General features: G+C 42.0%; 1 protein-coding gene across 1 annotated transcript; it reads left to right on the top strand.

Moving 5' to 3' along the window:
- The first annotated feature begins 21,191 nt into the window (after positions 1-21,191).
- NMUR2 (neuromedin U receptor 2) lies at positions 21,192-30,428 on the top strand. Its single transcript, XM_032702958.1, has 4 exons — positions 21,192-22,089; positions 26,972-27,056; positions 28,437-28,562; positions 29,522-30,428. The coding sequence occupies exons 1-4, from the start codon at positions 21,370-21,372 to the stop codon at positions 29,779-29,781; spliced, it is 1,191 nt and encodes a 396-aa protein (XP_032558849.1). The 5' UTR covers positions 21,192-21,369; the 3' UTR covers positions 29,782-30,428.
- Positions 30,429-72,089: the final 41,661 nt, after the last annotated feature.

Below are 72,089 nucleotides of genomic sequence, written 5' to 3' on the forward strand. Positions count from 1 at the left end.
AGTTTTGGGGTTCTTGTCCTTTTTTTAAAATTTTGTTCTTCCATTAAAATTTGACCTAATTAGGTCACGCTATCTGAAATTAAATATTTCCTTTCTAGACCAGTGAAAATCTTCTAATTGATCTAAAATTTGATCAGAATATGTTTTCATTTTTCTTGAAAGACTGTTGTCTTTATGAACTTGACTGTTAACCTCTCCCCTTGAGGGAAACATATGACTTGAAAACAAGGTGATTAAAAAAACCAAGTGGATTGGAAAGTGTGTAGTTCACCCATCTCGCAGGTAGTTTCTCATGTGTAGCATTTTTTTCCTGAAATGCCCCAAGACCAAGAGCAGTATTAGGGCTCTGGTAGCTCAGCCCTGACACCTTACAGGACCTTTCCCACCTCCAGCAGCCCAGTTTTTCCCTCTGCCAGAGGTTCTGTCTTTCTAGGTGAGATGGCAGAGCCAGATGTGTGTCACCTCCCCACATTTAGCTCAGCAGGCAGCAGGACCAGCTCCAGCTCCAACCTCCCTCTGGAGAGGGTTTGTGTCAGCTCAGGAATCAGCACATGTTCACTTCAGCAGCACTTTGTACAGGGGCAGCAGTTTCTGACAGTGTGTTAGTGCAGATGTGACTTCAACATCCTTCCTAGACCAAAACCCCTGGCACTTGTGTACCTTTTATGTCAGTGGTACTGAAATAACTTGGGCTTCTTCTCTTCCACCTGCCAGATACATGCAGAAATGAGTGACAGGCACGAGACAATATAAATGAATTTTTTATAATAACAAAAAGATTACAGAAGCTACAGGAAAACTGGTTGGATGCTGGATAGAATTAAGTGAATATACAGAAGGATAACAGATTGTATATGGAGATTTTTTTGTATGTAAAATCACTCATCTCCACAGACATCTCTTAGTGAGAGTCTCATCCCTCTCAGTAACTAGCATCAATGTCACCATCTGCTCCCTGGTGCTGCCACTGCACAATGGCCTCGCTGTTCTGAGCCTTCTAGAAAGTCAATTGCTTGAAATACAATTTTAAAAAGCCATTCTACTACTTTTCAAACAGTGTCCAAAAAGAAGTGAGTAGGAGTCAAAAGTTTTAGCAGGAATGGTAAAAACACTGATAACACACTAGGCTGCTGGAGGAGAAAGAAAAGCCAGAAGTAACCCCTAGCAATCCAGGCAGTCATTTTCCTCCCAGTGGACTGAGTTTATTTACACTTTTCCATCCTTCTGTTGAGCCAAGCTACAGCAGCTGAGCTGCCCAGTGTGGTAATTCACCCTCTACAATCAGCTAAATCAGGTTTTGTGGAACATAGAGATTTTTTTCAGCTGCTTTGTGAATGCAATACCTAACTCAACAATTGCCTACACAAAACCTGCCCTTCCTGCATCACTGTTCCAGTTGTACTCTCACATTCAGCAGCAATTTTTAATTAATTCACAGTCCTAAGGTGTAGTGGGAGGTTTGCTGAGAAGTTGTTCAGTCCCACTGCAGTCCTGGGCTTATGACTTAAGAAGACAGTTCCATTTTCATAGGACAAAACACTTCAAATATTTCTTCACCAACAATATTCGAGCCTTTGGGAAAAACTTTACAAAGAAGATATTTCTTCTGAGAAATGCAGAGTTTACTTGGCAGCTATGGTTGTCACCATGTGCTAATATTGCCTGGCTAAGAAATACCTGAGCTAGGAAAATTTAGTTTTAAGGCCAAATGTCTTTGTTATCAAATAAAAAAGGAGAGGGGAGGGAGAAGGGGGGGGTGGAGACCCCACAAGGTTTCTGAACAGGGGAAGGGTCTGATTGTCCATAACCAAAAAATCTCTGACCGTGTTCAGGTTGGAAATGGCCATGAAGCAGCACCTCCAGAGCCTGAATTTTCAGCTTTAGGTGAGTAAAATAACAGCCTGACTGAAGAGTCTGAAAGAGCAGTAAATGAACCTTCTGTCTGGATGTGACAATAAAGTGGGGAAAGGGAAGGGGATGTGTTGCCTTAGACACTCAGGAATGTGATTGTTATTGGTAGATCCCTGATACTGAACTGGATCTGCCGAGAAGTCCACTTCCCTTACCCCAAAAAAACAATATGTGTTTCTTCTTTCTGGAAAGTAAAAGATGTTTTGGTTTGTTTTGTGGCAAACTGAGATTCTTGTATCCATTTTGATAATCTAAAGAACATGACTTGTTCTATAAATAATTACTTTAAAGAAAGATTTTTTGGCTTTTTTAGTTTTAAGTGTGCTTCTACCTAGCCAAAGAAAGAATTCATCTGTTCAACAGGAAAATGTTGAAAGTACCTCCTCCTGCTATAAATAATGGTGCAATAATCTATGGAAAAATGGGAGGTTTTTAACAGGTTAGACTGGAAAACCCTCATTAAGGAATACTTCACAGGCTGTGGAAGCAGGAGCTATTGGACCAGACTGTCTCAGGATGATGTGGGGATTGAGCTGGGCTAAGAAAAGGCCCTCAGTATTGAACTATTGACTTGAAGAACAGAAGAGCTGCTCCCACTCAATTTGATTATGGAGCTGCTGCTTTGTTTTTAGCTCCTACTGTTGGTTTTCTAAACCTCAAAAAAAATATGAAAGACCTCTTTTAGTTGTTGTTTCTAGTGAGACAGAAATATTTGCTTCGGTTTGAATCAAACAAAATCATACTTGTATTACCTCATAAAGCAAAGATCCCTGGATAATTGTGGGCCTGTCAACTTGCATGTCCACTAACAGTGAGAAGAGTAGCCAGATTAATGCAATTGCACTTTCAGCAAGACAAACTAGATGACTTCTTTTCTGCAGTGGGGCAGCATTTATTAGCAATAGAGGCAACAACCAGCCCTGTGTTGGAGGGGTAAGTCTGGGGGTGTTGAACAGGAAATTGTGCTCACTTTGTACCAACTCTGAATCACCAGGGCTTTCTGTTTCCCTGGTTTTGTTCAGTCAGAAGCACCACAGATTGATCAAGAAATTGCCAAAACTAGAAGCTTCAAATTTCTAGTCCATACATGTGATGCAGGGCGAATTTTCCCTGGATTCAGCGCTGCAATTTAGCACTACTGGTAGAAGATGATTTGCTGATTAAAAAGTCTGAACTTCACAGCAGCAGCCCAGCTAATATCGCCTGAAAATGGTGTTGCACCATAGACAGACACATTGTATTGGCTGTAGGCACTGTCTCATCTGAAAACACTCATTGGCAGTAGTTACACAATTAACGGATATATTCCCAAATAACTCTGTGTGACTATTTCGATCTTTTTTTTTTTTTAATAATATTATTTCCGTCATTAAAATTCGTCCAATGCATTTTAAGGCACACAATGCCTTCCAGGATGGAAAGGCAGTTGTGTTCCTCTCTGCACAAGCATCTCTGCCTTGCTCTTCCTTCCCCACTGTGAGCAGTCACTGTGTCCACCTGGGAAGCCTCAGCTGGCCACATTTACAGTCTGTTTGAACCCGAATGATTCAGAGCAATCTGCCCATTAGCACTTAATTTCTCCATGGCTTGCCCAAGGCTGGCTCTGCCATAATTCCAGCAGCAGGGATGAAGTTGGTCCCCAGTGTGGCTGACCGTGGGTGAGTGTGCCAGACCACAGCCCCCCTGCACAGTCACCCCAGCTCTGCTCATCAGGGCTGAGTCACTGCCTGAACTTTCTGTAGTTTTTACCAGTGTCAAGCTTTGATTTTGTTTCTAAAAGAATTCATTTAGCTGTATTGTAAGGCACATTTCATTTTCAACCGAAGACAGTCAGGGAACACTCACACATATTTTTCTGTTATTCATCCTGGAGAACTTCAGTTCTCAGGGGAACTTGATGCATGGAAAGGTCAGTCAAGTATGACCAAAGACTGAGGCAGCACAGCTCCAGAAAAGAGGTCTTGCCTAAAGATTTTGATAGAAAAACTTATACAGGAATTAGCAAATGTTTTCAGCCCTAAAGGTGGCTGATGTTGTTCCCCAACTTTTCTGAGTTGGTTTTTGGTTTTTTAATTTATTAATTTATTTATTTATTTTGTTCATTTGTTTGGACTCCACCCCCAATGCTCTCTCCACTCTGCATGTGCCAGCATGTGAAGACCCTCGGTCCATTTTACAGGAGTCCCCTCTGTGCCCACCCGGGTGAGAAGGAGGGGGTGAACTGCAGAGCCACCTTGCACCTTACCTTACACATTTTAAGTAACACTTCACTCACAAGGTGTACTGGTAAACTATAAAAATATCCCCCAAACCTTCCACATCAGCATGGCACTGGGTGGCACCTGTTGGGCTGGCACTGGGGAGGAGGCACGAGGGTGAAAGGGAGGAGGACGTGGGTGACAGGACAGACTGACAGGCACCCTGTGACTGCCACAGCCATGCTGGCTTCAGAGAAACCAACCCATGAGTAATTCAGTGTGTTTTACCTTGTTGCAATGAAACAGTCATTTGCTGAGTCTCACTTGCAGAGAAATGACTTGGAGCCACTAAGCTGTCATGCAGTATGCAGAAGAAGAAGGGATTCGGGGGATTAACACTGGCTGGATTAATCCTGTCATATTTAAACAGCAGCTGAAGTTATTGTTGGCACAGAGAGCCAATTTGGGAGAATTATCTGCCTGTTAGAGTTCAGGCCCTGCCTTCATCTCGTTTTCTGATATTTCCCTATGGTCTGACCCTCTGTGGCAACAAATAATTTTTCTGGGAGCTTGTTTATGGTGCTTTTCTCACAGTATAAATTCACAAGGCTGAATTCATTCCCAAGAGACTTTATGAATGTTGTGAAAGTTGATTACTTAGACTCACCTAGACAGGAAATTTGAAGAAGGCCAAAGTGTGTATTTAGCATCCTTATTTCCTTTCTTTTCTAATGTCACTTCTAAAAATTGCTAGAATACTTTTCTTACTAGACTATAATTTTATTTTTTCTTCTTTTCCCTTCTCCTTGTCTCTACTATTAGGTATAATTTTGAGGTCAGGAGTTAAATAATATTTGTAATGACAACCGGTAGTCATGATGACTTTTTTTTTTTGAGTTTTTATATGAAAAGCTATTTTTATTGGTCAAGAAACTACTTCCAAAGTCCTGCTATTTATAGGGATGTGCACTGAACACGGCATTTAGGGGCATATTGAAAAAATGCATCAAAATATCCAGGATGTCAGCCCTGTTGGGACTTGTTTGGTGGGACACAGTGATCACCAGCAAAGCAAATCCTCCTCCAGCAGCATGTGTTGAGAGGTTCATCGATCTGTACACGTGCAATAAAACCTTCATTCCTCTGGAACACCAAGTTGTGGGCATGTGCAGATGTGCAGCTGGCCAAAGGTATCTGAGATGCTGCAGCATGTCCACACCTCACCAGGAACATCAGGTGCCTGCCCAGTAGCCTCAGAGGCTGCAAGCTGCTGATAGAACACTGATGAAGCTGCACTGAGAATCGTGAGGGTGCTTGAAATGAGCCCTGTTCCCTTCTGATTGCACAAATGTGCTATTATTTCACAAACACCTCCTGCAAAATGGCTCCATTCTGAAATACTGGATGATGAGCTGTCTGCTAAATGGCCCAAATAGCAGCTTTGTATCCTGCCAAGCAATTGACAGCTTGGAAACACATCCCAGGAAGGGGAGCAGAGCAGGTGCCCTTTCTCCATGTCACAGAACGTGGTCCTGAAGCAGCAGGTGGTTCCTAGTGCTAACTGGAGTCCTGGGCATGGTTGCTGTTGTGGTACCCTCTTCAAATTATCCTCAGTCCATGCACTGCTCCTTTTTGCAGTTTAAATGGTCACAAGGTGGTCAAATTGAAGTTGTGCCCCAAAACCGAAGTAAAATATCAATTTTTTCAGACAAAATAAAGAAAACTTGAAGAAAAATAAAGAAAACTTGAAGAAAGAGAAATTGTTCATTTTCTGTTAGTGGTGGTGGGTTTTGGGGGGTGTGTGATTTTGTTCTGAGGAGAAAGACATTCTCTTTTTTGGCTTCGATTAGAGTGGGAAAGTGAGACCTATGTTCTTGATGCTTAGGAAAGAAACTGCTTGCAGGGTTTGCTCACACAGAGGCTGGAGAGCTCCCTGCCCCCAAGCTCTGGAGTGCAGAGCATCACACTGGGGAGCTCACTCAGACAGACAAACCCATGTCTGATCCATGGGATTATCCAGGCCTCAGTTTTATGGCTAATAATAAGAATATCTTCTAGTGGAAATATTATCTTTCGTTTACCACATTGTGCCCACCAGAGGGAGAAATTCCCTGCACAGTAATGGTCTTTATTTACAGGATTGTATGAAATTGAGACACTCTTCCTAAGAGTATTTGCTGCAATAAGAAGACAATCGATTTTGCAGATAAAGCATTTGCAAATATTTGATTTGCAAAAAGTTCTCATGTTTCCTTAGCTCGGTATGTGCTGCATGGTTATTGTTTTTTTAATTTTTTTTCCCCCAGAAAAGTCAGATCCTTTCTATACACAAAGCTGAAGAACCATCAAATTAGCCAATGAGGACTGGGGATGAGTTGGCATTTTGCTGTCACAGCAAAACATTTGTTTTGCATCTTCAGAACTTTATCACAGCAATTCCACCACCTTTCCTGGTAAATTTGCCATTTCCCCTGCTCAGATATTGCCTTGTGGTATTTAAAAAGTGTCAGGAATGCAAAGAAATGGATGCTGTTGTTAACCGGAGTTTGAAGGCATTAATTACCTCTATTTCTCTTCCATGGCAGAAGATTATTACTATCTTACAGACAGTGCAGAATTTCAAATAGGTTGTTTCTCTTTGCTGCCTGTTTTCAGCCCATCTTTAAATAATAACATCAGTGCCCTTTTTAGAATTCAACCACTTTGCCATTAAGTAATAAACAAACTACTTCTGCTCTGGGCATGCTGATCTGCATTTCCAAGACTCATCAATAATAAACACTACATCTATTCTTCTGTCAAACATATTAAATCATGGAAGACATCTGCACAAAAATATGTAAATGAGAGTTGAGTGCTCAGGAGGTGAGGAGAAGGCCAGCTCTGAGGGAAGAAGGGCTGGGATATTATTTTTTAGCAATTATAGATCAGCATCTTTAGTCCTTAGGTTCTGCTTTTTGGTGCCATAATATATCATAATACATACATTGCTAGTTCTAATCCCCTTGGGTTTGTAGCATGTTCACACACACATGGATGTCAGGTGAGACTCGTGGGAGATGCATACCAATGTGAGTGAATTTAATACACTTTATAGGCAGGTGTTATTTGATTTCTAGCAACACCTGAGACAGAAAGGCTGAGAAATGTCAGGCATACTACCAGGAAATGTTACACAGGAATGGATAATCTCAGAGTGGTGAGACACTTCCCTGCTGCAGAGCTCAGTAACTGGAATGCTGACCAAGGGCTGCAGCAGTGCAAGTGAAACCCAGCCATCCTCATCTCCCAGCAGAGCAGAAAGAGCTTCCTGAACACATTGTGACAGGGAATATTGTGGGTTTTCATAGATGCAGTCCTTTTTGGGGTTGGCTTTGGGTTTTGTCATTTTTGCTATAATGAGGTAAATAAATTAATTAAAACAAGGTACTTGTCATTGAGTTTGGAGGCAAAGCAGAAGCTGCCAGCTCCTGAATACAGTTAGAGGCAAAACCAAGTCAGAGTCTTGTCTGCAGAACTTTAGTTATTTATCATTTTCACTTTACTGAGCTTCTCTTACTAGACTTCTCTTTGTCCTAGAAACCTGCATCCTAAACTATACACAGAAAAGACCTAGTTCAAAGGGAGTCTTAAATATGAGCCTGACTTTGATGTAAGAATCTTGAAACAAGTACAAGTATATTTTCATTAATTGGGCTTTTATGTTCCTGTTGCATTCAAGCTGTGATGATGATTGGTTTTTAAAGTGGGAGCAGTCATGCTGAAAATTATATAGATATCAGGTATTTCAAATAAAATTACTGGAACATTTTTCTACATATGCAAAAAAATCAATGCATGTAACATTTTGGGTTGTTTGTGTATAAATAAGGTGTAAGTTAGATGCCACTGCTTTCTAATTTGCTTTAAACTGCCTACCTGTTTACGTTTTCCCTTTCCAAGCTGCAGGGCTTTCATTGCTGAAGGTGTATTTCTGAACACTCTAACAAAATTAGGATATAATCTTTATCTCTAGTTCAGTTAAAAATTTTAAAACTGTTCTAAACAACCCCATTTTTGTCATTATGTAATCACGTGTTGTTCTTAAAAGTTCCTTTTTACACTTCAGAGCATTTTCAACGTACAAGGGAAAAAATAATACAATGTAGGGAGGCAAAGAAGTGTCTGGGAGCCATAAACATTGCATTCTTATAGAAGCTGAATTACTGACCCACTTTCCAGCCCCAAGAAAGTCACAGAAGTTTTTACATTTTGTTTGTCATTATTAATGGCCTTTGTTTGTCGTATAAGGGAGAAGAGAGGAGGAAAAGAATTTTGACTTATTCTTTGGAAAAATTTCAAAGCCCTCTCTGTTTTCTGTATTTGCTCGTGCTCGGTGGGTACATATCCTCACCAGAATTCTGCTGAATCTCAGCTACCTTTGAAATAAATTTCAAAGAGAAGAAGTGCCTCCTCTACCACACTAATGCTTTAGTGTCAGTTTTTAGTTAAAACAAAGGCTGTAGGAATGTCACCCTGGGGAAACCCAGAGCATATGTGAGTACCAGCCTACGGGTAAGGGCTCACACAGTGGGATGGGGAATCCAGGCCAGGCTCAAACCTCTGCCCTGACAACTCCAGATCAAATGTCTGAACCTACTCACCACAGAAAGAGTTTACATGCCAGACCTTTGGCCACTTTGGAATTAATTTAACAAGCATGTAGGAATGGAGAGCTGACTCTGATGTGACACAGGCTGTGTCCATACCCAGACTATTGGCTATTGGCTTTTCTTGGAAAGGAGCAAAGTCCTTCATTGTGCTTCTTAGAAACCTACCCTGACACAGAACAAATCTTTAGTAAGTGTTTAAAACAAGTGCATTCACAGGAAAGGTTTTGACTGTAACAACTTGACATTTTCTGATAACAGTTTGCTTCCTAATGTGAAAAAAAATAGCATTTGACAGAATTACATAGTTAAGCCTAATGCATTCTCTGTCCCTTCCCTTTCTCTCACTTCTCTGGGATACTACCTACACAAAACTGCAAAATTATTTCAAAAAATCTTCAGCCAGGTTCCCAATGAGCTAGAAAATTCCTTTATGGGGAAAAATATTTGTATTTACCTGTGTTGAAGCAGAGTAAGGGAATATTGCTTTTTCTACCTGCACTGAATAGGTTTAAGACCTCAATTTTAAGGTGTAGATATTGTGAGCTCTGCAAAAACTCTGCTTAAAATGCTATTCCCAAAATCATTAGAAATTATTAGTTGTATTCAATAGAAGCCAGGCAGACAAATCCCCAGAAAACCTCATGTCACCTCACACACTTAAAAATGCAATGGAAATGAAGACAACAAATAAGAATAACTGATTTGCTTTCAAACACCAGCACCTTCACCTCTTTAGAGTAACAGAAAAGTTTTAAAAACATTGTCAGAAGTATGACTTATATTTTTGTCTTTCAGAATATAAACTAACATTGCTTGCTGCAGTGGTCAGATTGTCTACATATTTATATTTTCATCTATTTAAAGACTTATTTTATGGTTAGAACTAGGATAGACCACATGAAAGGGAAAACTCTCCATATGTGTATTTTCATAGCTACACATTATATAATATACATATAAATGCACACATAGAGAAGTCCAGAATGTCCTTAATTTATCTTGTTAACAGTTTAATGGGTTTTCTCTGAATTGAGCTCTCTGCCTTTCCTGCCCTCTCTTCTGTGTATAATTGAGGCCTCACCTCTGAGCTTGCCTGTTTGGCATGAAAATGAGGTGTCTGATGATGCACCCCTTAAAAGCTTGTCTGTTCTCTATGTAAATGCAGCCTTGGCTACCTAAAGCCTCCAGATCATATTTGAAAATGTGACTGTGGAACTTTTAAGACGTCAGATATGCACATAACCAATCAAAAAAAATAGAAAATTGATGGTTATTAGAGTTCGTTGGAATTTTGAGCTCATTGGAAACACTAAAGCTTGAAGACTTATTTTCTTTCTGAATAGGAAGGAATAGCTGACATACTGAAATCTGCTGCTGCTTGAAAAAAAGTCCAAAATTCTTATAGTTTTCATAAAATAATGTAATTTTATATATATTAAATTATTCCAAGTAAACACTGGACTGTCAAAAACAGCTATTCCCTGGCAAGTGCTTTCAGTGCTGTTCTTTTCCTCCTGACGAAATGAGAAACACTCTGAAAGACTTCGTGGTGCTTTTCCAGTTCAATCTCCACTTGATAGTAACCACACTTAAAACTTTTTTAAAAGGTCAGAAAACATGTAAATGTCATGGTATTTCTGGATCTATTTCACACTGTAACTTGACACATTCCCAACAAAGCCTATGGAGTAATATTTACGACAGACCTGAAAATAATATAGGAATATTCAAACTAAAATAAATGAAAAGATGTGACAATATTTTTATATTAAAACCTTTATTTTGACATTTCCAAAGCATATCACATTTTAATTTCAGAAGTTTTCTGGAGAGGAGTGATTTCACTAAAATCAGTAAAGAAAGCTGGTTTAACCACAAGCTTACAACTAGAATTGATTCCTACCAAGAATTTCATTATTTTAACTTCTGTACATCCATTTATAAAATTAAGATGGATTCACAAGTGTCAGGACTAACTAGTTCTCCATGAAATGTGCAGGAACAGAGAGTTTTCACATTACCATCAAGGTTTGGCAAGAGAACAACAAAGATTAGGTGAGCAGAAATGTCTCCATTGCATTGAAAAAGGATGAAATATTACCAGTGTTTGATCCTATGATGCTCCAGATTCACACAGACTTGTGACAAACCCACAGAAACACAGTGACCAGCAATTTGGACGTGTATTCACTGAGGTGTGAGGCTGATGCTACCAAACCAAGGGCAGTGCCCAGTCAACTCATTCTAGTCCCAGTAAAGCTAGAAATGGAAACAGCTCTGATGGGCTGCAGGATGTGCTCCATGCCTGGGGACCCTCCTCCATCAGGAGTAGGAAAGAGAAATGGATTTTTACTGCACTATTGTGACACTGCAGCTTCACTTGGCTGAGCTGCTTTGAGGTTTGTTGCTCTCTTTACCTTGAGTGTTCCCTCAGAGATTAAAGCACATCTGAACTCAGTAGCAAATCTTTGAAATTAAAGTGAAAATGTAGAAACAATTTTTTTTTTCCCCAGGTAACTGGGTAAACAGCCAGAGTTAATGTACGTACTGTCAGAAAATAACAAGCTTTCAAAAGCAGATTTGGCTGTTCAGTTCTTTGAATTTGGGTGTGAGTTTTTTCATTCTGCTCTTCAGGAGGTGCTTTCACATGCTTCCATGACACTTACTGGTTTGTGATTCAAATTTAGGCACTTTCTACTTGATTGATGCAGAGCATGTATTTTAATATACTCAAGGTAAGATCTCCTTGCAGTGAAATACAGGACTATTCAAATGAGCTTTTTTTATCTGATTAAAGAGCATATTTAATTTTGAGCCTCATCTTTTGGGACCACTTTTCATTTTGCAGTTGACTTCAGAAGTCTGTCTGCAACAGAGCAATACATCTGCATCCTTTCTACCACAACCTGGCTGTTGCATGGAAATTACAAAATTTCCTATTTTTACCCTTTTCTTAAATGTGAAAATCAAGTAAGAGAACACCTTCCATGGCCCGTACTTTTAAAATGCCAAGAGCAGTTAAAAAAACACCCACTCTGCAATTAATATGTATAAGGTCTGGAGAAAAAGCCTTCAAGTTAATGTGTACAAAATCTGTTAGCAGTTTAAAAAATTTCAGATTATCATGAAGCAGACACAAATGGGCCTTAAAGTTCTCCAGGGTTCTTGACATTATAGCAATTTTTGTCAGAGAAGACCATAATGTCTCTCAAATCAGAATCTACATAATGCTTCTGAAAGGGTGAAAGGGAAAACAGCATTTCATTTGGAAAGAGGGGAAAATGCTTCATGATCTTCCTCCAGTGACTTGCTGGTACAGAATAGGATCAAATGGCGAAAAGTTTAAATCACTAGACTTCTTTTAGAACTTTATACTTTCTCTGTATCTCTCTTGGAAAAAGGGACAATCCTTCGTTGAAGGGTTGGACTATCTATAAAGCACTTGAAAATCTCATGGGAAATTTTGTAGCGAAGCAAGGGTGGATGTGCTCAGAAAAATGAGCTCTTTTCCCATCAAGCACAGTCTTTTTAACCTGTGAAGCACCATCTGCATTGCTCTGTAGAATGGTTTTGAAAGAATCACTGGTGAAATGCACAGACCTTGATTTCACATCTTGGAGACAAAATCATGGCCTCTATAACTCATCTGAAAAGTACCCGTTCAGCACAGAGCCAGAGTGGGAGCTGCACACTCACCATCATGAGTCTTATTTAGGTCTGTGAATAAATGTTTCTCAAAAGGGACCAGAGATGTGGAGGTTGAACATTTTTCCACCTAGGCAATAAGAGCGGTTCTTCTTCTTTTCTGTCTGACCATGAGGTATCATTTAAACTTTGTACCTTCACAAATATGAGAAAATTTGCTGGTTTTCCATTAGCTTGGAGGCACATATTCTCCATATGTTCTCAGGACCCAATAAAACTATTAGCAAATATGAGAGTGACACAAAGCATGTCCTACATCTCTTCCCTTTCAGTTCTGTTTGCTGTTAAATCACTTCCATATCTTCTCTGAGTCTTCAGTTTGTATGGGTGCTGTGTAAGACCATGGTGATTTTCAACCAAGAGAAAGCAAGTGTAGCATTTTCTGATGGAATGAAGGGGAACTACAGTAATGCCAGAGGGTTTGGCAGCTGTGGGACACCCAGAAGCTTTATGAGACTTACTGATCAACACTGTGGCAGTGCAAGGGCAATCAAAAAGGCTTGGGCTGAGGAGCCTGGAAACCTTGTTCTAACTCTGAAACTCTTTAATGCCTTGAGAAAAAATCCTAACTCTTTTTATTAATGCTAGCAGACTATTAAGTACTGAATGGATATGCATTATATCTTCCAGGAAAATGGCAAGGTAGATATTTAAGGAAATTCTCAGTTCTGGGAAAATTTGTGTTACAATATTTCTCTTCTGTTACTGGTAACATAAGCCCAGGAACCAAAGCTCTGAACAGCCTTAAAAATTCAAAGTCTCATGAGTACCAGAGAGACTTAGGCTCCCAGACACCTCATAAATAGAGACTGTGAATATTGCTCTCTTTTACTCCTGGGATGATTGAAGCAGAAGAGAGAATAATGAATAACTAGAGGTACCTTGCAGGCTGCATCATCTTGTGATCTTATTTCTGTACAGATTAACTTTCTTTCTTTCTTTCCTTCTTTCTTTTTTCTTTCTTTCTTTCTTTTTTCTTTGTCTCTTTCTCGCCTTCCTGCTTTCCTCTTTTTACCTTTATGAATGTTTTTCATTTGGTGTGTTCTATTCATTTGCATGTCTAAAGTTCATCTTGTCCTTTTTCACTTCCAATCCCCAGTGCTCCTTTCCTTATCTTCCTACCAAGTTATTGTTTCAGGGTTGTTAGGTCTCCTCCTCCATTTTATTTCCCTCCTTTGTCCTGTCAGGCATAATTAAACTTCTCTTGTTTCAAGCAATGTTAATGTTTAGCCACTGATCTTTTAAACAGAATTGAAAAATAAACATCAGACTATTTGGTTCTATTTTCCTTACATAGTCTATTCCTGATACCATTTCAGAGTTTATGTTATTACTTATTTAAATGCAACTTCCTATGTTGAGACAACAGCACTTGACTCAGATTTGAGTCATTTCTGTTTGATGCAGAAATTTCCTTTATTAAAGGTACTGCAGAATACATTTGGATGTTCGTCAATACAAGATGTGTTTAGCATTTAGGACAATCAGAGCAGATCAATAGAGTTCAGGGTCAGCTCAGATCTAATTGTGGATCAGAGTTTGCAAATTTGCAGATAACGAAGGTGCCTTGGGTAGGCAAAATATCTGCCAGTCTGGATGCTGAACTGGTCTCCCAATAAATAGAGGTGGACCAAGGTAAGTTTGTACAGCTACACTTAAATGAGGATTGGGGAAGCCTCGAGAGAGATGCACTGCAGCAGCTGTGGCCTCAGTGCTCCTGGTATAAGAGAATCATAGAATCAAAAATGATTTGGGTTGGAAGGGATCTCAAAGATCACCTACTTCCAACCTCCCTGACAGTGGACAGGACACCTTCCACTATCCCAGGTTGCTCCAAGCCCTGTCCAACCTGGCCTTGAACACTTCCAGGGACGGGGCAGCCACAGCTTCTCTGGGCAACCTGTGCCAGTGTCTCATCACCCTCAGAGTAAAGAATTTCTTCCTAATACCTAATCTAAACCTACTCTCTTTCAGTTTGAAGCCATTCCCTCCTTGTCTGATCATTTGTCCCACCACAAGTGTCCAAATAGTATTTTTTTGCTTCTGAAATGAAGAGGGCACAGCCTTCATCCCCTTGTCTGTTTGCAGGGGTCTGTGTGGGAAGCTCCTGAGCCTCATCTTCAGTTTTAGTGTGGGGAATAAGCCTCCAATCTCAAACTGGTGGACTGATCTAAATCTTTATGGAGAAAAACTGGCCTAATAAAGCCACTGAGTCCCAAATCACCAGTTTATAGGAGTACTCAGGACACAAAACCCCACCCCCAATCCCATACAGAAGAGCTGTTCTCATTGCATGGCAACTGCTCTTATTCTGCTCCTCAGCTCTCGAAGGGGTAGATGGGATATTTTACCTTATTTTGCAGTTCTACCTTGGGTCCTCTCACTACTGAGTGGGTTGCAAAGCAGAAAAACATTTTTGTAGTGTACACCACAATTTGAGACAAGCTTTTTAATAAGTTGATCCAGTTTGCTTTCCATGTCTAAGACCTATTAGGTTATTTGAAAACCATGGTAAATTATCCCTCTGGCTCGTATCTTTCGCATCACTGTTGTGTCTGGAGTTTTCTTTCTCTCAAACGTTGTAGCAGGAGACATTCAGAAGAGCATTACCATCCCTCACTGCATTTAACTAAACCAAGATACGACTCCTGGGGATAGTCTAATGGGGAAAAGAGCAGGAAGAGAACATCATCTGTCAGCACATTAATGTTCTAAATTAATGCACATCCTTCTTCATAAAGATGGTTTCTTCAATTCCAAGTCAAATAATATTGATTCTCAATGTGACACAAAGACAAGTGATCATTGTAATACAACTTAAAAAGCAATGTGAAGAACAGTTAAGGCAGAAAGAAATGGAAACTTGACAAGTGTTTTTGCCAAAGTGTCAATAGAATGATACTTTTACTTGAGACAAGAAGTTTAAACATGCATAGGTAATTTAAGTAAGTCTTTTCTGAAATTAAAAGAAAAGGAAAAAAATGCTGTCTAATTTCCAGTTTCTTAAATTTTGATACTATTATTATTATGTAAGTATCTCTGAACAAAATGTTTCATAGAATATAAACTAATACATCACTACTTTTTGAGGGAAATAAAAAGCCTATATAGTATTCCAATATGAGCAAAAAATTTCACATAAACTTTACCTTTCTAATACCGAAGCTACCTCCACACCAACTCTTAAAATAAGAAATGTTCAGAAAAAGGATTCTCTTAACATCTCTCTTACTGTTAGATTTATATACAACATGTGCTATACGAACTCTATGTGTCTCAATTATCACCTTCCTTGATGGATTCAGTTGTCCCATAACAAATTCCTGACTTTCTACCACCTCCAGTAATACAATGCATCACTACCTTTCTTTGAATATGCTGAGACTTGTCAGTGTGATTCCTTCTGACTCACCAGTGTACAAGTCTAATGCACATGCAGGCACAATGCAGACTCTATGATATGGATGGCTTTTTTCCACTGGAGAAAAATCCTTGCCAGAATCCCAAGTGTGGATGTGAGCTGCAAATAACACTCATATGTCAGGGAAACTAGCTAAGTCTCTTTTGGGTCAGACAACCAAAGTGAGTTGAGCTCTCCCAAGAAACAAATACAGCACTGAGAGAGGAAGAGACTGCAGTGGAGTATCAATACTGTAATAAGATGCAGAAAGCCACAGAGAGATGCTGAATAATCTGATTCTTCCTACGCAGACCCGAGTCCTGTAGTACCAGATCCCTCCTGACTCAGATGATCTGACTCATTCCGTACCGTGCTTGTGACTTCACACGTTTTCTCTCATGACAATCCTTTTATCTTCCCCCATGTAAATCCAAGTCGCTTTGTCACGATGGGCACATTCAGTATGACAAGATTTTCTGTATCAGAGTTGTTTTTCAGCTCCTTTTGCTGCTCCCCTACATGTCAAGCCTTAACCACATCCCTACCTGACACCCACTGCCTCTTCAAAGCACGAGCACACACACACACAAACAACACATGAAAGGCTTACTAAAAATGAAAGACATATCTCCCAGTAACTTCTGGAATCAATACTAGCAAAGCAATCCATTGCTGAAAGATATGTCAGTAGGGACCACCTCAATAGGTAAGAGAGGAGTGTGACTTTTAGCACTGGACTGTCCTCACTCTTCACCTGCTACCTCTGGCCCTGTTTTCAGCTGTCCCAAGAGCTTCTCAAAGATGAAACCTGTACATGGCTCCCACTAAAAACTGATGGGAAGGGGATGGAGAAGATTGTACAAAATTGTGGTCTAAATTAATCTCAGTCTTTTAACAAGTTTGGTATTAAATCTTATTACACACTTTCCCACTGCAGACAGCACAAAAAATTAAGCTACTGTATTTCATATATCTTACCTTGTGCTATGGTTTTCAACAAATCCCTTGCTGAAGGTTCCTCTTTCCATTATTGACTAAAGTAGGAGCCTGAAAAATCTGTGAAGACTCGTTTGCTGTTTTTAATTACTAAAGTTAGTCAAAATGGGTTCCACTCTTGAAGTGGTCTGTGGTCTGTACTGTCTGTGTAGGTTGCCAGCTGCTCCAGGCAAAGAGGTGCCCTTCTTGGTAATTGTATTTTAGTCAGGAAATCCACTTCTTATGTGTGTTGATTGATATCCTGGGGATTTCAGATATCATGCACAGCCATGGAAAAGCTGTCTATGAAGAGCTTAGATAATTGTAAAATGATTTACAGTCAGGCATGGAAAGGCTTCTGCAGATCCAGCTATTGTTATAGTGCAGCTCCCTCCTCCAGCCTGGAGGAAGAGAAAATACACAAAATATGTCTTTGCGTTTGATGACATGTTCAACGTTATACTTAGGAAAACAAGGATTCACATTTCAGCTACTGCAGTGAACATTTCAAACAAGCCTTTCAAAGAAGAAAAAAAACCTGTCCAATCCATTATCTGTAATTATAGCTCAGGAATTTATAAGGGGAGTAGGACTATATTTTTCTAGTAGTTTTGTTGACATCTTCAGTGTAGTATAGCTTAACACTTCTGCTTACCAGCTCTTGTTTGCATACACTTCTCTGCATCCCTATGGGACAGAAATAAGTGGTACTGTCAAGATCTCCAAGGATTAAAACGGGGAGTTGGAACCTGCAATTCAGAATGTTGTGTGGCCCCATGGGCAGCTCCAAGAGGAGCAGGGAATGCAAGCTCAGACAGGCTGGAGAGCAGTTCCCTCACATAGAATCTCTAAAGGCTTTTGCACCTACCTTCAGTATCTTCAAACTGCAGAAGTTCAGAAACCACTGAAACAACAGAATCTGCAAATAGAAATTAGCCATTAGGAAAAGGCCATGTTGCACCTCCTGAAGATAAAAAACAGTGGACCTGCTTGCCAAGTATTCTGGCAAACCCAATACCTCTGCAAGCCCTTCCAGGGAAGGAGGATGTCTTTCTAAGGGTGTAGGTACATTAAGCAGTGAAGCACTTTCTTGCAAACCCTAAGCAACATCCCATGCAGGTCTGCTGAGAGATGTCAGCTCAAGTCCTGGATGCCAAGTGGACATGTCAGTGCAGGATTGCAAACAGAATTAATTAGTGTGGCACACCATGGCATTAGCACAGTTGTATTACTTCCAGTTCCACAACTAGAGCATACGAAGCTGTATGATAAATCTCTTTGTCTTGTCACTTAGAAATAAATATAAAAAAATAGCTTGTTTTGCATGAATAAAATTCTCCATTCTTAGATAAACAAGTATGCAGAGTAGTCAATCATATTGGCTCATAGTTCTTCAAAGTACACCCCTCTGGAAGCATGACCAGTGGAGCATTTATCCATTTGCTGTACTCTGGATAACCTCTGCTGTTCTCTGACTCTTTTGAGGAATGTGTCCAATTTTCCCTAAAATATAAAATTATTCACCATGTACTGACCTAATATAAAGTAGTTAATGGGTGCCCTTACAAAGGCTTTGGGAAACATGAAGGCACTTGGATTCAGCCCTTCCAAATATGCACTTTACTGCCCTTAATGGAACACACAGTTGTGCTGTAGCACATTGCATTGGCAAAGGGAAAGATTCCATGATGTAAACATGGTACAAGGGATACCACTAGTGTGAGAAAACAGCCAGTGCCTGACTCTGACTCTTGCATAGTGACAAAAAAATTTGTCTGGGTTAATGTTGCCAATATTACACTACATTAATGGCAACATTACATTAGATTCATAACATTACTATTACATAAAACTGCAGAATTCTAAGGCCAGCATGCAGCACACCATCTTCCTTTAAGTGTATAAAAGCAAGCACCAATGAAGTTTGATTTATAATGAAAAATATCAAATACTTTAATATTACTTTCATAAGGAAAATCTGTTTTTATTTTCTGTCTTGGTTGTGAAAATAAAATATTTCCATTTATACAGAGCCAGAGCTAGTCTTTGGTTGGATACATTCTTCTATCCTTATTGAGATAGATATGATATAGAATACAAATAAAGCTTCCTGAAATGAACTGAAATATATTTTCCAGTCTCCTTGTCCTCTCCATCTGCCACATAATCGTGGTCATAGCAAAATCATTCCATGGATGATGTGTTTTTCTTCTGCTTCTATTCTAACAGGTTGTCAGTATCCAAACCCAGAAGGATCAGAAAGGATTGAGAAGGGAGAACAAATGGAAGTAGACACAGGTAGGTCTGGCACACCCACACTTGCAGGTGACCTGTCGTGTTTCTACAGCCTCTGCTTTCCTCTCATAGAGATCACGGTGGGTATGGCTGCCCTTCTGGCTTTTTGGCAAAGAACTGAATTCTTTTTGGTTTTCTTTCCTGTAAGACTGGGTCCAAGCTGAACAGACCTCAAGTTTCCATTTCAGTTTCTTTACAGAAGTTAATGTGCAAGAAGCGAAGCTAATTTGGTAGCTACTTCAGAAGAGTTTACTCATCTCAGTATAAGAATGGTGGAATTTCCTGGGGGAAGGGAAAGGAAAAATGGAAAGAAATTAAATATTTAGAGATTATGGGGGGAAACAAATAAACAAACAAACAAAACCCAGCAAAACTGAAAGTTAAGCAGAGGGACAGAAAACATTTGGTCCTGCACAAATACTCAAATACTTTTCTCCTGCTGTGCTCTGAAAGAATCAATCTGAGTGTCAGCCAGGCACCCTACTATCAATTCCTCTGCTCCTACCTCTCACATCAACAGTAGATCAAGATTAAATTCAACATTGTTAAAATGCAGGGAGTAGCTATAAAATGAACCCTTAACGAAGGGGGCAATAGGTCAAAAGAGCACGTTTGTTACTCACCAATCCGGTAAAACCTTTCAATCTGCTGAGCAAAACACCTCTGTGCAACGCTAAAATAAATTAGTAGGGTCTTTCTGATGGAGACAGTTCACATGTGAGATAATCTCAGGAGGTCTGAAAGTCATCACAAGAGACATGCTTCTACCTTTTAGTGTAGTTGTTGTGGCACCTTCCATGCCTTTTGCATTTTAAATTATTACATAGTGGTCCTCAGGCTCCACACACTGAATACGCCTCGATGGGACCCTCACATACTGCTGCTACTTTTGGAGGCAGTTTGTGCTTATTGAAACAATCTTTTTTTTCTTGAGGGGTTAAGCTAAAAGGTCAAACAGAGAAAAGAAATAGACATAATACACAAGAAAAGATTCAAGGAGCAGCTTGCTAAAGGATGTCGGGGATGTAAAAAGTTTACGTGGCTTCAAGGAGGGGATTGGGCAGGTACTAAAAAGTGAGAGCTAGTCAAAGGTTCTGGGCAGACAAATCACACACCAACCTGACAAAATAATATAAACTAGCCCTCATCTCTTTTACCTCTTCAAACAGCTGAACTTTTCTGAATCTCAGAAAATTACATCCACAGACTTGGAAGCTTTTTTGTTTTAGAGAAATTCAGTAAGGAATCAAGCATTCATAAGGAGCTAAATGATATATTTTGACACAGCCATGATCCTTGCAGGTTATACTTTTTTTTTGGTCTCAGAAAGTGTTTTTGCAGAATACATGTCATACATGAATGTTCATAAATGGTCACGGCCCAGAGGCGATAAATATGGAATAATACAGCGTACAAAAATATTCCCAAAACAAGGCTATCTAAGAATATGGGACCAGATTCTAGCATACCAGGAAAGTGAGAAAATATTTTGATGTCAGTAAGAATTGCAATTAAAATCCTTTGTCAGATTTCAGGAGAAAAATAATCACAGTGTTTAAAAAAAGGCTGAAGCATTATAGTAACCTAATTCCACATGAATGGCTACAAAAAACAGTTTGGCTTCCTGCCGAACAAACTCTGTTTCCAAGTACTTGCTGCCACAGACAACACAAAATAAAAATCAGCAGAGATTTGAAAAATAAAATCACGCCAGACTTCTTTTTATTTTGTTTTGCTTGTGGCTCACAACTGGATGTAACATTGTTATAATTTTGTAAAAGCTTTTTAGATTGAGTTTTTCTGGTCTGGTTTTCCCACCCTCTGAAAAATACTAACAACCTTCAGCTGGTATTACATCCTATATTTCACAGTCCCAGCTCTCTAAATCCCACATTTCTGATTCTGTAAATGCATCAGCTACAGGAGCTGATGCAAGTGGCTGGAACCTCTGTTCATACTCTATAATCTAATGCACTTAGCGAGCCAATGAATATGTGTGAAAGGAGGGGCTTTCTGGCTGAGGGGCTCTGTGCAGGGGAACAGCTGTTGAACAGCAAAACCTTACCCAGAGCCAGGCAAACACACTCACTCACATCCTCAGTGGCTTTGTGCATCCAGGTCTGCCAAGACAACTCCACCCACCCCTTCTCTCTCTGCAAAAAGTGAACAAACTAGCACAGAGAAACGTAAAGAAGACCAAATCTCAGCTGTGAAACATTTCAGCAGATCAGTAATGGCCTGGATCAGTAATATCTCCTGGTTAAACCACCTCGCTCTACAGGAAGAACGTTTCAGGGGGTACTTAAACAGCACTGAGGATTACTTAGCCTTCCTATGTGGGCCCAGACGGAGCCACCTGTTCCTGCCCATGGCTTTGGTGTACACCCTGATCTTCATTGTTGGGGTGGTGGGGAACTTCTTAGTTTGCCTCGTAATCCTCAAGCACCAGAACATGAAGACCCCGACCAATTATTACCTCTTCAGTCTGGCGGTCTCGGACCTGCTCGTGCTGCTTTTCGGGATGCCGCTGGAAGTCTACGAGATGTGGAGCAACTACCCCTTCCTGTTCGGGCCCGTCGGCTGCTACCTGAAGACGGCGCTCTTTGAGACGGTGTGCTTCGCCTCCATCCTCAGCGTGACCACGCTCAGCGTGGAGAGGTACATCGCCATCCTCCACCCCTTCCGTGCCAAGCTGAAGAGCACCCGCAGGCGAGCCCTGAGGACCATCCTGGTGCTCTGGGTCCTCTCTGTCCTCTTTGCCCTCCCCAACACGGGCACCCATGGCATCATGCTGCAGCATTTCCCCAACGGCACCCTGGTCCCCGGCTCTGCTACCTGCACTGTGGTCATGCCCTTGTGGATCTACAACTGTATTGTCCAGATTACTTCTCTTCTCTTCTATGCGCTGCCCATGGGGGTAATAAGTGTGCTGTACTATCTGATGGGGCTAAGAGTAAGTCTTACTCCAACTGTGCCTGTGTTTCCTTGACTCATTCTTGTGTGTTTGTGTCTGTATGTGTCTTTTGAGTGATTGCACCTTTTTCTTGCCCGGGTGTTTTCCCCCAAAAAGGCAAAAGTATTTCAAACCTCTGGAAAAAAAGAAAGAAAAGTAGATCCAAATCCTTCTTTGGTGCAGTCCTATTCTGAAATTGAAGTTAGGGGATAATCTACCCCAGTCTTTTTATAAAAACTTACCATCACTGCTGCTCACATCTGAATGTCACTGAAACACCAAAGTCTGTGGATTGGTTCCAGCCTCTCAGAGATTTACACCTTTGCAGCAGGGACTAGAAGGAAATGTAGCAAAAGTAAAATGTGAAAAGAAAAAAATCAAGCAGGCTTGATTTTGTGATTGAATATTGTTTATTATTTGTTTTCCCTTTTCTTGTGACTGTGGAATTTCTATTGCATTAGTTTCTTTTTCTCCTTGGTGATAATATCCACTTGTTAAAACTCACAAAGCTCTCTTAAACTGAAATGCTACCTTATTGCTGCTGTTAGCAAATTCAGCAATCATCTCCTTATACAATTGCAGCCCAGTTTCACTAGGCTATCTTAGAGCTTATTTTCATTCTCTCTTCAGAAAGTGAGTCTAGTTTTACCAAGTATCCATCATGTAAATGTATGGATAAAACAATCAGTATCACAGTATTATAAAGCTGTGTAGCACAACGCTGGAATTCACTGCTAATCATAGAGAGTTGATGATTTTTTTTTCTCATACATTACAGATATTTTGAAAATATAAATACCATCTCATCGCACTGGGTATAAAAGTTTACAAAGATATGTCTGATCATATAGCAAGAAAGGGAGAGGAATGAACTTATTAAATAATGTGCATGAAACTCAACCAAATCTCTGCTGGTGTACATATCATTTTGTTTTGCTGGCTGACATTTACTGTTACCTGAAATTATACAGAAGCAATTTTTACTCTACCCAGAAAAAAAACAGAAGGATTAACTGCCAGAAATCCACAGCACACAACAGATCCTCAAAGCAGTGAATGGGTTAAATTGTCCACGCTGCCCAGTGGCTGTTGTGGGGTCTTAATATGGTTTCGATGAAAATTTTGCAAAATAAGACCCGAAGGGAGGGAAAAATTTTGTAAATATGGATATTATGAAAAGAAAAAGAGAAATATCTGAACTGCTAAAAAGAAGACTTGAAGATTGCAACAACTTCTATTTGCAGCATCAGATATTCCTATACCCCATCCCAGAAGAGAAGCTCGGTACCGAAGGAAGGCTGTTCCCCCAGGACTTCTGTAAATTCACAGATATGTTCAAGCTGTCTCTCCTAAAGGCAGTAATGTTCATAGTTTGTGGGGGTTTTTTTCTATATATCCAGCTCAGACTTTCAAATTTTAAACAGCATCCATCCTGACTAGATCTGCATTGTGCTCCAAGCAGCACTAGGCAAGATAATTTCATTTCTTCAACAGAAATGACAGAAGAATGATGTATATATATTGTTTTTCAAGAGGAGACACTTTTTATCTACTCACGAAGGATGAAACCTGTGAAGCTTTAGCAACACCCTGTAGTCTCCTGAGTACCATGTATCCCTCACAGAATACAGAGGAAAAGCTCAGTGTTATTTCAAAGGTCGTACAACAGCTCAAATTCAGCAGAGACATAGCCCTTCCACATCCAGGCTTTGTAGAAAGGGCATTTCCTTGCCACAGTTTCTCCCTCAAGCTTTGCCAGGGCTCAGGATGCTCAGGAGAGTCTCAGGATGCAACAGAGAAAAAAATGTGGGACATGTCACATGTCATGAGAGGGCAGCAAACATGGGTCATAGGGTACCTGAGTTAATTTTAAATTTTATTTCTTGGAAAATGAACAGATTCATCCAGCTGATTACCTCGTGATCAGTTACTTCATGTTCTACTTGGGTATCATTTTAAGGCTTGATGATTTAATAATAATTCATTGATGTGGTCAATAGATAGTTCCAACATCAGTGTAAAGAAGAGGACACTGATGATTGCACTGCAGCCTCATTAGATTTAATTGTGGAAGTTTCCTACTGCCTCTTTCATAGGGTTCTCACCACAGGTACCTTTAGGATCAACCCCTAAATCATCCAGGCTCTTTAAACCCGGTCCAGCTGCTGGACTACTGGTTACAACCCACAGCCAAAAACCTGAGGAGGAAGAGGAGAAGGAGAAGATGAGATCATCGGGAAATGGCTGCTCATGGAAGTTGCTGATAGAGATGGGGTGGGACTGTTCGGGAAGAAGTCTGTGTTGCAGCAGGAGTCAGTGCAAGGTCCCTGCCCATTTTTTTCAAACTGATCTCTAAAAGAACACAGGGGTAGGTGCTTATCACTGCTTGTCTAAAAGTCAAACTTTATTTAACAAGGATCTTTGACAGTGAATTAAGAGAGTGGAGAGTCCATAGACATATTCTCCTACCTGCTTCAGACATCTGTAAGGGGTTCTAGACAGTCAGATGACTTTTGCCTAGACAGGATGATTCTTCTGCCAAGGTTCAACACTTCTCTTAGTCTCTCATCCCCTCGATAATACATTGGACACACTGGAAAATTTTTATTTCAGCTCTCTTTGAAGCAAGACAACTTACTCTTGCCAATGCATATATGGTCCAGATTTAATCATCAAAATCTATTTTGCCCCCCAGATGCCCAGTTGTTAAAACCAGAATCATCTGTGGACAGTGACTGCCTTTGGTGAATTTTCTGCAGAGCCCAGCACATCTCTGGAAGAGTCCATCCCCTTTCCATGGAAGTTTTCAGCAAACCTTGCCCCCACTGACACGTTCTCCTTTGCCATGGGGTTGAGCTAAAAGCACACTAAGGCTGCAGTTGAGCAGCAGATGGCAACAGCTTCAGCCAAATCCTCAGAACAGTAGGATTGTACATGACTGTAGGCTTTGTCATAAGCCTTGTAGTTTTTAAGTATTAATTTTTCCATCAGCTGGAGAGAAAGTTTGTTCACCAATAGTGTCAGATAGGCCAAGGAGTTTACAGAAAACATTTCTGCTTTTGTAGAGTGGCCTCACTAGGTTTGCCTGGGGATACGTGAGGCCCTAATTTTACTCTGCCTTCTGATTTCTGGTATAAAATCCTGTAGCTAATAAAGATATGGTGGGGAAAATCCAATTTTCAGCTTCTTGCTCCAGTCACTTTTAATTCTTTTTCAGTGAAAGGGTAGTTTGCATCTCCAGGCAACCCTACACAGCCTCATACATCACAGTGATGTAAAAGTAACCACTACCTTGGCTGGAGTTCTCTCAAACCATTGGCATTCACCTAAGTTACAACTTTTGCCATAGAATCATTTATTTATTTATTTTTCCTCCTTCTTTGTAATAATTCATTGTTTTATTAAACTCCAACTGCTGAGTTATTCTTGCTAGTTACACCTTCATCCCTTGAGGTTAAAGGGGAGCCTCACAACATCATCAAAATGACAGGAGGAAGGTAAAAAATAAAGATACATATGTCTCTGGTTTATTACAGCATCAGAACACTGTATTCTCTGAGGCTTTGGACTATGCCTGGAATAGATTACTGTTGAGACTGAAAACCACTGAAGGTAAACTAGGGGGTTTAATCAATCTGAGCAGACGTTTATCGCTACATGTGTTACAAATCAACTGAGGCTCTTCCTTAAGCAACTGTGGCTATGACTAAAAGTTACAAAGGCAATAATATAAAACATGAGAGGCTGAATTGCACTATAATTGATTATAATCCCATTTACATGGCTTTCCATTTTATAAATAGAATAAAAAGAACATTGAAAAAAGGTCTTATGTGATCATCCTGAGAGAAAAGTATTATTAATCAGAAATCAGAAAGCAAAGTCACAGTGTAAAAGGCAAAAGCAAATGGTACAATTAGCATGTTTTCACAAGACTTTTACAAATACAGAATGATTTCTATCTTTTTTCTCATTCCTTATATTCTCTCCCATGTAATTAAAAGTTTTTCTTCCAGTTTCTCTCAGTCAAAAAAAGCATCACTCCAAATCAGAAGTTCCCACCTCAGGAAGCTGGGACCAAATATGCACTTTTCATACATGATCTCTTCTGTATTCAAAGCAACCCTGTTTATCTAGACCTGGAATTTTCATCACCAAAGCACCAGTGCTCTCACCATAAGCATATTGGGGAAGCAGTTCAGGGAGGATCAGATTATTGCTCTTTATGTCCATTTTTTAGAAGTCCAGAAAAAACTACTGGAGAAAACCTCACATTGTTGTAACTGAGCAGTATGTGGCTGAATCTGTGTATCATGCACCCCCCCTGTCTGCAAGGCAGCATATTTGGATTTTGTTCATTAGATGTGTTGAATATCAATTAGTCCAAACCACTCAGGGCATGAAACAAATTTCTTCGAATTTTACAGGATTTTTTCCAATGATTACAACTGTGTTACACTGAGGCCACTCTGTGTATTTTTTTGATTATTGGTTTGTGCTTAATTGCGGGGAACCCTATTAGGAAAATAAACAAACAATATCTTGCCAGAAGAGAAAATAATGTCTAGCAAAATAGCGTTGAAATTAAACACAAACTGTGAACCAAATATTGACTCACTGCGGAAAAACAAGTGGGGAAGTGAAATACGAATTTGCTGTAAATATGCAGGTTCAGATGCATAAAATCTACAGATTGTTTAGAACCTAAAGGTTCAGTGTTTCTCTGGAGACAAAAACGAAATTTAGGCTTTTTTCAGTGAGTCCCAAGTTGCCCTCGGTTTTGCTTTCTCAAACTGCAATTACGAAAATATTAAGCAGGCTATATCTGGTGGGGATGAGATATGTTGTCTAAGCTCTCCTTTGGTTTCCCTCCTTTTGCCAGTTGAAAGGAGATGAAACTTTGGAAGTAGAGGAAATGGCTGTGAATGTTCAGAGACCATCCAGGAAATCAGTCACAAAGATGTTGTGTAAGTAGTAAGTCCTTCTGTGTTTTATCTACAGTGGACAGGAGAGTGACCAGGTCCTAAAGGGAATCAAGCAAATTCACTGGATACAAGAGTTATGAGATTAGTAGCTGTTATTAGAAAAAAAAAATGCTGTTTTTTCTGGATTTATAGGGCATGGAAGTGAAACACCATGGGTATCTACCAAAAGATTCAGAAAGAAAATTTTCCTCCCCAGCATGAGAGGAGTTTGAGCAAACCTACGTGGCAGATGCTTGCATGGCAATTCTCCAATATCCCTCACTCCAAACTGGCTCTTGCAGCCCTCTAGGGAGGATCTCTTTTTTTTTTTCCAGAGTGCCAATAGTCTATCTTGTACATTTATAAGGATGTACATCTGTTTTGCATTACACCATGAGCTCTGCTAATGAGCAGAAATCACAGAATCACAAGATGGGTCAGGTTGGAAGGGACCACAGTGGGTCATCCTGTCCAGTCTCCCTGTTCCAACCAGGTCACCTCAGAGCACACGGCATAGAATTGCATCCAGACAATTCTGGAATGTCTCCAGTGAGGGAGACTCCACAGCCTCCCTGGGCAACCTGTTCCAGTGCTCGGTCACTGCACAGTGCAGAAGTTCTTCCTCATGTTCAGGTGGAACTTCCTGTGCATCAGTTTCTGCCATTGCCTCTTGTCTTATTGCTCAGCACCACCAAGAAGAGCCTGGTCCATCCTCCTGACACCCTCACCCATACACATTAATGAGGTCCCCTCTCAATTGTCACCTCTTGAGACAATCCTGCCAAGCTACATCCATTGCCTACTGCTGACTTAATCACTTAGACCTTCAAAGAAAAGTTGGACCTAAGTAGACTTGCACATTGTACAACATTCAAGAGAATTTATGTGCCAATCACCTTGAAAGCACTCACATCACTTCCTGATTTAGGGCTGTCTTTAAGGCAAAGAACACCTTGCTACTGAGATGGTGTTTATGCAGGAAACATAAATCATTTTCACTATTTTCTGTAACATTATTCTTTCAGACACCTTAAGTCACTGTCTGAACCAGGAAATTGTAATTTGAAGCCAGGCTGATTTTCAGTGCCTGGAATGGGTTTAGGCTCCATACATGCCCCAACATTACCTGGCTGTTTCCTGCTCTGTTTGAATGTCACTGTTTGTGCATGTATTGGGTTATCCAACACAGAAACTAGTGGAAAGATTGTTCTTTTAGCTAGTAATGGTAAGACAGAAAGTATGGCAAAAGTTTTGAAACCATTAAGATAATTTGTATATTTAGTCTTTCGTTCAGCTTTTTGAACTCTCTCTGCTCTGTGCAGGCTAGTGAACCATATCCTCCCATTGCTGACTTGTTTCTCTTCTCCCCTTTCTCCATCCCAGTTGTACTCGTGATAGTTTTTGCTATCTGTTGGGCTCCATTCCATATAGATCGACTTTTCTTCAGCTTTGTTGTGGAATGGACTGAGCCTTTGGCTAACACATTCAACTTAATCCATGTGGTGTCAGGTAAAGCTTTCTTCTTCCACTTGTACAGGGATTGGGGAAAAAAAAAGTATTTGTGAATGGTTTACTTGGAATATGTCTTCATTTATTTTGTAGGTGACATGAGACATGCATGGAAAACCTTCTCAGGATTTGGTGGGCAGTGATGAGAATAGTGCCTGAATAAAAACTACATGCAATTTTCTGCAGCTTCCAAGATCTGGACATCTTGTCCAATACAGTATCTGAATATTCACAAAGAAGGGAAAAAAAAGTATACCGTGCATCCTTACCTGCTTTTCCTTCTTGGGAATGTTCAGAACTGAAGACTGCTGTTGTTCAGCTGCTTTTAACAAGTACACAGGAACAAGCATCATCCTCCACAGGGTCTCTGGGGCAAATGGGAAACCTTACCAAATGGCAAGACAGAAGACTTACCTACTGCTCAGAATGGGTGATGAAACCAAATGTTTATGGCCTTGCCAACCATAAAATGAAGGCTTTTTCAAAGAGGAATCTTATTCTCAGTCTGCCATGGGAAAACACTGAATGTGGCCATTAGGCAGCTCAGACAAATCTGATCTTGTGCAGTTGTCCTGGCGTGTTGTAAGAAATTAGCTTCCCTTGGCTGGAAGTTGTCCTCTGACAGCTTTGATGGGGACACCAGCTGTGCAAACCCTGCTGTGGGGATGAGGGCAGTGCTGGAGGCAGGGCAGGACAGCTCAAGAGGGAGCTGGTTCCTGAAGAGCTGGAGAGAGTGAGCTCCAATTAACAATCTCTCCCACTTTCTTTTCACTGCAACTGCAGTGTATGAGCTAATCTCGGTGAGACATCCCTCCACCTATGCCAGGAAGGCAGCAGGCAGAGCTCTGCTGTCGCTGTCTCCGCCCTTGCACCAAAGCTTGGTGGAGCTGTGTAGGCAATGAAGAGATTTTCCTCTTCTGAGATCGTTTCACACATAAATTTCTCTCTCTCTCTCCCAGGTGTTTTCTTCTATCTGAGCTCTGCCACGAACCCCATCATTTACAACCTGTTGTCTCAGCGCTTCAGGATGGCTTTCCTCAGTGTGATTTCTCCTTGCTGCAAGCACTGGGCCCCTGAGCATCCCACCTGCAAGATTTCTGCCCAGAAGAGCATGTTTGTGATTGAGGGTCACAATCTCATGGACTCTGCTGAATACATGAGTGCCCCTGGCACACACAGGACATCTGTCAGCAGTTCTCAACTCTCCACTGGTCTGTGACTTTCCATGTGATGATCCAGGTGAGAGAGGAGTTAAAGAAAATTGCTTTAAGAAAACAAAAAGAGAAGAGACTTTCCTAAAAGACTGATTTCAGCAAGAAAAGATTGGAGAGGTGTTTCATTGAGTAAATTAAGGAGAAGATTGTATTTAACATATGTTTGAGAAGCACTATATTACACTCAAGCTAATAGTAGGGATGGGAATCTCAGCTTGCTCACTGCAAGCTGTGCCAGTGAAGAGCTGCTTTTAAAAAGTGAGACACACTCCTAATGTTATCAGCACAGGAGAGAGACACAGCTTAGCCAAGCCAATGGCTTTTTGTGCACCAACCTAAACATCAGTGTTTACTTACTTTGAAATGAGGCAACTTGCTGCATAAGCCTTATCTATCTAGGTTTGGGTAAACCAGTCCCACTTCTGTCTCCTATGACCTTCTTGAGGTATGGCTGTTGCAGACCTCTCTTGTCAACATGAGCAAGTAGGCAAGAATGAGAGTAGCTCTGAGCTGGGCTGATAGGCATCAGAAACCAGCAATAGCTATTTCTGGGCCAGAAGAATGAGGGAGCCAGTAATTTTAAAATAAATGCAAAGCGAAACCTTTGCGTTCTGAGCAAGGCAAAGATCTGGGTGGGGGGTAGTGATTAATGCAGCTGGTGGGGGATATCTGCCCAGGGAATGTGCATCAGACAGTTTTATTTTTGCTCATCCACCTGTGCATGCACAAATGGGTAGGTCCCTGCTGTGCCCCATCTCCTGTAGTTTGTGAGAACTTCTTATCATTGCTTCAACTTCAGATACTTATGTGTTGTTTCCACCAGTGGAGCCTTGTGGTTGTACTTCAGCAGATTTCACACCTGCCTGTACCAGGTGGATTGCAAAGTCAGAGACCTACATGGATCCAGGAAACAGCCTGGACAACACCGACAACACAGGGAACTGGGGCAAACCTAATACAAAGGTAATAAAAACGGGAATTTTGCAGTGATACTGCAACTACTGAATTCAGATTTTGCCATAAAGCACAACGTAGGTCCAAAAAACTTTCCTGCATCCCAGTCGTGCAAACAGATCCTGAAGGCAGTGCACTTACATCCAAGCTGATGAGCTCTGCTGACTGCAGGGACAGGAGGCTACAGAATTGTGTCAAGGGAGGTCAGGGGGAATCCATTACATGACAAAGAATTCTGTAAGACTCTCTGTCCCAAGTTTCAAAGCCTGTTCATTGTGTTTCAGAGAAATGGTTCCCCTGTGCCCCCTGACGCAGGGCTTGGTTTAGCCACTGCTCTGGGCTCAGGCTTGGCACGCACTGCCACAGAAAACCATCCCATGTGTGTTGTCAAGGGACCGGGAGTTACTCTCATAGTCAGAGTACACAGAGTTATCACAACGAATAGGAACATTAGTTCCTGAAAGATGATACACTGTATGCATGAAGGCTTATTCCAGGTCACTGGGGATCCAGATGACACTTCCCATCACAGGTGGAAGGGGCTGTACTCCTGTTTCCGTGGCTTCTTACTTTGTTTCCCCCAAAGTCTTCTGTTCGTCTCTCTCTGTGGGACTCTGAGGTGAGGTGAGACCTGGGAGGCTCATGGAAGCTGGTGAGTCATCTTTTCCTGTAGCACAAGGGGAATTTTAGACCATGTTTTCTCTCAGACCCATTTTACCATCTGCAGTCTTCTCGAACACGCCATGGAGAGGGTAAGAGCTACACAATAGACCTGCAGAGAGAAGGTAATTCCTGCTCCCTGGAGACACAGCTGAAATGCTTTGCCACCCCCAAGTGGACACTTGCGTTTTATCATTAACATTTCCATTTCCAACCAGTTTTGCATTATAATTTTTCCCTCTGCCAGACGTAAAAGTGTGATTTCCCTCTGGACTTGCTGTGCCAGTGGTGCCTTGTTGCCTGTGAGCTGCCCAGGTCCCTGTTCTCCCACTGGGCTCTGGGCTCTGTGCTCCCACTGACAGGCTGGGGGCCACCTGGGCAGAGCCTGGGCTGGATTTCCTCCCTCACCCTGTGCCTCACTTGGGCAGCTCCCTCATTGAGCTCAGGAGGTTATCCTCCTTATCCCAGCTGTGTTCCACTGAAAGCAGGTCTTCTCCGACATCCTAGACACCCACCCATGAGGAGATGGTGTAGTTTGACATACTCACACATCCACCATATGATGGAGACATTCCTCTGCAGCATTTTGTGGCTCTTTGGATGCATTTTATGCATTTAGGACCAGATGGCATTTTGTGTTGGTGCACAGAGAGCCACCCATGAGTGAGAGCCATCCACGAGTGATGCGGCTCTCTCCTCTCTTTATGGGAGAATCCCAACCTTTGGCTGCAAAGCTCAGGGTGGATAAACACCCTTCATGACTTGCAGATGAGCACACAGACCTGCAGACAAGGTTGGGCTGTGAAGTTGTAGGGTGAAGATTTTGTGTGGTCTTAGACAAAACAGCCACATTTTTGTTCCCAAGGAGGACATAGGGTTTTGTGAGGAAGGGGAAGGAGGGGGTGGCAGGAATGTGCATGGATGGGGAAATTTTAGAAGAGAAATAGTAAGAAGACAATCATCAGGAACTCACCTGGGTCTGAAATAATTTATTCTTTTGTCCTAAAAGAATTTTTATCACGTTTCATTTGCTGCCAGTCAAAAGAAGTGACACTCATAACCAGAAATTACTGGGCTTTTTTTGGCTAAATATCAAAACCAGAGCTGAAAACATTTAGGTTTGCACCAAATCAAACCTTCTGTGAAAGTGTTATTGGGAGAGACATGTCAAAATTCCTCTAAATTCTGCTAAAAACAAAATAAATGCAGTGGAGAAAGTGTGGACTGACTGGAGACTCCAGGTTAAGTTCCCTGTGACTGCACAGCTCAGTACTCCTCATTCCTGAGGGGTGCACTTTGTCTCTACAAAGTAGTCAATGTCCACTGGAGGCTTTTCTTCCTAAAAGGTTGGTGCCTGAGTTATTTATCACTCTGCTCTGATATTTACTTGGCTGCATTTTGGAAGCTGAATCCAAACATGAAAAAACGGGAAGATGGATAGAGATGTCATGAAAGGCGATGCTATTCCTTTATTTATACATTAAGCAGCTTTCATAGCCAAAGTACTGAAAAATGTTGGCAACTGGCTGAGAAAAATTCGTGTTGCAAGAAAACAGAGAACAACTCACTTTTCTCCAAAGTGGTCCAGTGTGATAGAACTGTATTTATTTGAAATCAAGCGTGTCTTCCCAGACAGAACTGCCTATTGATTTATTTCTCTGCTTCTCTTTCCCTCTGGGAAACATGCAAGTGTGTGAGCAAAAAGTGTGGAGAGCAGGGGCAGCACTGTGAACAAAACATGAATAGTCTGAAATGTACTGCAAGGAAACACTCAAAGAAAAGAAGAATTGTGTTCATTACCAGTGAGTGATACTCTGATCTAATGCCAGATTCAGTTGGAAAAGACACCATGACAGCAGGTGGACAACTCTGCTGAGTTTATCCGAAGAGTTTTTGAACACTACTGTGTTTTGAAGTGTTTCAACCACAGCTTACCAGTAAAACTAAATGTACACTTCAGCTGCAGAGCTGATTATATGTATCTGTGTGCAACATGAAAATAAATATACTAGAGACTCTCTTCCTAGGCCTGGTCCATCCTCCAGCAATCCTCAAGCTTCTTGTTTCTCCCTTAGATTTCATGTGAGTAGCAGAAGGTGGAGATTCCCCAGAGGCAAGAACCTCACCTGGAGAGTCAAGGGTTGCTGATTTTCTTCCACATTTCCTTCCATTTACATTTAGATTAGTCAACAGCCTGCTTAGGTCACACCCCAGACACAGAGAGGTGAGCTCATTTGCCACTAGAAGTAGGAGGCTTTCTGTTACTGTCTGGATTTATTGAAACCCTAAAAAGTTGCAGCTGATATTTTTAAGGCAAATTATCTTAAATCCATTTAGTTTTTAAAGGATTAATTTTAGGTGTATGGAAGCTGTTGGAATAATTTGCTTTCCAGTAGGATAGCTAATTCTTGAATTAAATACTGAGGTGTTTACTGTAAAAGCCCAAATAACTTTTTTTCATGCATCCTCAGCTTATACTATGTTATGCAATTCAGCAAGTTCCTCCCAGACAAATAGGCTTTTGTTTGATTTTTTTGACTAGAAGTGGGTTTTCCAGAAGACCCTTTGACTCAGATGACTATAAGATGAAGATCACCATCAGAGGAAATCTGTATTCCTCTTTTAGTCAAATGAGGGGGAAAAAAAGCCATGCTAAAATCAATTTATCTGATCTATTTCAGTCATCTACCTTAGGTGTTTTACAGGTAGTTTTTATGCATATCTTTTATGATTGAAAAACACAGCTAGGCAGCCAGATACAGGTCACCTTGAAATGATGTGTGTTCCTTGTTGCAGAGCAGATATGTTTATCAGACCCTTTCAATTTGTTTCATTTCTTCAGAACCCAAGAGTCTCCCTTAGAAATGAGTCACTAGGAAAATCATGCTCTAAATGAGCAAAAGAAATGGCTAACAGCTAATTCACCTCTAAACAGTGGGAGAACAGCATCCTCAGTACTTCACCTACCATTTTGTTTATTGATCTGGGGTTGGTGCCTCTGGGACACCTGGACCAAGCTCTCACAAGGTGGGGAAATTCCAACAGAGCTCTAGCATTTGCAGGGTTTGCAGCATTTGTTTGCAAGCTTGCAGTTTTCCTTCCCTTACTTCTGTAGGAGCCGGCAAGCGTAGGAAAGATATCTGTCCTGCCAGAGAATGTGCTAAACACCTGCCTGAACTCAGTGGAAAGTCTCCAAAGAGTTTTTTCATGCTGCTGTTGACTGCAGTGCAGGTGGGTTGGGCAGCACTGAGCAACTGCAGCAAAAAACTACAAGACTCAAGGTTTTGAGAAACAAAACTCACCAGACTGTCTGTGAGGAAGGAAATAAAGCACTAACACAGGAACTCAGAGGTATAGTTACTGTTTATTTAACCATGTACAGACTGCGGTTCATTAGTTGGCTTGGTGGGAAGTCCCTACATGCAGAGGGTTTTTTTTGAATGTGAACAAACTTTGTTAGTACCACAAAACTCAGCTTCCCCCAAGTCCTGCACCACTGATTCCTCCCAGCTCAAGTTACCTGCTCCTGCACAAAAACAGACCACAGAAACAGCAACACATTTAAATTTACATCTCACTATCAATGGCAGGACCCTCTGTTGGAACTCAGACACATGCAGTATGCTCTGGGGTGACAAGGATCCATTTCTCAGCTGCTTCCCAGTAACCATCTGTCTCCCTGCTCTTAGCTTAAGATGATGCAAATCAGTTTATGTTCCTGCATACAGTAAGGATGAACAGGCAATTGTCACTGGCCCAGATACATCCAGTTTGCTTATGTATCCCAGTCCCAAGGTGAGGGGCTGAGTCATGTGGAGTTTTCTCTCTCTCCATATAACACTAAATAGTCCCAAAGCTGGGTTTTATGGCAGCCTACCAATTCCCAGTAAACCCACTGCACTCCCCCAAGAGGCAGCAATGACTGCCAGACGTGATTCAGCCTCAGCACACTCCAGCTTTCACGTGTCTCTTGCATTAACAGCAAGGAGCTCTCATATAAGTGTTAGCCTCAGTCTGGTTCCTTCCAGTCTCATTTCTATCCCTATCTCCCCCTCCTGTGAGGAATAGGTATATTGAAGGATCATCTCTCCTCCCCATCCAGCCTGTCTTTTTGCTGCTAAGAAATTCCACTAAGGATTGAATCTTTTCTCTGCAACTTTATTTGCCAGCTGTAGGGTTTTCACACTGTGTTTGTATTCCAGTCCCGATTTCAATTACCTGGCTAACCTTTTCAATTTTCACAGAGAGTGAGAATCAGAAAACAGCAGGTCCTTTATTACAGCTCACACTGGTTGGGAGTGCTTCACCCCCCTTCCCTCCCCCGTGTTTGCAGGAAAGCTCTGTCAAATTCAAACAAACTCATTGATAATAACTTGTCTATTTACTTATGCTTTGCTGACTGTTAAGCATTCTGGTCCCTTCCACAGACCTCTCTTCCATCCTCCTTTTAGCTTGAACATACTATATTTTACAACATTTCTAAAAGCCAAGGAGAAACAGTTTTCACACTTCACTCTGATGCTTGACTCCAGTGGAAATTCTCACCAGTGTCAAACACTGGAGAAGGTAAAAGCCTTGTGTTTCAGGAGGGGCTGTTTGCTGATCTTTGATAAGCAAGACACCGTGGTGGCCAGTCCTTATGTCCAGGTCTCAGGGCACTTCCCAGTGGAAGCTCAGGGCACTGGAGGGGTTCCCTCAAATGAAGAGGCAAGTCAGGCACAGGACACCACTCTGCTGATCCCAAAGCCATTGCTCTGCTGCTAAATTGTCCTCACCACAGCTGTCACCTTTTTGCCTTTCTCAATTTTTGAAGTCATACCCCTCTTCTTATCACCTTTATTATTCTAAGCTCTTGATCTAGCCTGTGGTCTTTCTGCCCCATGACTCAGCCATCCAGATCCTAAAAATTATTTATTTGATTTGGGAGGGGTAAGGATTTAGTACAATAGACCTGTTTCTTAGCAACACCTTCCCATCTTTCTTACTCTTCTTTTGTTATTTCCATCTCTTTATCTTTTCCCATGTTCAACCCCAAATTAACTTAATTACAGACAGATTTCATATCTCTCTAAACCAGAAGGGGCACTTGTAAAACATCCCTCCAGTCAATAGTAAATGAGGGCCTTGGCCTATGCTAAGTAGGCTTTTGGAAAGGCAGCTCAGCTGTGCCTGTCCTGCTCCCTCCAGAGACCTCTCCTGGTTGCTCCAAACTCCTGCTGTTCCTTTGAGCTGCTTTTAAGTGAGGCACTTCATCTGTCCATTTTGCAGCCAAGTTCATTGCAACCCCTGAGCTCCACAGCAGACATCTGTATAAATCACCAGGTGAATATTTCTGCTGTGCAGATGCCAAGGGCACTGCAACCTTTCCACCTTCTCTTGCCGTATTTAGACCAGAGGGAAGTGCCTTGTTTCAAAGTCTCTGCCTATTGGAATCTGTCCTGGGTGCAAGTCTGAGATAAACCTGAGATATATTGAGTCTGAACATTGGATGCACTCAATCCAGGATGACCTCTGATTACTCACACGTTTGGTAGGTCAAAGATCTCTCTTGGTTAATGCAGCTCTGGTTGCCCCAAAGTCATATACTGATGATAACTCTCTCCTCTGAGACAAAAACACACCAACTAGACTAGGTCCAAGGCAGCCCCTCTTACCTCATCCTCTCCTTAGTCTGTGATACCAGGTTTCCCTTGGAAATCAGGAGCAGGATCCATCTCTAGCAGCTGCTACATTTATCACCCTCTCATAGATAAGGTTGTACTGCTGTTGCTTACCGTGCACAGAAGTTCTCCACTGGGAGAGGAAACACCTTCTTCCTTGTGCTGGAGGTCAGGTAGCTATTACCCAGTCAAGACACCTCTTCCTAAATCCATCAAGTGATTCCTCACCGGCAGAAGCAGGACACTGCACTGAGAAGAATGAGGAGAGATCTATATTTACGCCATAAGGAAAGTGTCATCAGAGATCAGCCACCAACTGAACTGTGCTGAGAGCACATGAAACACATGAAACATCTATAAAGACATAAGGGAAACTAAACTCCCACCAGCAATATAAAAGGCAGGGAGGGTTCTGTGGTAGTTGTGAGAGGAATCAGTGATCTGTGTTTCTACCATTAGAAGAGGACACCTACGGTTTCTGGAAAGGAAGGAAAGCCTGGGTAATTATGCAGATGGTTCCCCCTCATTCAGGTGAGCATTTCTTCCCAGCTGTTTGCTGCCCTGGAAAGTAGAATGACAGATTAAATTGGGATGTGCTTCCCCACCGTCACCCTGCAAAGGGGGAGTTGCAAATCATGCATGTGTACTGGAGTGAACCAACTGGAATGCTGGCAGCAGTGCAGCTCCAGGACAAGCCTTGCTGGGTCTCTGGTGGCTGATCCATGCAGCTGGTGGGGATGCTGCAAACTCCACAGATGTGATGAGACTATAGCACATGAATTGCAGTCAGGTCCTTATCCTTAGTCCTGGGCTTTCCAAAAGACAGAGCCTCATTTGGAATGAAACTCTACCCCTTCAGGCTCTTCCCTTTCTCTTTTGCCCCTTTCTTGCTCATCACTTTGGTCTGTATGGAGAGAGGCCATAGGTAGGACATTTCCTCCTTACTTCACATGGGAATTTGCAGAATTATTTACCTCAGTTGAACCATGTTGCATTTACCAGCTCAGCAGGAGACTGTTCCCAAGGTCTGTGTTTAGGTTGGAAATGTCTGAAAAAGGCAAGGAGTAAATATCTGCCCTGAAATCTGAACATATGTCTTCTAAAAAGCATTTGTACACATCTTCCCTGAATTTACGGTCCAACCACACTAGTCAGTGCCCACTGGAGGTCAGTCGTGTGCCATGGAAACCTTTGTGGGAATGAGGCACTGGGGTGCCCAGTGATTTCCAGAAGCCTTGGTCGCTCAGCCTGCATTTGTGGTGCACAAGACACCCCAAGAGAAAACCTGTCCCAGCTCCCTCGGTGTTGATCTGTGATTTAGAGACTCTTCGTGTTTCCATTTCTTTTGTCCCCTGCTCAAAAGAATCCAGTGCCCTGTTGCTGGATAAGCTCAGCAAGAGAGAGGCATGTGCACTCAGCCAGCACAGTGCAGGCTCACAGACACCCAGGGTGCTCCTCAGGTCCCAACCAGCCTGTGCAGTGCTAACACTTCATCCAAGCCACTTTGAAAAATACTCTTATTTAGGGGCAATTCTCAGTCTTTTGAATTTGCTTCACAGGGCACGGCAGCATAATTATATACAAGTTGCACGGTCTGGATGAGAGATCAGGATATTGATGCACAACCAACACAAGTACAAGCCCAGATATACCTAATTCAGAGTCATATTTGCTGCCAGTGCCTGTAATAAAGACTTCCTACACTGAATCCCATTCAAAGAGTCACTTCCTCCTATTCCTTCTGTGAGATCCTCCAAGAAGGGTTCAACAAATATTTGACTGGAAACAAAACGCTTAAGCTAAACATTTTGATAAAAGAGATTTCCCCTGCCAAAGCAAAACAAATCAAAATAATAAATAAATCTTTAAAAATCTATGTTTTTACTACAGGATCCCACAGGTACCAGTGCAAATGCACGTCTGGCTGTGCCAAGTGAAGTCAGTTCTTGGTAACTCTTATGCCTATATAAAATATATGCATCAGTATGGTCTACATAGAAAATGGAGACTGAAGTGCTCAGTATGTGCTCCTCACATATTCCTTATTTCACTTTCATGATGACTCGATTTTTCTCTCTAAATGAAGGATGGCAGAGCTGTTCTCTGCCCTGTTTCCAGCCAGGCTTCATCTGGAGTGTAGGAAACACAACATCCACACATTCACTGAAGCTCAAGACTGAAATGAGAGCCAGCAGTGAATAAACCATTTGCTGGCCCCGGCTACAAGCAGCCTGAAGCAGATATTTCTTGTTCTTTGTTGTAACAGTTAGAGAGTCATTCCTTTTCTGCTATTTTTCTAGCACAACAACAGAAATATTGACTTCCACCACTGGCTTCTTTCCTGTGAATGATAGTTATCCTTTGGTGTTAAAAAACTGGCAATTATGCATTCTAAACAACCAGAGAATCACAAGGGTTGAGGTACCTTCTGATCTCTTATCACCTTTGCATGTAGAGCTGAAACAGGGTTAGTGAGGAACAGAGGACAAGCCTCTCATTATGCCTTCAGTATTCACGACTAAAGCTTTGGTCCTCCCTCTCAAAAGTCATACGTTTTCATTTCTCCTTGTTTTGCTTTTTTTTTTGGTAGTGGTGATGGTTTTATGCCCCCCCATCCTTTGCTGCAACATCTGTGCTATGTACTACAGCAGAAAATATGACATATTTTCACCTGGCTGTTTGGGAGCTTTGCAACTGATGGTTCATTACCACTTTCTCATGAGATATTTATTTTCTTATGAACATTTTGTACCTTCACAGATGGGACTGAACCACTTACTGCTATCAATAAATCACAATAGCTAAAGCCCTGGTTTACTGCCAGGCTGGACCAACTGTGGAATTTAAGCATGCTGAAGACAAAAGCTTTGAACCAGGGATATATTTAGGTGTTCATATTTGAAGAAGGACTGGAAGGACAGGAAGAGTTTAGAAAATATATAGGTAAAAAATAGCTGTATGGAAGCAGGACAGCTGCTGGTCTCTGTGAGAAGGACTCAACTTCATACATTTTGCCTCATTTACTCCATTGATCTGCCCAGCACATTTTGGAGTAAAGATTTGCTCAGCCTTTCTAGGACCATCTCTCTCCCTCTCTCAACCTTTCTAGGACCATCTCTCTCCCTCTCTCTATCCCATGCCCCAGCTGCCCTTGCTCTTCAGGGCTGCAGGCTCAGTCCTCTTGATGACCCAGTGATGAACTTCTGCCCCTGGCATCACTGGATAAAAAAAAATCCCTTTGCTGAAACACTGAGGAGTACTGGTGCATCACAGTTCAATGATGCTCTGAGGGAAATAGTACTTGTTTTAGAAATGCTAAAACAAAAGGCTTTATGGATATTGAGGGGGTTTTTGTTAGTTTGATTCTGGCAGAAGCAGCTTCTTGATCCATTTATCAAGCTGCCTGCAGCTCCCATTTCAAGGCTGATGAAGATATAATAAACAGTAAGCCAAAAAAAAACCTTTGAAAGGTGCATCCAGAGCAGTTAAATAAATAAAAGATTGTGAGGGGAGGCGGGGGTGAGAAAGAAGAAAAATCATCAGTGCAAGTTTTGGCTTTCCTCTGCTGTCCATTTTACAGCATAAATTTAAATAAATGAATAAAGCAGGTTGGTGGAATCACTTTTTCATTCTCAAATTCACTCTATAAAAATTTCTGTCTGTGAATTCATCTTTCCACAATGGCTCATGTCTTGCCAGCTACCCTCCAAATTGCCCTCCAAACTGCCCCTTTGAAATTTTTAAGCATTTCCATCAGACTCTGCACAACCCAGAGTTTCTCTGAAAAAGCACCTGTATTCCTGATTGATGAAAACTCTCTAAGGAAACTCCTGTGCAATAAACCTCGACCCTGCTAAGCACTTGGATACCAGTTAGCTCAGGTGATCCCAAGCATTATACTGTTCCCTTCCCCTGCCCATACAGAGGTGACCTTGGGATTTGCATTAAGCTTTAGTCTTCCATAGAGGAGATATTGCTCCTGCACAGATCCCTGGAGGTTTGAGTCCTAAATTAGCTGTCAACTGTTTTTCTGGGTACAAGGACAGCCTCTGGTCACACTGGGATTAATTGTCACTTGCCATGTTCTCTTTTCCATTTGGATACATGGATATCTGGCAAGCTGGGAGCCTCCTCCAGTCCCTTGCTGGATGTTTTATCCATTGATCTCTGGCACGTGGCAGCAAAGTTATTGCACGTCTTCCCAGAACATTTTGGTTATCAAGACCTGATGGACTGGATGTCCAGGTATGAGTTTCCACATTCTTCTTCCAGAAGCTGCCACCAGGTTCCTTTGAATTGCAGGAACTTTTCTTCAGGTCTGATTCTTTCTTCGATGATTTGGGTTAAGATTCATGGACTTCAGCAGATATCATAAAGATCCTGCCAGCAATAGAGAGAACAAAGAGGGAGTTGCAGACAGAAGAAAACATTGACAGATGAGGCACAGCGAAAGAATCAGAGGAAAGCGGGGAGAAAAAGACAAGCCCAGAGGAACAAAGAGGAGAACTGAAAAGTAAACAGAAGAAAACTGTTAAAGAATTGGAGTAAGGACGAAAGAAGAGAGAAGAAGGGGAAGGAGAAGGATGGGTGAACACAGAAAAAAGGATGAGAAATACGCATATAGAAAAATACATGCTGTTTTTTATTAATGCTTCACCAGATGGAAATGGTATCAACAATAACAGAACCTCTGAGCTCCAGAACAAGAGGTGAAATAATTCAAGCACCACTTTCAGATTAAAAAACAGTGAAGGGATTTTGATTTATTTCCCAGCTTTTCTTTTCCTTCTCTATATATAGAAAATAACCTCATCTGCTTACTCACATTCTGTGGCTCATCACCACAAAAATATAAATAAAAGAATGAAACCACTCTTCAGTGAAGACAGAAAATAAATCAGAGGCCTCAGTGCTTTTTCGTTTTTGCAGCTGGGTCCTGTCTTCACATTTATTTATCTTTAAATTTTCCCTTGCACTCTAGAGACCATATCCCATAAAATGCTGGGTTAACAAGTTAACCATGAATAATTCATGAGATAATTATAAAACATTTACACCAGAACATTATTATCTTGCAACTAAAAAAAAAAACCCAAATACTTAATGTCCTCCAACGTTGATGGCAAACCTCTTGTGACTGCAACGTTCTTTATCGCTAAAATTAAATTGAATTAATCTTCGATCTGCTTTGGTGCCTACTAGCACAGAATCACAGGGAAAAAAACACCCCCAGATGATATGGAAACACAAAAATACATCAATACATACATATATACACACCTGTGTGTGTGTGCTTGCACATACATATATGTGGGATTCTGAAACACGCCCACAGAGGAGATTCAATTTCCATTTTCCTCCCCCAAACAGACTCTGAGCATGAGGGATATAAACTTTCATGCTGAAGGAATGGATTCAGAGCTTGATGCTGGCTTGTTATGACCCACACACAGGCACACACACACTGTTCTAGGCACAGCTCTTTCCCAGACTGAAGAGACAGAGCCGTGCATGTCGTGAGGAGTTGTGACTCACGGTGACAGCCTGTCTCTCACAAGTGCAGATATAAGCACACGTGGAGAGGACACACACAGAGCTGCACCACTCTGTGCCATACACCAAGGGTCTGTGGTTTACAAGGTTTTCCTTCTCATATCCTTCCACTGCAAAGGTGGTCTCTGGTCAGATTCCATTCCCAAAGTAAGCCTAGAGCTTACTTTGAAATTAATATAAGAATAAATTTCAGTTTTACTCTGGTGTCACCAAGATTAGGATTTTGCTTTGTATACACATCCAAAATTAAGACTGTCACATACGTGGCTATAAAGGCTCCTATGAAAGCAGCACTGATAATGCAAATCTCTAGTACAACAAGCAGACAGGCCATTAGTACTTCTGCAGTCTGCATAAAAGCTCCTCCGTCACCTTTCCTCAGGAGATGAGGCCAGAAAAGCGTCTGGAAAAATCCTCAAACCATGCCTTCTCTATGTGCTGGTGATCCCTAGTTGCCACAATATTCCTGAGGGCTTTAATGGGCACACATAGAAAAACCTCAAAAAGGTTCTTGCTTAATTCACAGAAACTCTCAGCCTGTTGCTAGAGAGATACAGGTTTTTCAACAATGACTTCTCCTCTCCCTCAGGAACACAGGATAAATGAGCACCACTGAAACGTATCTTTACTAGACAACTCTTTTTGTGAATGTGGGCTGCCATGCTCACAGGAAAGAGAGTCAGCAAACCTTGGGCCAGCACAGCAAACTCCAGCTACCGTCCCTGGGGTAACCAAGGGAAGAGGAATAAAACCCCTGAGGGAAAATGCGGGAAAGAAACACTTTTTCTTGTTCCTCTTCCCCCCTTCCTCCTTGTTTGAATGCAGTTGGTCAACACAGAAAACTATCTGTGCTTTCTCTCAAACCCATTTGCACCCAGACTGATAGACTCCATACTCTTCTGCATGGAATTGAAGGCCAAGGGCTCCTCTTCCTCATTGGTCTGTTAAGAGGCCCCATTACACAAAGCAACCTCTACATCTGCTTTGGAGCCAAGAGCGAGGGTTGGAAGCAGATGCACATCCTGAAAAGGTGAACACATCCCAGGAGATTTGGCACTAAGCTGATGGTCAGCAAAACTAGTTAGAGCCTGAGGCATTACAGTTTGATTAACCATGCACACCTTTGTTAAAGGATTAGGAGGACTCTATCACTGTGATGCTTGAATTCTAATTGAAAATCAGTCCCTCCCACATGTTACTGGTCTGAGACCTGTGAGTAGAGGGAGGGGGGTGTCTATAGCATCTGCTTTGGGGCAATAAGGGGGTTCACAGATCCAAAGAACCATGTTTACCTCCCATCACACAACAGCCCAGAAAACACGGAATTGTACAAAACCGATGGACACAGTGGGGACCTGGGTTGGAATTTCAATCAACAATGCAGAGCCCATTTAGAAATCTGTCTGCTGTATTTGAATGTCAACAAACACTCATGAAATTTCATCTCTGCTTCAATTTGCAAAATAGGAAAAATGCTTCATGAACAGCAATATAGTCCCGTGTATACAGCTGCCAGCAGATGCCCTCTAGGGTGATTCTTGTAATTTGCTGTTTCTCTCAGCAAGATGTCATTTATCATGAAGATTATCATCAATATATGAGCTGAGGATGAACTGTTAAGAAGGTCTATTATCCTCAACCCTGAAGCACAGAGGAGTTCTGTTTTGAGTATTCTTTGGGCACCTAACTCTGCTACATTGCACGGGGATCTGTGGTCAGGAGAGGGGTGAGCAGTTTGGATTAACAGACTCCTGTGCCATAAACTGTCCATGGAGGGAAGTAGTCCCAAGACCTAACTCTGAGCCCATCACTGGATCTCTAAATGGCCAAGAGTTCCATTCCTGAGCATCTTATCTCAGTGTTAGTGTTACAGTGCAGTGCTGGCATAAGGAATGCAACAAGATGTCTCTGAATGGCTATTAATGCCATCTATGTGATCCTGCAGCTAAAGATCATTAATCATGGTGCAGGATGTTGTTCAAGTCCCCCTCAAATATGTATCTATTCTCTTCCTCAAAGGAATTACTGTCTTGGAGAAAAGTTAATGTCAGCGGATAAAGATAGGTGGGGACCATGAGAAGAGACAATCTCGAATGGTTTTATAGAGTCTGAACGTATCAACAGCTTAACTAGTGTTAACCAGCTCATTACAGAGGTGACAACCCTTCAGCCGGTTCTTCCTAATCACCTGAGCACATCCCCCACACGCGATTGTAAAACAGAGCTCCAGCCTAACGCCTGAGGACAATGGCAGTACAAGGGGATGTGTTTTAGCTCACACATTTGCTTCTGTTCTCCCTGAATGCCTCTTCCTAACATTTAAGATCGTTTGAGTATGAAAGCTTCCCAGTGAAAAGAGCTGAAGACTGCAACATTTATTTCTCTCAGTAAGGACAAAAGGAGGATCGAGTCCAAAATGTTTCTCCTCAAATCGTGGATCAATCGAGCAGCTCTGGTGATGTCACTATCCCTGGCACTGAGACCTAATTTAAAATTACCTCAAATCTGAAAGACTGATTTTCACCATCAGCATTTAATGTCTGCTGTATCTTTTCTTTTCCCAGCAGAGAAGTAAAAAAGAAAGGAGGAAAGAGAGAGAGGGAGAAGGAGATAGTTCAGATTCAACTGCAATTTAGCATTCATTTGCATTTTTAAATTAGTTAAGCTATGGACCGTTGCAAAGCAATGACAGAGAATTTTTGTAATAATTAGTCTGCTGGGAGCATAGAAAAGTCTGTACAGGCAGGTTGCACCAAAAGAGGAAGCAATATCCAAATGCTCAAAGTGGGATTTGCAAAATTTACTCTCTCTCATATGGGGCCAGATTCAGCTCAGCAGACACAGAGAGCTACAGCTCAGACAACTTCATCTGCACCAGACACTGACTACAGCCACTGATGGAAAGGGATGTTTTCAGACTACAATTCATCTTACCCTAAGTAAAAATCTAAATCAGGCCAGATGACTAGACACCTGAAGTGACATGACACCAATCTCATCAGTGTTGTTTACAGTATAATCTTAAATTCTTCAACCTCTTCGAATGTGTCAGTGGGCACCACACATCTAACCAATTCTCCTTTCCTGCTGCAGTTCCTCCCTGCAGTAATGAGATCTATCCTCCTCCTAAATTCAGTGGAAAGTCATTGTTACTTCAGATATGACAGAAAATGCTCAGGGAAGGAGGAAGTGGAGGATCCTTCAGCTCATATAGGGGGATACAACAGCACTTTACTGTACAGTGGAAGTTGCTGCATATTCAGCAACCTGATTTGAACTCACTGATTTTACAATGCAATGCCTCTTGTTTGAGATGGGTGAATACTGTAATGTCTCCTTTTTTGGATGGTAGAACATGGCAGCACTAATGCTCACTTTGCTCAGCAAAGGGAAGAGACCACCCGTGACCTAGCATGACTTTAGAAACACTGCACACTGGACCATCCTGAGAGCAAATGTCCATCACCCACAGATGCTCTGTCTCACATCATTTTGTTGTCCTTTGCTTGCCTTGCTCCAAAAGCTGGCATCTGTTTCTCAGTGTGATTGCTGCTTTTTGCTTAAGTTTTCCCTCTGGGTGAAGTGAAGCACAGGGAACATTCAGCGAATTTCCTGAAATCCTTCACCTGATCTGAAACAGCAACCCCCAGTGCATTTTTGTTTATCCATCACATCTTTGTCCATAAATGTGAACACATTCTGCTCCAAAGCAGCAACAGCCTAGTCCCAGCAGCTCACCATCAGGAATCAGTCAATGCAATGTACCTGCCAGGGTGATGTAACATTCTGGGCATGGATGAAAAGTGAAATGATAAGAAGAGTGGAAACTTTCTCTGACCCCTACATCAGCTAAAATATGTCTGACATTTCATTACAAATAGCATTTGCATCTGTCCGTATTCATCAGACACAAAGAAAGCTGAACCCAAAATCACCAATTATGTAAAACACAAACACTCGGAGGTTAGACATTACTAATAACTAACTGGTTGCCCTAAAACAAGTTGCCCAGAGAAGCTGTGGATGCCCCATCCCTGGAAGAGTACAAGGCCAGGTTAAATGGGGCTTTGAGAAACCTTGTCTAGTGGGGTTGGACTGAGATGAGCTTTAAGGTCTCTTCCAACCCAAACCATTCAGTGATGCAGTACACACTAATGACAATGGGATCAACAATTCAAAGACTATATATACTCAACTGCTGTTTGGACCTGTCTTACAGAAAATTGCATGAACTATCCAGAGAAATTAGAAAGGGCCAACAGGCTGAGGGCTGTGCCATGGAATGGTTTACTTTCTTTCAAGCATAGTATGGGATTACAGAACATCAACATTTTACAGACACTTAATCTATAATGGTGTGCCATGTGGGTATATAAGAAACAGCCATTTTTTAAAAGTTTTACTTTGTGTCTCCTTTCAAAGACATACCTGTGACTTCAAAATCATTCTACCTGCATCAAATGCATTGACTCTATGACCACAAAATAGAGACCCCATTATTCTGACTAAAGTGAGTGCAACTGGATTTCTCTAAAGGAACCCAAACCTTTACGGTTTTATTACCATGTCACTCTGAGTTTTCAGAGGTATCAATCACAAAGGTACATTTTGTTTCAGCATGGACTTAAGTGACTTGATCTAACCTATCTCTTTTGAGGACAGAAGAGCAAGAAGAACATGAAAACTAAAATAAATGGCTCTACTTATATTATGGATACCAAGAGCAAAATATGCTCTGTTTCTCATTTGTTAATCACTTGTTCAATTTTTGGGACTGGCATTTCTGGAGTGCAGAAGGACCCATATCCAGTGCCCTCTGACATGTCCTTAGACCTTCACCCGTTGAGGCATAGTTGTCTATAATGATATTTTCTGGATATTTCCATATGTGTAAACAGCAGTTTAGTTACCCCGGTGTCCTATAAAGTATCTTCCATAAAAATAAGATCCCTTAAAACCTATACCTTTAGACAACTCCCCAGTCTGACACAGCCAGTGTCTATTTTACAAAATAAAGGCTTGAGTGCTCATTCTCCTGAGTTTCCCTGCCGTTATCTGCGATTGTCTTGGAAACCCAGCTCACCCTGAGGCCCGCTATTAACATCTTTCAGCATAACAAAAGCCTTTATTGTCCCACTATTTCACATGCATTCTGTCAAGACACGCAGATGAATGAGTTACCAGGGGGCAAGTTTGGGTATAAATTTACAAGGCCTCCACTCCATCATAATTGTCTGTATTCATATTCTTATTCTGCATGCTCATCCAGATGTACTTGGAAGTGATTTGTCCTCAGGAAAAAAAAGGGGTTGGTTGTTTTGCATCTGCTCTGTAGAAACAAAGAAAAGGATGTCCTGGGGCTTCTTGTGAAGAAGCTGACATCCTGGGAGGTCACCCAGTAACCCTCCCTACTTCTTCCTTCTGTGGTATCCATCGTGCTTATTCCACATCATTAAAAAACTGCTTAGTGAAAATATGAAAACAGCTATTTAGTGTGAAAGACAATTTTCATCCAAGTAGCTGAAGTGTTTCAGTCGGAAGGAGACATATTAGCAGGGAGAAAATACTAAATGGGGTTTTCTACGCTAAAATTCTTGACACTCTGCACGTATGAGCAACCATCTATAAAGGACATGCACTTTACAGCAACATAAGACACTTCTTCAAGCTCAGCTATAATATTTCTCCGGAGACACAACCCAAGAACATTTGACTGTTTGTATTTTCACATGTGCCTCAAAGCTTTTGTTAGCATGACTATGATGGCTAGTGGGCATAATTTGCTCACATCCCCAGCTGACAGCCAGGACAGCAAAATCTCACAGCTTATACATGCTCTCTGATTCTTTTTATTATTTAGGGGATTAACTAAGAATCCAGTAATGCTTCCAATGACTGTTGTGCTCTCACTGAAGCAGCAAATAATTGAAAACACTAAATACTCATCATAACTAGTAAATGGCAATACAATAATAGGCAGGCAAATATTACAGAGCTTCTCACCCAGCTAGGGAAAGCCAGATACAATAAAGATCATCTTCAGAGAAATATGCCATGAAGGGCATTCGTCTCTCTGAAGGAGTTCAATGCACCCTTTTAACCCATGGTGCTATTTCATCCTGAATGAGAACAAAACTAAAAAGCCTCCCTGAGTTCAGCTTACACACACACGTACTGACTCAGTGCTTCTCAGTTATGTGAGTACACTGACTTCAGTCATCCTCAGTTCACACCAGTAACGTTGCTAATTTTATTCTTTCTGACTACTTACCCATTCCACCAATGCTGGAATCACTCTGTAATTGTGAGTGCCATATGGTGTCCTAATTATTGCAGTGCTTGTTGTATTGATGCGTTAGATAATCAAAAGGGAGAGAAGAAACAAGGAGAGTCAGGCATTTGGAGGAACAGGCTTGCTCAATGAACATCACTTACTACAAAGAACTCCGGGATGCCAAGAGGCACATCCAGGATATGAAAAAACCTGGGCATGAGAACACCAAAACCATCATCTGCCTGGGGTCTTACAACACTACTGTAGAAATGTGACTGGGATTGGATTTTGTTTCTCTTTTAGCTTCAATCTCCCTGTGGCTAGAGAACATGATTGTAGTTTATAGGAATAGAAAAGTATTGTTATTCTAATTTGTAAAAAAATGGAGGAGGGGTAGATAAAAGGGTGATACAAAACACCTGGGCTGGATTCCCCTTCTGGCTTATGTTGACATAAATAACATGCAAGAGTGGGAAAGTCCATATTAACCAGAGAATTAAAATATACTAATGAATTTGCATTGTTTGCATTGCATAATCACAGAACAGTTTCCCCCGAATTTCCTCTTTCACATTCATTATCTCTCTTGGTCAAACCTGCTCCCTTGTTCAGATTTCACCAATAAAAAATGACTCAGCTGAAGGCTTTAGAGTAACTGGGGGTTTGTACCGTTGTAGAAGATAACAGGTTTTGCTCTAAAAGCTAATGTACCTTTTTCACAGTGTTTCTAGAACTGATGTTCAAGGGCAGATTGGACAAGCTGCTACAGGACGAACCCAGTACAGCTTACTGAGAATCACATTAATCTTAGGAAATCCTGAGCTGACTATACACAGAGAGTAGGAATATTATGGAGGAAGATTAAACATGTTTGCCCTATTCTTATTCTTCACCAGGTGTGTCTACTTCTGGCCCCTGCTAAAGACCCATTACTGATGCTGTCAACTTACTCTGAAGGCTCAGTGACTAATAACTTCCAGATTCAGCTGCACCATGAACATCTTCTATACATTCCAAGTCTGATGAGAAAACAGAAGATGGTGAAGATTATTCGTCAGAAAGGAGCTCTCTGCATTCCTGCTAATGCTCTGAGCAGTAAACAGAGGCAAAATGGTACAAAAATTAAGACCTGGCCCTTGGCAGAAGGATTCTCAAAGTTTTTTTCACAAACTGGATGTGGTTTACAAGATGGACGGAACAAATCCCAGTGTGCCAAGTTCAGACGCTTTATAGCAGAATGAGAATGTGTTCCTACAGGAGTAAAACACCTAATTGACCCATAATCTATCAGTGAAACAACAGAGAATAAAATTTCCCAGTATAATTGGGTTATAAATCATTCCTTTGATACCAGGACCTAGCAATTTATTTTGAGTATCTGAGTGTTTATTCTGAGGAAATACAGAGGTTTAGCTATATTTAAACTCTTTGGATGGTGCTTAAAGGGGAAAATGACAACTGTGCACAGTGATTTATTTCTCCACTTCGCTTGGACTGTAAAGGTGTGAAGACAGAGTTTTTAAAAGCAATCCTTCCAGGGGCCCACAGGCACTGTGCAAGTGCTGTCCTCCCTCCTGGCTCAGCTTTCCGTGCTTCCACACAGAGCAGCTGGTGATGGGTAGTCACCTTCATCCTCTCCATGACTCCTGTCACAGTGTGCTGGCTTTTCACTGCTCTTTGGAGACCATTTTACCCTCAGTAGTTTACCAGAGAGTCAGTGCCTCACACAGGGAGCCCACACAATAACAAATTCCCTCACATACATATACACTGTTTCTCAGGTCATGTACAGTCCCTGTCCTTTACATTCATGACTCCTCTACATTATGTGAACATTAGCAGATGTGTTTAGCTGCACAATGGACACAGGGCATGGTCAGGGCCAGGTGGGATGGTCACTCCCTAGTGCTTGTGAGGCACAGACTTTACTTCTTAGCAAAAGGAGCAGAAATAGTTTCTCAATGCAGTTTCTGGAGGAAGCCCTCAAAATTAGCAGCAGGACTGGTGTAAGATGAAGACCAGACCTGAACTGGGGCTGAGGTCAATAACCATGTGTGAAAATATTTTATGGCAGTTTTATTTAAGCTGAGGTTTAGCACATAAAAGAAAAAAAACATACTCCCATCTTCCATGGAAGGAATACGAGCCACCTGCCAACCCTTTCCCACAAGCACATGGCCAGGACAGAGAACATGACTGGCAATTTCCTTTTCCTGACACTTATTTCCACATTCATCCCCCCAGGAAGCAATAGCAGGGCCATCAGTGGAGTTCTGCAGCTGTTCATATCTCACTCTGTGCCAGAACAGTGACCTCGGTGACAGCAGACAGGAAGCAATACAGTAAAATCCTCCCTGTGCCATGGATTTACAAGGACAAACCTCTTACATGGTTGGCTTTTCATTAGCAGAATTACATAAAGAGAATAGCTGAGGTTCAGGAAGCACCATATCCAAAGCAGATAGAGATGCTCCTAACATACAATGGGGCACTAAAGTCCATTAAAAGGGAAAAAGAGGGAAAGGTAAAATTTTTCACCATGCTGTTCTGTTATCAAAGGTAATCTGGAAGCACTGGGCTCTAATTGCACATTTGGTCATGGAAAGGCAACTTTAGGGAAAAGAAAAAGCAAGAATTAGAGCTCTTTCTAAGTAAGATCATGGAGAACTGATGAGTAGCAGGGATCTTTATGACAAGATTAATCAGAACTTATTAATCATTACTGCCCAGTTTGAACAGGGCTGTCTAGAACTGTATTTTTAAAGCACATAGTACTGATGGCATATCTCTTCTGATTAGCCCTTCAAAAGAATACTCCTGTAAGTTGGAGCTGTAGCATCTCTGCTGCAGAATTCTGATGACAGAATAGGTCATTATAAATAGATGATTTGTCCAAGTGAAAGAAGTCCAGCTATTTAGGCCAGATCAGAGCAACAAGTTACTATGCCATCTCTAACATAATATTTACTCTCAGGTAGGTCAGAGATCCTGTTAAAATGCAAAAGCACTTTGTAATTGCAACCTGCAAAACAATGAGAGAAATATGCACAACGTGGTTTTCTGATAAAGGAGAATTTGGTCAGAATAAGACATTGTTTAAAGGTTTACCCTGGGGGCACCAGCTGTTTTCCAAAGTACCACTAAAAGACAAAAGAAGATTCATTTACACACAATACAGGAAGGGCCAAGAATAAAACTTGGAAACATTTTACATGTAAATAACAGCACAAATACAAGAAATCTGTAGGTCTGTAGATAGTATAACGATCCTAGAGAGATATTGACCACTATGTATGCCACTTTGACAGGATGGGAAAGCTTCAGGAGGAGAGTATGAGACAGCCACTATTTTATCCTTTATCAGTACAAAAACTAAAGATGCTGATATTCAGTACTTGCATTTTCATCCATTATTTCCTGTGACTTTTTCCTCCTACTATTGCAAACAGCAACTGCTTTTTGCAACATTGTGAATGATGTTTAATACTTAGATGAAATGAGAGCCAGGGTATAGAAGTATTAAATGTAGAGATGACACTGTTTTAACAGGCTGTCGGCCTTTGCTACGAGCATGCTTTCAAAAATTAGACCAACAAAATCCATCAGGAGAACAGCAGCTTTACCAGCAGCTGTTAGAAAGGGAATAGGGAATAAGTCAAAGCCAAAAACTTCTGCTAGGATTAGACTAATTTACAGATGGTGGAAAATCAAGAGTCCACATGCAACCACTCCCAATATCTTTAATCAGATTGGGAAGGTGAGCAGAGAGCAAGCCACTTGAACTTGTTTCTTTGCCACCCTAGATCTGAGAGCAAGGAGCTAGCAACTCAAAAGTCAGAAGAAAAAAGATGTGTGTAGCTAAGGAGGAGAAGACAGTCAAGTAAAAGGAACAACACCGACCTGAGCCAAAATAAGCAGAACCACTTGCCTGAAGGGTCCTTTGTTCCAACACCATATATGAGTTCTGATCACATCAGCCCTTTCTCCGGGAGACACAATCCCTTGAACAGCACTGGTAAATTAGTCCAGTCTGCAGTTGTGATTAGTGTTGGGTAGAAAGCTGTAAGGGAGAGAAAACATTAATGCAATTCTGGCAAATTATACACTGAGGAGAATAGGGAAGACAAACAAGAAGTCTCTGAACCTGCAGTTGTCAACACAAAATGCAAAAGACTGATAAGCTTGTTTTCTTAATGTGGGACTGTAGCATGGTGAGTGCAGGGAATGGGAGTGATTCTTACAGCAGCTGCTTGCAGGGAGTCACAGTGGTCACCTCAAACATACATGTGAAGCCAGAGCCACAGGATTCCAGCACTAGGGCTTGTTTTCTCATTTTTCACCTGCAGTGAAGCCTGTGTTGGCATCCACATGGGAAGAGCCAATTATATTTCTGTCAATGGCTGCAGCATTCAATGTGAAATCCTGTATCCCCGCTGTACCTGATCTCAAGGACTCAAAAACCATGTCAGGGAGCTTGGGGCTGAGCACACTGAGGAAAACCTGAGTGCTCCGAGTCACAGGAGGAGACTAACACCTTATGGACCTATTTCAAGGGCTGGAAAATCCACAACCTGTTTTATTCTCTCAGTTTGTTCACCTGAGCACAATTTGTCCCTCTGCACTGTGCAGGAGAACACACACAGATCAGGACTGCAGCTGCAGTGGAGCTGAGCATCAGTGGAGGCAGGAACAGGGGCTGATCCAAACCACCAGCTTTGAGACCTGTTGTTGCAAGGCACAGCTCTGGGAGGGAAACAAGAGAGACTGTAGAGGTTTTTTTGCTGTTCCTGATGAAATGAAGCGTTACTGCCCACTGAGACTCTCCCTGTGTTCTGCTGTTCAAATACAATTATTACTCCACTCTCAGCAGTGCTTTTTGCCTGTCTCAGCCCAGGGACAGCTTTGCCTGTTTTATCTGATCTTACATTGCCACACAACCCACAGGAATTGCTCCAGCCAGACCTCAACAGACCATATAGCACAGGCCAGAACTACAAAAAAACCACTGCATTCCCCACCTCGGAGCATGGGGAAAGTCTCGAGGGAAGAGATGCTGCAACTTGTTTTCTACTTTGATTCTTTTCACACTTTCCAGTCACTCACTCCAAGCTCCATAAATACCAGCAGGGTCAAAACATTGTCCTCAGGAGTTGGAACAGAGGCCTGGATAAGTGAGGGTCAATACAAAGTACTTTCTGTGGAAGGAATTGCCTCCAGTACAATCTTTTGCTCATTCAATCTTCTTTCTCCTTCAAGCAAAATCTGCCAGAACTTACTATTTCCAATTTTTTCTCCTTCCTCTTCTTCTTTATTTTATTTTGTGTGTTGTCCCAGCCTCCCCTCACAGAAGTGATTCCCTGGGGAAATTCATGTCCCTTGTACTTTTTACACTGTGTGCATAATAGAACATTATCTGCATAATTTATCTTACACCACGTGTTGTCTTCCTTCTGGCTAAGTGTTTATCTAAAATAAATATATATTGTCATTGTGTACACTGAGAAAAAGAGCCAACAAGCCTGTCCTATGTGAGAATTTTATAACATCCAAAACCTGAACCACCAAGAATCTGTTAGCTCAGTCTTTTAGGTCAAATGTAACTGTAAAGTTGATCCTTCTCCTGCCTCTCTCTGTATTTTTCAGTGTTCCATTCTTTGTATAGATCTAATTAACTACCTACAGGGCTGAATCCAGATAAAATTTGGAATTTGAACACTGTCCACAGATCAAGGGATTTCAATGAGAGAAGACAAAAAAAAACCCCTCTTCCTTTAGCACCTTTTATCACAGCTCTGCACAGCAGAGTATGAAACTGCTGCTGATCTCGGGCACTGGGAAGGGAGGGAACACTGGTCATGGACTATTTGTCATAACATCCAGACCACATGTGGCAGAGATGTTGCTTCCTCACTTGCTTTCAAGGACCACAACTGCCAACCAGTACAACTCGCAGCTCACAGTATGAAGGGCAGCTGACAAAGCACTTGACCATGTTTTGAAGTTAAATGTGCTGAGTCTGTTATGGTCCTGTCAACACAATCTTCATCCAGCTTCTCCTACACTCTCTTGAGCATGGGGACAGCACAGTCCTTTGCTGATCCTACTAGGATTTCCAGGTGTTTATAGCTACGAGAAAGAAAATTTACCATAAAAACATAACAAAATATTGAAGCCTGAGGTTTGCATAGCAAATTTGAATCACAGTATATTAGGGTGAAAACATGTCCTGAATACTGGGGGAATAGATATTTTACCATGTGATTACATTTATACAATTAAAATTGAATTTGATGTTTCCATCTTTCTTCCCACCTTCTCTTATGATGATTTCAAAAGTACCACAGTTTTGTTCCTTAGCACAACAGTGTTATGGTCCCTGCTTTGCATCATCCTTTTCATTTGCACCAGTTTGCCAGCAGGATCAGAGCCTGAGGTTAGAAGCTACTGAGTCTATCCCATGTGAGGACTGAGTCATAAATTCGTAATAACAGGCAAATTCAAGAACAAGGTTTGGAATTTCCTCTCAAACTCCTCACTTCTATGTTCTAGAGATATTTTTGAGTGGGCTGAATTGCCCTTGGACATTCTAGATATCTCCAAGTGTCATTTCTAGAGTCAGTTCAGGTTCCTAAGCACAGGTGTTTGGTACCACTTCAGATAATCGAGGGTATCCCACCTAACTTCTGAAAGTGCTGGGTCTCCAGAAAGCCCAGTGTGGATGTCTCAGATACTTTTGGGCATCCATAGCAACATTAAAAGTGAATCTCTCTCTAGATTCAGACCTGACTTTGTGATGGCCATGGTTGCACTGAGTGAATCTCAGATCATGGGGCATTTCTTTTGAGGGTATACACAGCAGCAGATTTGTGCCAAAGGAAGAGACCCTGACTAGGAACAGGGCTGAAAACCCTCCAGATGCTTTGCTGTCCCACCCACAGTGTGCCTGTTTATGTATTCCATAGTTTCCCCTTTCTGTGTTCCTTAGACCAATTTACTTTTCGTAGGGGAAGAACCTGAGTAAGGTAATAAGAAGTTTTCTTCACTAAGTAACTCAATATTAATTCCCTGATGCGCTGTCACAAGACTAATGGCCTACTTTAAAGAGCATCCCTATCAGAAGGTGCTTTTTTAAAAGGGTTCCCACAGAGCAATGAGAGGCAGACCTTGCATCTAAAAATTACAGTGTGGGAGGAGAGAACTCGATCTCAACACATTGAACTCGGATTTTATTGAAGAGCTTTAGATCTAGGAATATGTCTCCTGTTGGAGTCAGCTGCAAAGTCCACAAATTTGAAAAATAGTCTCTCCCCCTTCTTGATAGTAATGTTCCGCTGTGAAATTTTATGTTTTAGCAGAAAAGCTCAATCCAGACTCAAAGGCTGTGGAAAACTGATCTGTTTTCACTACAGGCACTTTGATAATCTCTAAGCCTTTGAAGCTTCAACCCCAGGGAAGTGACATTGAGGAGGATTTTCATGTGGCCACAATGGGAAGGGGAAAAAACAAGGAAGATTTAACCCAAAACACATCAAAACTTTTCAAAGCTTCCCATCTCCTCTCAACATCAGCTGCTCCTCACAAACCTTCCTTAGAAGCCAAAGGCCACAGTTTGGAACTTCCTTGGAGGAAAGATTTTCCTCTCTCCTTGTTTTACCATATGCACCATTCTCCCTTCATAACAAAAGTTTCTAGTTCATGTGCTCATCTGAGCCAAGAAGACAGTATGAAACAGGATCCTCTGCCATCAGGGCCACTGTCAGGACTCACCCTTGGATTGCTCTTTCTCATTGTTTCTGTGGGTGTCTCACCATCACGTTTATGTCAGTCTCAGAGCGGGATCCAACACAGGTGAAATCACCCTGACCTCTCCTATTTCATTTTCTCTGTGTTTGGGCAACAATCTGTTATCAGTAATGGGAAGAAGTTGTCCCTATGCTGTATCAGCACAGAGCTAATTCTGCTAGCCTGGCTTTCCTTCAAAGCACATGGAAGGGTCTCCAAAACAAAGTTACAATAGGAAAAGGTGAGAAAAGTGATCAGCTGGCTCCCTTTTGCTCAACTGGAAGCACATATCCAATATCAGCCACCTTGTTGTCTCTTAGGGGACAAAATTCCACAATTCCACCTCCAAAGACTCTAATTTCAAAGTCAGGATCTGTGAGACTTGGCAAACACAGTGCAATGCTGATTCCTTGGGAACAGCTACCAGTACCCACTCAAATGTCAACACTCAAAGCAAAGACTGATGTAGGTATGGTCACCTTAGCAGTACTAGGTGTCCTAGAGATTTAATGATTTGAAGAAAGAAACCAAGTTGTAATAAAACTTAATAGCATCACCCAAAAGACAACAGATAAGTCACCACAGGAAAAAAATAATTTCCCACCAATTTCTGTCTTTGTTAAAATTATCTTTGTACAAGTGTATAGTGAGAATGGGAATGTGGCATGAGTTGTAATTGATGGTAATTGATTTCTCCCTCTCAGCTTGTATCAGTGAAACCTCGGCTTCATTCAGTTCTGTGCACCAGACCTTGAAAAGAAAAAAAAAAGAGAGAGAGAGAGAGAGAGAGAGAGAGAGAGAGAGAGAGAGAGAGAGAGAGAGAGAGAAGTGGAACAATTGCAGAAATTCCAGAGACAAATGTGAATGGAAAAGATCAAAGATGGTGATCAATAAGCAAGTTGGTGGTTCAAGCAGAGAAGAGAAAAACACTGGTGAGAGCATGGAAGCCACCAACTGTTTAAAGGTTGTTGGAAAGAGAAAAGAAATAATCTGTTTGCCACAGTCAGGTGGTAAGCACAAGAAATAATGGGCTTAAGTGACAGCAAGAGATATGAGGGTTAGACATCAAGTAAAGCTTCCTAATGGTGAGGGGAGTAGGGGACCAGAGTAGATTGCCCAGGGCATGGTAGAATCTCTCTGCTGGAGGCTTTCAAAGAACAAACATCCATCAGAAACTATATAGATAGATAGCTGATCCTTGCTAAAGGGAAAATGGATAAAGAAACTTCTTAAAACTCATTCTCCCCTGTTGTTTTTTTTTCTCTGATCCTATAAAGCTGTTAAGGAGATCCCAGCCCACACAAAATCCCAAGGATGTGGTCAAAGACAGTTACAGCAAAGCCTCCTGCAGTGAAATTGCAGAGTCCTTATAAATGTCTAAACAAGCCAGAGGGCTGCCCAGAAATATCCACAGCATGTTACACCAAGGTGACAAGTGAACCTCTGCCAGTTTATTTTGCACGATGTTCAAACCGCGGACTAACTTTCAGTAATACCATTAGTTTCACTGATACCTCCAACTACCTGTCTGGTGAAGGTGGGGGGTGTCCTTGCTGATGCAGAATCTAACCACAGTACCCTGGCCTGGGCCACTGAAGTAGGTTCCACTGTCAACATATAACTTTGCAGTAGGGAAGTTTTTATATCCTGGAGTAGCTTCATAACCAAATGCACGAGGGCATGGTCCTGCCAGTATCAGATAAGGGCCCTAAATGAGAAAGGCAACACTCCCAGAGTCCAGTGCCTGTGCCCCTTTGATTATTGCAGGATAAATATATTACTGTTTGTCAGACTGATCTTTCTCAGTCTGTTTCTTCATATCAGTGGTAGAGATAGGAGCTCTCTGGGGCCCTTTGAATGTGATTATCTTCCTTTCTTTGTGTGGGAAGAGATTCACTTTCATTCCAGGTGTTGTTGTCTTCCCTAGTCACTTTTATCTGTATGATGAGGAACATGGACTCTACCATGAGTTGTATCAAGCACATCTCGAGGGTAACTTCTTGCAACTTCATGCTGCCACCTGTGAAGGGGAAGCAAGGTTTATCTGCTTGCCAGAAGGAGGTCCCTAGGGAGTAATGCATTTTGTTTCTCTGACCAGTCACTCTGTCATCCCTTGGTTTGCCCACTTACACTGGCACAAGCATTTTGCTACTTTGCAAAGGGTACTTAGGACCTGAAAGCCAATCCATGTTCACGCCAGGGTTCCAGAGAAGTCTGATTATGTTCCTTTGCAAGCAAGATGTTTTGCCCATGCCTGCTAGGGAATTCTCCTCTGCCATAAAGTACTAAGTGCCGTTTTTTTTTCCACAAGTGTTTCCTTGGAACTTGTCCTGTAAGAAGCCAGGACCTGCCATGCACCCTGAAGTTCTCAAGAGAACTGTGCTGTGGAAGCAGGAGAGCTGGTGATCCAAGTTTCATAATTCAGCAGATAAAAGGAAATATTGCACAAGGAAGTACCAGGAAGCCAGTGGCTCTTAATATGATGTGAGTCTTGGGGCTGTCCTGTGCAGGGCCAGGAGCTGGACTTCAGTGATCCATGTAGGTTCCTTGCAACTCGGGATATTCTGTGATTTACATAGCTGCATATTTATCCCCCAGATAAATTCTACAGGACTCTATTTAAGGTTATAGACTTGTCCCACTAATATTGGAATGAAACCTTCTCCTTTTTACTTCATTAAAAGCCTCAGGCAAGAGAGATCAAGTTTAACCTTATCATCATTCTGTTTCAAACATCATGTAGTAATGCTGAAGAAGATTGAAGGAGAGGTATTTATTTAGTGTATTTATTTGTGTGGTATTATCAAATTTGACGTCCAAAGATTGAAATCCTACTCGTCACAGCACTGTGCACACATTGGTTAATACAGATTTTGCACTAGGAGAAGAAACACAATGAGATATGCTAGATGGTGAAAACAAATATTATCATGTACAAAGCAGCAAGGCGGGGAATGAGACAGAATAAGAGAGAGAAAAGAAGAGAGAAATGAATGATATAATCCAAGGTGACTCAGGAAACCCATGTCACAGCAGGGAACTGAACTCACATCTGTTCTGTTCCAGCTCAGCACCTTTTCTACAAGCAGCCTCCCTCAACATGCTTCATTTGTGGTCAAAATCTCAACAAGGGAGAAGAAGAAACAAGGAAATACTGCAGGAATTTTAACCCTGCTATTGAGTACTTTTCATGGTGTCCAGGCAGTTAAGTTTAGTCTTCAATAATGTATGGCAGAAAGCAATTTAAACCAGGAGAGGCAGGAGCAGGGCAGGGGAGGTAGAGGTGAGTGCTGAAGCACACAAGCCAAAGGAGACAATATTGTAAGGAAAAAAAAAAAGCTGTGAGCCATAATAACAGCTTTTCTTAACAGAACTTAAATAGGTTACAGTGACCTCTGGGAGGTGCCAGAATTTTAACAGCCAAATTTTAATGTGAAGGATTATGGATATTTCTGAATAAATTGCTCTTGTTTTACATAGACTGTTTTGCTGAGCACAATGTTAATTTTGCAGCTCCGCTGGAGCAGCAGCTTATAAGAAGATAAACAGAAAATGATGCCTTCAGCAGCTGACAGATACCTTGGCTAAGAGGGACCATAAAGCTATTTACATGAAGGGTGCACCAGCTTTCCAGCAGTGCTGCTCTGAGTGGGATGGGGGAAGGTGGCAAGAGATGGGAAAGGACGTACTGTTTTCACTCTGATCTTCACTCTGAAAGCCAAAGTTAAGACTCCCCCAAGCCTGTGTCAGGACATGCACTGTCTCCAGCTGTGCCTAGGCCAGTTCTGCATTGAGGGATGTATCCACTTCTTGAGGGACAGCAGACAGAGACAGGAATAGAAAATTGGAGCCAAAAGCAACAGTGACTTCCCAAAGCACCATCCTCAAAAAGTCTGCAGCCATATCTCAACAGATATAGGATACAGGCTGCATCAGCTGTGGCAGGGCAAGCAAGCAGGGCAGCTGCTTTAGCCCAAGCACTGGGAAGTGAAGAGAGAGGAAGGAAGAGGTGATCATTTGTGCCTCGTGGGGTACATGTTCCCCTGCCTCTCCAAGTCATTATATGCTCCAAAGTCTGCCAGCCACAAACTCTTTTCTTGACTTGTCAGCTACACTTGGCCTAACTCTCAGGTATTAATGACCTAAAAATGGGGATATTTAAGAATTAATCATAGCAAAATATTTTTAACTTTTAACCATCTCTTTTCCTCTCTTTATACTTGCCTCTCATTAGTTCTTTTTAAATGTGAGACAAGTGACTGACATTCATTCCAATTAAAGTAAATACTTTTTTTTCAAAGAAAAGTGCTATTACTGTGGTAGCCACACTTGAATAGCACCAATAGATTTTCCTGCCTCAAATGATAGAGCTGAACTCAGTGGCTCAGAGCAAGGTAATATTAGCTCAGGTACAACCCCTCAGAACTCCACCTGGCCACAGACATAAATTCCTGCCTCCATTACAGCTTTGCCAATACCATTTCCATGCTGGCTGCACAGTAGCTTTATTGTAGTATAACCCACATTCCACAGGAGTGTAGCAGGACTGACAGAATGGGGTTAGACACCAGAAAATCCACCTTATTTTTGCATCCTAGGAGCTGCAAAAGGAGGTAGGAAAGAGAAGGGTAAAGACACCAAAGGCTCGGCTCTAGGCTGCTGCTGCTGCTGCGAGTGAAGAGAAAGGCAGACAGAAAAGGGCTGTGCTCACTCATCCACTCTCAGTGTAGGAAAGTTTTCAGAGATATTTCCCACTAGTCTTTCACTTATTATGCATCAAGGGCAGAGCTGTCTCCATTTTATTGCACTCTGTCATTCAGAGCTGGGCTAATCATTGCTGCTGAGGATGGAGGCAGCCAGTTGGGAATTCATCTCTTCAAGTGTCCCTCATGTTGCTTATTCACATGCCACTGCCCTGACTCAAGCTGTCTGGTGACTTTGGAAAAACTAAGGATACAGATATCTAAAGGACACAGTGAAAAAAGACAGGTATATATGACAAAGAAACCAAAGGACAATTTTGACACATCCTGAGCTTAAGTTAAACTATTTAGAAGCAACCTTGGCTCTGATCTCCCCAGCACAGCTTTGGTAATGACTTGTAATGACCTCCGGGCAGAAATTACCAAGCCCAAGAGATGACCCAGTGCCTCACAGCCCTGTGAGGACACAGCAGGTGGGTTGGAAGCAGCAAAGCACCTTCACTTCCCCCAAGCCCAGTTCAGCAAGGTCTGCTCTCAGCACTACAGCTGTTGAGACTCGAATGGGCTTAAGTTTTAAACGTGGAACTTTTCAGACTGCTAAGATGGGCTAATGATGATGTCTTGGAAAAAGTTGGGTCTGGAGCAGCTACCTCAAGCAGCAATGTCAGAGGAGAGTCTGAGTCCATCATTCTCTCATCCTGACTTTTCCAGACAAAGAATAACACCTCTTTTTAATAATCTGCAGATCCATGCTTCCAAAGGATTAAGACAAAGCAAAAAGATGAGCTTCCCCAAGCTGAACAGCACACCTTAGTGTTTAATTCACAGGAGGGTGTTACAGTCACACAGAGTGCCAGTCACTTGAGGGAGGCAAAGAGCCACTCTGGGTTTCCCTGGATTTCATATGGTCAGCCTTCAAGAGAAGAAACCCATAAAAGCCTTATGGTCAGTGCAAGGTTTGAAGATACCTTTTAGCTTCTGGATGGAAAAGAATGAATAATGAGATGAAAAAATATACAGGGAAATAGAAAATTTAACAGGACTTGAAAGGATACTATTTCAATAAGACTACCAAATATGAGAGAGCTGCCCAGCACAGATTCAGACAATGTTTGCTGTAGACAATGGCAGGGGTTGGGACAGTTTGCCTGAAAGGATCTAAACTCGCTGTAACATTTGGTGAGGGAAAAGAAGACTTTGGAACACAAAGGTCATTTCAATCAGCTCAGTGTGATCAAACACTCTAAACAGCACAGATGTTTTGAGCAGATGTGTCAAACTTCTGCTCCAGAGTCAAAATATTGGGAATCAGAAAATACCAATATGCTGTGCACTAGGGAAACCACAAGTAATTTCCTTGGTGACGGTTGTGATCAGGTCTGTGTCATGAACCCAAGAGAAAGTGGTAAAAAATGAACACAATTTCAAAAAGCATTGTAAGAATAATAGAGATTTTTCTCCATGGAGAAAAGCACAAAGATAATGGCTACTGAAGAGAAATCAGAAAGATGAATGAGATGATACAACATAGACATGGTCATGAACTTAAAAAAACATATTTGGCACTTTCATTTTTAACCTGACATTTGAGAAAGCAGTTTGGGACAATCTGCACAATTAAAACAGAAATTGCTTAGAAGACTTAACAAAGAAAACATTTTTAAGTGTTTAAGCAAAAATCACTGGATCTCTGAGCCGTGTGACACAACTGAAGCAACCAGCTATAGCCCACTGCAACCTAAAAAGAATATTTAATATAAGCAGCACACAATACAATTTCTAGAATGAGGGCTGCCAGAACATTTTTATTTTATTGGTTCATATTGCTTTTTCTTGGTAAGTTTCCATCCTCTCACTTCCATCCAACCAAAATGGATCTTGGTTTGTTAACTCGCAGCGACACAACAGGTCTCTGTGGAAAGTTTAACCTGAAAGAGCTGAGCCTCCTCTCAGATGAGAGTTTTCCTCCAGGAATACCACTCAGGACTACAGAGGGAGCCTCTCTCTTGCCATTGAACAGTGTCACCACCTAAATTAGCTGACAAACACTCTGAGATTAGCTGAGAACATCCTGAGCTGTAAATAATCCCAGAAAGAATAATGGAATTACAGAATAGTTTGGGGGTCAGAAGGGACCTTAAAGGTCATCTCGTTCCGCTCTTCTGCCATGGGCAGGGGCACTTTCCACTAGACCAGGTTGATCCAAGCTCCATCCAATCTGGCCTTGAACACTTCCAGGGACAGGGAAGGTTCAGCTTCTCATAATGTGAGAAGCATAAAAGGACACGTGTGAATGCACATTAAAGGCACTTCATTCACCTGTTAAATTTGGATGTATCTATCTCTTTCTTAGGGGTCACAAATGAGAGCAATTTACCACAAACCTCCAGAGATTGTGCGGTGGCAAGGCAGAGGTACGTAAATGTTTCAGCTCTCTGTAGAAATTTCTGGTCTGTTTATCACTGCAGTTTCAAAGCACTTATGTGAACCAAAAATAGTTTAGCAGTTCAATAGAGCAAGACAGCCACTGTATCCATGCTGGACTGGACATGTGTGTGTTAGCTGCATCACTGACCGTAATAATGTCCTGAGGTGTAAGTGCAGTGTTCATTTATTCTTCCAGTTGACTTTTCAGTGTAATTCTACATTAATAAAAGTACAACTGAAATAGCAGGACAGAATCCAGCTCAGTCTAATCCACTGAAGCTGAAGCAACACTATAAAAATCCTTTGGATACTGTGGGTTGGAGCTGGGTCAAACAGACCTGTGTATCCAAGGGGTAGCACCCAACTGCACTGCCCTCCCTGTTACCACAGGCAGTCAGCCCTTGAGATGATGACAAATTGGTTTGGAAACGCTCTGATGCACCTGGATGATTTTAGAAAAGTAGAGGCCTGGGGGATTTCCTTTTCAACCAAAATGGGAAATACACTTTTATAAAAACCAGTCATGCTACTTTTCTTTTGTTTTCACCACTGAGATGTCTTTGGTGACAATGAAAGTGAAACATGCACAGTCCCTGGGAGAGCCAGTATTCCACAGGCAGGCAATAACCCAGCTTGTCTCCTGAGAGCTTAGTTAGTGGCTTCACTGCAGAATTGTAGCCAGTTTCCATCCTTTCTTTATTTAAATCTCTCCCCTCATTACCTGTGGATGGACTTGACCTTGGTTTAGGCCATCTTACAATCTCTTGGACAATCAAATAAACAGAGATATACCATAGCATTAAGAGTTTTCTCCATGGTTGGTTAGGACTAGCAACTAGAGGGGGAAAAGCAAGTAAGCACTAAACCAGATGGTAAATTCTACATCTCACTCCTAGACACTCCAGGGAAACATCCATTTCTTAGCTTTCACAGATCACCTTGTCCCTCAAGCAAATATATCATTTTCTTTCCTAACAGAGGCATGAGTTACTTAAGGCCAGTACTGAAATCAATTCCAGCAACCCTGGGACTTCTAGTACAACACTGACTGTATGACCAGGTTGTTATCCTAATACTCTGCCTAAATCAAGGAATGGCTCCTAAACTTTAAAGTTAAATATCCTTCTGCCCGGGTGATTCACAACCAAAGACCTTGTGCTGGACATTTCAGGGTTACTTCAAACTTTATGAAGAGTAAATAACATCTGTTAACATTTGAATTCATTGTTTCTTATTTAGCCACATAAGACCAAAACACACTCCAATACAGAGCTGGTTTTCTCTCAGAAGTTGCTCTTTCCAAGTGCTGGTTTGAAAAATACTGATCCCAAACTAATATCAAATTCTGGCTTTACCCTGGCCCACATTATAGTCGTTTCCACCTCTACGACAAAAGGACAAACCCTTCCCCTTTAGGAGTGTCACATTGGAGGAGGAGAGATTTCTCCTCTTCCTCAGGAGTGACTCCTGAACATTTAACAAGAGGTATGATGATCCACTGAGGCAGTTACCAGGAATTGGCTCAAAGAAGGCAACAGTGACTCGGTTCCCAATGAAGCCTCAAGGCAGAGCTCTGTGTTTTTTGCCACAAATTCTTCACATTCGTGTTTTCTGCCTTATTCACACTGGAGACAACTTCAAAGACCACCACTCGTTCATCTTTACTAACCTAAGTGATAATTCATGAAGGGACCTTGCCCAATGTTTAAAAATAAATTTCATAATGGGAGCAGCACAAGGTCAGCTGTGACATGAGGTCCTGGGGGAGAGCTGGTCACAAGCTGCTTGAAAAGACTCTCAAGTTTGCTCAGTTTCTGAGTATAATGGGATACAGAAGAGAAGAATGGCAGTGCAAGGCCACGGGGGTCCCTACAGCCTGTTGTACCTGGGAGGAAGAACGGTATGTTCCTTCACTGTCTTCATGGGCCTTTCCTCCAGTGGAACAAAGTGTGTGTGTCTGGAGCCCTTCACAAAGATACTGTTGTCCCTCACTGTTTCACTTCCAGCCTCAGCCTCGGAATGTGACAGAACTGGACTTACAATTTAAAACAAACAAGCTCCTTGGGTCGATCATCCTTCTGCATCTCACCTTTCTTTGCTTTCTTGGACAAAGTGCTTCCACATAGACACCTTCACATAAACCAGTGGAGCTGAACCTCTTCTCTGCTTCTGTAGCATTGAGTTAATTATGAACTGCAGTCCCTTGCCAGGAAGAGTAACCACCTCAGACACTCTAATCAGACAAATTAGGGCTCAAGAGGATAAAAACAGATGTACACAAAATATATGCAACATGCATAATTTCAGCCACCCTTGAAGCAGGGACTCCTTACACAGACCCCTCCCTGCCTGCCTGCAGATTCTCCATTTTCCCCTGTTTGCCAGAGACAACAAGAGGAAACCTGTGTTCAGCTGTTCCCTCTGTGCAGAGATTAATTCATTGACAAGGCTCCTAGGAATGTGCCAGCTCATTAATTACCGTAAGAACTATGTCAGCAAGAAGTAGGCAAGGTGACTGCTGAAAATGGTCAGAGAGAACCATCTATTAGTGCTTGCTACCCTGGCCATTACATGCCAAAAACCAAACCAATAACACCTGGCAAGCTTTTCTTAACTATGAAATATCACAAATTGCACACTTTACTAATATAAAGTACTCATGTAGATCAGCACTGGGGAAGCAGACTACAAGGAAATTGGCCCCAGAAGCAAGTCAGTTCTGTTCCAGGGATGAAATTATTAAGTTACTTCCAGTAGAGTCCTGGGAGCATGATGGGTTTCCCAGCAGTGGAAGGTGAGATGGAAAAATCCCAAGAGCTTTGACATGCCATCTCATCCGTGCTTCTCTGTTATTAACAAACAGGGCTGCCAGAAGGTGCCCCATAACAAACCCACTGGGACATGAGGCGGAGAGAGACCAGGCTCACTCAGCTGAGATCTCAGACTCAACATCTGCTTAGGTGAACAAGTACTTGACTCAACTCTGTGCTGTCTACAAAGGCAGAGAAATGGCCACAGCCCGTTTCAGATCTCACAGCTGGTAGCTCTGTCTGGTGCCTCCCTCAAAGAGGGAACCGTGCACACCAGAAAGTCTCTGATTTGCTATTAAAATTCATCATTCTTCTTGTAAAGCCAACGCTGGGATAATGTGTCGGGGATTAGACCTAGGAAATCCATCAAGGCCAATACTTAGTCACACTCAAGTGCTTTTATGCCACAGTTGCTATGAGGAGCTCTTCAAAAACAGCCCCTTAAGAAGATCAGGAGAGCAGGGGGTCTCCCAACTGCTGTGCAATTGAAGGCAGGGCCCTTCCCCAGACAGAGACCATGCATTTTCAGTAAAGGGGCATTTGAATGTCAGGCAGTGGGAAGCAAAGTCTTGTCAATGCATCAAAGCTTTTGCTTCCCTTGGCTCAAAGGGAATTAAAGGAATAGACAGAATAAGCTGAAGAAACTCAAGAAGATTGTTTCAACTTGCACAGAGCTCAGGAGAGCTCTGGAGTATCTCTAAAAACAAGAAGGAAGATCCATGTTACAACTTCTCTTCTTTCATGCTTCTCACATGGCTGGTGAATTTGTGTCCTGAGAGGAAAGGGCTAAATTAAGAGCTATAGTGTATCTTGCCACATTCCAAACCATCTACCCATAACCCTTGCAAAGCATGGCACTAAAACATGAGGGGTCACCTTCCCTTGTGCCCCATAACCAGCCCGCTTCCTTCTCATGTTTTTGACAGATTTTCCTTTTATTTTTCACCTCTTCCTTTTCTTTGGCCAGTCTCACTGCAGCCATAGGGCTAGGAAACATTAATTTTATCATCTGATATAAAAGGGATATGACAGATCCATGCTGTAAAATACCAAGCATCAAACCATAAGGAATTCCACAAATAACTGCTCAGATGTTCAAAGAGGGGAGGTGGGATATGGATGGCTCCCAAGGACTCGTCTAAGTGCACCAGCACTGCAGAGAGAGAAATGTGACTCTGTCTGGGTTTGCAAGGGCTTGGGAGGTCCTTGCACATGCTGAGAGCAAGACCTGCCAACAGGCAGTCAGGCCATGCCACCCCCCCAAAACCTTTGTCAGAGGCCACTGCCTCTGGGTGACAGCATCGTCTGTGTCACACACCTGGAGCGACTGCTGGCCTTGAAGAAATCGGCATTTGCTGATGGAAAGCACAGAACTAGTGACCTCGCGTCCCCTAAGGGATGTTTAGTGCGTTGTGGGAGGAGATTTGTGAAGGAAATGTGTGAGAGAATCCCCTGGCAGTGATGAGGCAGGAACAGGCTGATGCTGAGCAGCTGTAGGAGGGTGTTGGTGCCGACCAGGGTGAAAGCAGAAAAGCCCGATGTGCTGGAGGAAAGAGGAGGAGCTGCTCTTCGGGAGAAGGGGGGGAGGAGGGGATGGGAGATTAAAGAGACATTTGGTGGGGGAAGGAAGGTGGAGAGGAACCCAGAAACGCAGGTTAGCAATTCAGATAAAATGGATTAGATGGGGATGAAGGCAGCTGGGAGAGACTCGAACATGAGATTAAGTGCACAGGGGAGCTGATGAGCGTCTGAGGGAAATGAAAAGCAGGGTCATCTGGATCCTGCCGATGGTTATTAGAGGAGCAGAGTCTGAGCAGTTTGAGAGAGGGGATGGCCACAAAGCAAAATAGGTGTGCATAAAACCCCAAGGGACCCAGAGAAAGGCAGGGGGACTGCTAGACCTCCTTAGTGCCCTCTGGCATCATCAGAGAGCCAGCTTAGAAACAGCACTGCCTGGAAAGCACAGGATTTCAGTGATACTGTGAGACCCAGCTGCACCCAGGGCTGCCAGGCACTGGACACATTCGTGGGTGATATTAAATGGGGTACAAACACTCTGCAAGAGTTCCTTACATTTCAGTCTCTGTTTAGCAACATGGTCCTCAGCCAGACGGACTTAGCTCCAAGCCAGCAAGGCAGACAGAGCTAAATGAGACAGCTCCGATCTCTGGGGACACACCACCACCCTGAGGGAGACTGAGTGGCCCCAGTACAACTCTCCCTCCCTAGAGGTAGACAAGTGCTTTTGAGCCTACCTGGCTGGGCCAGACCTGCCTGTGACCCCCGTGAGCTGGACATCACATGGCCATGGCATCGCTTGTCACACTGAGAGAAAAGGTAATTGAGAGGTCTGAACGGTGCCATGAGCAGATGACAGAGAAGCAGAAAAAGCATTGGCTCCATTCCTTGATCCCTTTTCTGGGCTGGGAATCAACTCATATGCCAGTTTGGTCAGGCAAGAGCAACCACACTGCTGTGCCCCGGCTCCTTCTAGCCTACGTGTCTGTGTCTGTTTGCTTTCCCCTCTCATCCTTTAGCATTTCCTAAGAGATTCTTTCACTGCAGGTCCTGTGAAATGGGCTGGAGCAGATCCTCACTTAAAGAGATCAGCTCCAGGATCATGGCCATCACAGAGCAATGAGTGGGGCCACCAAATTTACCCCTTCATCGAGAATCTAGACGGATCTACCCCCGTGCTTGTGGATGGACAGGTTGTTACACACAGGAGAGGGGATAATGCCTCCAAATTAGGCAGTATACTCTCACTGTAGGCCTGCTTACAAATACAAACACTAGCCCAGAAAACAGTGCAACAGCAGAAACACTCAGCCAAAAGCAGGAGTGCAGATGCTGCTTCAGTCCTCCTAAAATCAAGAAACACACGTTTAACTACAGCCTAAATAAGATTAACTTCAGGTCCTCAGTGCTACGAAGACCATGGGTTATGCAGTTCGAGATACTTTCTCTTCTAACTGTCCAGTCAGGTGTTTAAATAGTTAAACTATTTTATAAAAATCGAGTTTATGATCCTCATGCCGCTGAGGAGATCTAAGGAAGAGAATAGCAAAGGCAAGAAGAAACCAAGTCTGTAGACCAATTAATACTTTCCTTATTCTTACTATATCTTCCTTCCCCCATTTTCCTAAGGACCTGCAGAAACAATCACATCTGATGGGGCCAGGCAACCACCCAGCCCAGCCCAGCAGCTACCTCTGCTGCCCACAGTGTCCCACTGCTCAAACACAAAGCACAAAGGCTTATCTTTTCCCTTATTCCCGACAAACAAAAAGAGAAAAGCTGGGGGGAAAGAAGAGAAGACAAAGGGAAGAAAAGATGAACAAGTAGAACCTACTTTGAGCAATGGGGGTTAATCTGACTCAAAGCCTAAATCCATGTTAGCAGTTAATCCAGTTAGTAAGGCTTTCATTGGGAGCTTTGAGAAATCCTTTAACCTCTTGCTGTAAACCAGGAGCAGCTTAACAGCTCAATGTTCATGAGAAAAGCCTGTCAATAATGCCGCTAAGCAGGTATTTAGTAGGATTTAAAAAACAAGCATGTGACAACTCTTCTTTAATGAAGCAATTGGGCTTCTCTCCAGGAACCAAATGGTCACCATTTCCTTTAGTCTTGCCTGTGATCTGCTTTTCAAGATTCAAAAGAAGATGCAGCTCTAGTCCTGTCAACTTCTAAGGTATTCCTTCTTGGGGAAAGCACAGTAAAAAGCGGATGTTACTACTGTTTTGTTTGGTTTTTTTCAATAGACCTCACGGATCCTTTTGTCCTGAGAGATCTTTCCTTAAGAAGACTGCAGTAGTCAAAAAAAAAAAAAAAAAAGATCAAACAACGAACTTCTCTGCAATTTTTTTCCTTTCAGAGGTATCTATACTGTTCCAAGGAAAGCAAGCTGACAAAGAGGTTTAACGTTTAAGGCTTCTTACCCTAGCCTGTGTCCGAGGATCAATAGTAAACCAAGGTTTTTGGGTTTTTTTACCATTTCTCTGCAAAACTGTTACATATTCACTCTACCTGCAGAGACTGGCTAAATATGAGTTAGATATAGTCCAGAAATCAAGCTGTCACATGTAGGCCGGTACTGCATCCCAGTTCCTGGCAAAGGTAGAGTGGGTACATGTCTGGGGACCCTGAAAGGTGAGCTTCATCCCTGTCCCGGGAGACCTGGCTGACCAGAGGCAGGTGATTGTCCAGACTCACCCATCCTTGGCTTCTCTGGGTATGCAGTTGGTGGAGGGTTTGTGAGGATGCACAGCTGTTCTCTGGACTGTGCTCCCTTACCCCTCTGACACTGGTCATGGCAGTTCCATCAAAGAATGTTTTAGGTACACACAATTATCTGTGTGATTTGCTACATATTCTCTCAAGTACCCACTTATTAATATGTGAAGCCTTTTTCAAGCTCCAAAGCCCCCTGGAAGCCAGACCTTTTGGACAACAGGGTAGAAATCCCCGCACTGCCATGGTGAGGAACATCATCAGCCTGGAAGGCTCCAGTAGAAACCAAGATTTTCTGCTATGATATCCCATCTACCTTATTTCTTCTGGGGAGCAGGGTAGTTCTGATCTACAGGGAAGCAAAGCGAGAAGGGAAGAGAGGGATGTGTGTGACACATGCAGAATGAACGAGGGACAAAAATCACGTCTCTTTTTTAACCTTCACTTCTGACAGGGGTAGCATTTCACTGATACCCCTCTGCCTCTTGAATCCCACACACAGAAACTCCCATTTCTATTCCATTTCACAGCTAAAAGGTCGTTTTGCCTTTTTTCCCCTCTCAAATACCTTTGGTATTTGCTATGTTCCACCAGTGGAGGCTGAGTGGCCCCTGCAACATTAATCCTCTGTTACCACCATGCACCCAGTGATGCTCAAAGGATGATGCTCAATTGCCATTCTGGCTGTTGCCTCTAAAGCACAAGATCTGGGAGTGCAAAGAGTTTGCAGTTCTCAGTGCCTGAATGCAGTCCTAAAGCAGGTTGACAAAGCCAAAGTGCAGGAAAATCCAAGAGAAAATAATTCCTCTTAAAGCCCCCAGTCAGAATCTCAACAGTGTGCAGGTTTTGTGTCACTCAGAAGTATTTTAATTTCTGGTCCCTTTAGTATCTGACTTTTCCTGCTGATAAGAGCAAAAAATTTCCATGCACGCACACAGACATTAAACCACTTATAGAAGGATTGTCTTTATGGGAGTCCTGCCTAATGAGACCATGATCCTTTGTGAATAACTCTGGTAGGCACAAGGACAGCACAGATACTAATTAACCTATAACATTGCCATTAAAAAGTCATGACATGAGTTAATGCACTGAGTAGGAGAGTTATTTTTCCTTTTATAAATTATGTTTCTTTATAGCTCAATTAGGTGTTTTCAACCCCTGTTCTTTCCCCAGTCCTTACACTGTGTCTTTTCCAAAAAGACAGTCACAATCCATTGTAAGAAAGAAAAGACAAGAAAATATAACCTTTAAAATAGC

Source organism: Chiroxiphia lanceolata, chromosome 15, assembly GCF_009829145.1.
Source record: "Chiroxiphia lanceolata isolate bChiLan1 chromosome 15, bChiLan1.pri, whole genome shotgun sequence".
Lineage (NCBI taxonomy): Eukaryota > Metazoa > Chordata > Aves > Passeriformes > Pipridae > Chiroxiphia > Chiroxiphia lanceolata.

What these genes read in the sequence shown, in the direction of transcription:
- NMUR2 (XM_032702958.1), top strand. Translation starts at nt 21,370, where the DNA reads ATGGCCTGGATCAGTAATATCTCCTGGTTAAACCACCTCGCTCTACAG. An exon ending in ATCAGTCACAAAGATGTTGT is followed by an intron (nt 27,057 to 28,436) that starts GTAAGTAGTAAG and finishes TCTCCATCCCAG; the next exon opens with TTGTACTCGTGATAGTTTTT. An exon ending in CTTAATCCATGTGGTGTCAG is followed by an intron (nt 28,563 to 29,521) that starts GTAAAGCTTTCT and finishes TCTCTCTCCCAG; the next exon opens with GTGTTTTCTTCTATCTGAGC.